This window comes from Takifugu flavidus, chromosome 22, assembly GCF_003711565.1.
Source record: "Takifugu flavidus isolate HTHZ2018 chromosome 22, ASM371156v2, whole genome shotgun sequence".
Taxonomy (NCBI): Eukaryota; Metazoa; Chordata; class Actinopteri; order Tetraodontiformes; family Tetraodontidae; genus Takifugu; species Takifugu flavidus.
In genome coordinates, this window is record NC_079541.1 from 2813277 (window position 1) to 2885365 (window position 72089).

The 72089-nt window shown below is 46.0% G+C and overlaps 1 protein-coding gene across 3 annotated transcripts; it reads left to right on the forward strand.

The window, feature by feature from the left end:
* Window positions 1-6910: 6910 nt before the first annotated feature.
* mdfic (MyoD family inhibitor domain containing) lies at window positions 6911-24720 on the forward strand. Of its 3 annotated transcripts, none has more exons than XM_057022824.1 (5): window positions 6911-7346; window positions 7638-7782; window positions 10284-10394; window positions 19905-20249; window positions 22265-24033. In XM_057022824.1, exons 2-5 carry the CDS (start codon window positions 7695-7697, stop codon window positions 22525-22527), a joined length of 807 nt encoding a protein of 268 aa, XP_056878804.1. In that variant the 5' UTR covers window positions 6911-7346; window positions 7638-7694; the 3' UTR covers window positions 22528-24033. The 3 variants fall into 3 exon arrangements, with proteins under 3 accessions (XP_056878804.1, XP_056878803.1, XP_056878805.1); XM_057022823.1 differs by having other exon boundaries at window positions 6912-7346; window positions 7633-7782; window positions 22265-24031; XM_057022825.1 differs by lacking the exon at window positions 22265-24033 and adding an exon at window positions 24060-24720 and having other exon boundaries at window positions 6930-7346; window positions 7633-7782.
* The last annotated feature ends 47369 nt before the right edge of the window (window positions 24721-72089 follow it).

The window sequence follows — 72089 nt, forward strand, 5'->3', positions numbered from 1 at the left end:
TATAGAGGGTGGAGTGTGAGGTTCTCTTTGAGGAGGTCAGGGAGAAGTTCTGATTTCTGTTTGCATGTTTTTCCAGGTGTCTGCACGCACCACCTCTCCCATGAGGCTTTGCAGCTCCACAGTGGGACAGTGGCTGTGCTGTTCGTTAATATACTCACAAAATTTATAAATGAAAATATATCTCTGAATCAGGGGAGGAGGGCCCGATGGTTCCTAAAAGGTTATCGACCTCTGGGTGAAAGACTTCCGAATTTCCCACACCCCCCCAACACATCGTGAAGTTCATTTAAACGCTGACGTTAAATGATGACAAATACTAGCATAGCTGGCTCACAGACACTGATAAAGATGTGTTATTTTACGTTACCTTCTCATTTGCACATTGTGTTTGTCTCATCACAGAACAAACAACGGGCTTCCTTTAATAGGTGAGGATTTCGCTTTGCAGTGAATTCCCTGGAGTTTTGAATAAACTGTTGGATTAAAATTAATTCTTCCTCCCCATGTGGCAAACCAGCGGCACAGCGATGAGACAATGTTCAATCAAATTAGAGAATCAGAAGGGAGCGCCCCCCCGCTGCTAAAGATCTAATTATGGCAAACCTGATAAACAGTCTGGTTGTTTTTAAGCCTTCTTTCATGTACGCAAGTCTGACAACAAATTCCACCACATTATCACCGATATTCTGTTTGGCTCAGTCACAGTTTAACAAATGTAGGCCATCGAAACTCTTGAGCATGACGTCCTCGGTGGACTTCTGAACGAGTCAGAGGACGTAAGATCTTCTCTAAAAGTGAAAGCAGTCTTTTCCCCTTTGGTGGTGGCCTGCTAGATTGTTCATAAGCTCCTCCCCCATTTTTTTTTTAGGGACATAGCCAAGTGAAACTGAAATTAGCAGCTATACGACACGATAGGCAATGGTTTCATTAAGTCAGTAGTGTAGAGCCCTGGAGTAAATGACCACACCGGCCTCTGTGGTTACACTTTTCTCTGATGTGTAATTACGTTTCTGGAGGGGCACACCCAGGTTTACAGATTAGAGGTCTGCATGGAGCTGACGCCAGCGCAGCAAACGTACGCCCGATGCAGCACTTAGCTTCGGACTCTGATTGACATCACGAGTGATGATGTCGAGACAGTGTTGTCCCTTCTATCAGTGTCAGACCCACAGACTGACATTAACAGAGGTGGAAATCTGGAGTTGTCACAGACTACGCTAAGCTAACTAGCCTTTTTTTAAAACATTGGTAAATGTTTCAATCTGACAACTGTCTCCACTATCTTCCATTTTAAAAATATTGTAATTGTCTTGGATTCTCCTATTTAAAAGGTGTGAAGAGAACGTTTCACACGCATGTTTTTAGATTAATTTAGCTCTACCGGAGTGTTCTCAAGGATGTCACTCTTTACAGATGGGAGATTTCTCATTAACTTCCATAAACGCTGAGCAAAATCTGTGCCGATTCAGCACAAGAGAAAACATTAATCTTTCAACAAATTGATTCTTGATATTAATTCATGTGTTCACTCTTGAAGCGCGCCCGCGATATAAGCCTAGCCTCTTTTGTGTGTCCGACTCAAATTAATTAATGCCGTTGCTATCGCCGTGGTCCGCCTGATTGGTCGGTTCATCGTTTACCGTACTCACCCCTCTGATTCTCACCCTTTCCAGCGCTGCTGACATTTGGAGAATTCTTGATTAACATAATTAGACAACTTTGATGGGAGATTTACAAAATCCTTCCTTTCGTCCCCTCTTGACTTGTTTCCCCGCACGTCTTGCAATCTTCATGTTAATTCCGTGAGTCCGCGGATTAGATGTGACATCCGTGAGGGCGGAGATGGCCGATTAGGCGCAGCAGAGTTGGTATTTACTGTATGTGTCTGATTTTAAGGGGGCCTGTATGTGAAAGCAAAAGCTGACCGCAGCACAAAAAGAGATAGAAGAGAACAGAAAGAGACACAGATGGACCGTGGCGTGCTGTTATTTCTCTATAAAGGCAGGCGATGGAGAGCTCCAGCAGTTTATTGATTTTCAGAACGGCTCTGCTCTCATTGTTATCCCAGGGTGCTGAGCACTGTTCATTGGACACACGCAGCACCTCAGGCTGTGATCCCTGCCTGAGAAACCCCAGCTCTCACAACAGGCCCTTCCCAACGCACACACCCGAGCCCATTCAAACCCGCTCCAGCCTTTACATCCGAATAGCTTCCGCGGCGGTAATAGCGGGCAGCCGCGAGGGGATACAGCTGCCGAGGCTCATTGTCATATTTAGGATCTTTTGCATGTGGTGCGAAGGTGATGGAACGCTTCTTTTGCAAATGGGAGGATTCCACTGTGTCACGAGGGGGAGGGGGGGGGTGCGGATCAACAAGCCTGAATGTACTCATGCGTCCTGCAGCTGTTTAGGACATTAAAATAGTTTGGTGAAAGGCTTCTTTCTGACATTACGGGACAAACACAAGCAACGCTGTGTCACATAGCCACCACCCTTAATTATCATGCATGACTCACAAGATTTACCAAGAAAATCCGGACTGTCCAACCGGTTTCTGCTCCACGCAGGCCTGTCCGGGCACCGCTGCGATGTCACGGCTGCCGCTCACCTTTAGCTCTGGTTTGTCTTTAATTATTGTCAGGGAGGAACACACAGCCCAGCTCATCAACTAGATAAATATTTGACCGCTGTTCCATAAATTGGCATTGGGGGTTTATTTTAACTACGCATTCTGTCTAAGCCCGACATCATGCGCGGAGTGATGCACGTTGAATTGGCTCTCCGCAGGTGACCACAGCTTGTCTCGCCATGAGGCAAATTAAAACTGGCATTCGTGTTAGGGAAATGAGAGATTCCACACACTTTCTGAATTTGTCTTATTTAATTATAAGCTATGACAAAGCCTAATCTCAAAAGCTTAGTCCAGACATCCAATTAATCGAGGAATATGCATGTTTGTTGAGGCAGAAGGTGCAGGGAAGTACAGCCGTGCACGCGCTAAAGAGAGATACCGCATGAAAATGGAGGCATATTTGTGCTTTATTTGCCTGCTCAGAGTCACACAACTAGCCACCAGCATCGGTATCGCTACAATTTAATCTCTCTAAATCTGGGGGGTTGGTTGAGTACCGGGACGCCTGGATACCTGCTGGCACCATGTGACAAATCCCAGAGCAGGACAAAGCAGTCGTGCCGTTCTAAATAAGGGTCCCACTGTGATTCCAGCCAGCGTTGCTTTAGCTGGGCTTAGCGTTTATGCTAATGGTAAATCTGTGCGGGATCACAGAAATCCAAACATCCCCATTTTCATTTCTCTTCCGTCAACAACGGCAGCAGAGGGCAGAGAGGACGCCGGGCCTTCAGAAGCAGAAAAAGGTTGCATCGGTAGACTTTAAATCCATTTTGTTTATGGGATCGGTGCTGGGTTTCTTCTCAGAACTCGCAGCTGCAGAGTGCATTTCTCAGAAGTTTCACTCATCTGTGTCACAGACGTGAAGCGTTGCATCAAGTTTGTCACATTGCGGTCTGGCGTGGGCCTAACAAAGTAGCACACGAGTAACCAATATCCCACCACGCTCAATATCACTGTCTCAGACGCGTTTGTTGCGCCAGAAAAGTGGAACGGAGGCAGCCGGGCATCATGGTCGGTTATTAGCGCTCCTCCTACGTGGGCTCTGCAAGTTTTAATATGCACTTTGGCTTTTTCTGTTTTCCACATATCATTTGAACGCCAGCATGTGGCAGAAGAAAACGGCCGAGGGGTCACTCCAGCGCAGTTTCTGCTTCAGCTCTTCTGGGTGCGTGTCAATAAAGTTAAATGAATCGCAGATGGATGTCAAGGCCCGATCTCTGATTCTTCCAGGGGACGTTTCCCTGAAGCGTCGTCCTCACATGTGCGTTTCTCATTCCCTGGCCTCTGCGATAGCCCACAGAGCGGGCCTGTTTTGTTTTCGGCATCAGCGCTAATCATCAATCACCTGCTACTCTCTCTCCGCATCCAGAGAATACATATTTATGAAGTTTTACGCTTTCGCATGAAGATTTGTAACTCATTACGAGCGCTCCAGAGTCCAGATGTGCGGCGTTATGAGCAGAAAGTCGGTCATTATTCAACTCCCAGAGCGAGTTCTCATTCCTTGAGGAAAGGGGTGTTTGTTTGCATTGAAATGCTAATCAATGGCTGTAACCGGCTTCGAACTGATCTGAGAGATTTTGTCTTTAATGAGTCAATTAGTCCATGCTTTACTCGAGGTCCGGATTAATTTAAACTCTCCAGCACAAGTCTCTCTGCTTAGGACCAATGAAAAGGTGGAATGTTTTGATCCGACGGCCTCAAACAATCCTCCACTTGGAGAGAGAGGCTAATGCTATTAATCATAAGAGGGCGTCAGGGTTCGGTCGGGGTCACGGCCAGCTTCAGAAAGCCTTACTTATTAAGTCGTACTCACTCTGTGTAGAATCTTTGAAGAGCTGATCAGGTACAGGTGCCCGTTCTTACCGTTCAAAGCGACACCCCGGCTCGGTCACCTGGCTATTAAATTGAACACACGGGCCAACTTTCCGGATCCTGCTGAGGTATAACATCGTTATGCATGATTATATCTTTTCTGTCACCATCTCTCTTCTTCCCCCTTCCCCTGCCTATTTAACTCTTGAAAAGTTGCGCAAATTATACGAGTTTGGGTTTCCTTTCGAAAAATGCACTTTTGTCATCGCAGTAAATGTAGTATGAGGTGTAGTGAACCTGATCTAATCCCAGTCGATCACATTTATCTGCACGTAACGCCTTGCTTATTTAATACCATGACAAGGGGCAGAAATGCCCCAAGCTGAGCTTACAAACTTGATACTGGAGCTTGTTCCTGGTGGCTGTTGTGCACAACATGGCTGCAGGTGACCTCATCGACACCGGCTCTCTGAATATACAATGGGAGGAAATGGTGAGACCTCATCCATTTTACTGGATGCCAATGGGAAGCAGAAGGCAAACATCAGCTAGTTGGGGGCGAGAGATTTCATTTCCTCCAGTCACTTCACCCTTAAAGGACGCAAAACCATAGATGCTTGTTTGTTTGTGACTGGCAGGAGCAGGATTGCGCTTGGCAGCGTGCGCGCCCGCGCCCCCAGTCGCGGGGCACACTCCAGCGATCGGGCGGGCTGCCAAACAAACAGATGAAGTCAACAGAGAGGGATGCTTCCCCCGCGTCTTCTGAGACGTGACTGCGGCAGACGCAAACGGCAACACTTGACGCCGCCTGACAGCCGACTGTTGTCGGCGCAGACGTGGCGCACACATGATCACACGCCAGATCGTGTTTGTCAGCAGCGACAGCAATGTCACCACGTTTGGAGAGGCAAAACAGAGGTGGGGGGGGGGGGTGATTTAACGGTGCAGTCATGTTGTAGTCCTCAGATCACTGTAGCATGCTTTCAGGGGACTGGGGGGGTGGGGGTGGGGGGGTCGCAGTCAGCTCCTTTCACTTACCATGTGTATCATTCAATTGTTGAGGTCAACTATGGGCATTACGGACCACAGGGTCAAAATCCCATTACTTAAATGCAATTTTTAGCCATGATTTTCTCTGCACAGGCTTCATTTCTCACATAGATCTCCACATTGCCACCCAGACAGGCAATGTGAAAGCGCTGCATGCTGGTTAACAGAGTTCCTGGCTCCAAGCTCTAGGGGATGGAGTGAGGGAGTATCTGTATCCAGGTAATTACAGTCTGAGGGGGCACAGAGGTCCTCTGTGATTACACATCAGCACCGTAATGGATTCAACACTTACAGACGCAGGCGGAGAGGGCTGCATTCCTTACCTTTCCCATTGCAACAGCAGGGGACGGGTGGGTGAGTGGAACCACGGTAGGGGCGGGGTGGGTAGGTACTGTATATCTGCAAGATGGATTGCGCGGGGTTTGCCGAGTTCAACATTGACACAGATTCATCGTAAATCATTATGCTTGGGACCCGGAGTGATTTCTGCATTAGGAGTAGAAAATGGAGTTCAGCCAGTCAATGAGGGAGGGCATATTTCACATCAATCACCTCAGCACTCCCGTGTTACCGGGGCTTAAATCTCACTTATACTGTTACCAACAGGGTTCAATGGCTATGATGGCAATCAGAAAGATGCATCACTAAACAATATCTTGCAGTGGACACGGCACGGAACAATTTCATGCACCTGAAGTCATTAAATCCTGGAAAGTTATTTTAGATCGTAACTCTGCCAGTTATTCAAAGTTTTACCTGATAATAGACAACCGGGAGTTCGCTTCAAAGAGAGGATTGGCTGGATTTATTTTAAACTGGGGTTGACAGAACTTTAACAAACAGCACCTCAGAGAAGCAAAAGCGGGAGTTTGGGTGTGTTTTGCCATCTGTTGGGAGTTGACTATGAGATGAACCCCTGCCTTGGGTTTAATGAACCCTGTGTGTTGTCATGTTTGCTGGAGAATGGGATTTTCCACGACTGTCTTGACATCCGTTTTGGTAGTCTTCTCAAATTAATCTTGGAAATTGAAACTAAAGTTTCTGAGCATTCTATTGAATATGTAAGGTCACATTGAAGTGTTTTTGTCTGATCTGGGCTACTGTACAAATATGGCGCTGCCACAATTGGAGGCGGACCCATGTCAATGTTTATATCAATAAGCTACTGGCTCATGTATGTTTTGATTATATATATTTTTAAAAATCTGACAGAGGTTCAAATGGCCCTACATAGATACTGCAGACAATAGGTGGTGTTTTAAGTCAAGGTATTAAGAACCTCAAGCAAATGAAACGAGGCAAACATGTTTTAAACTGTAAGAGGGCTGCCAGAAAAGCAACGCATTTTTCATCCACATTTCACTTTCACTTGAAACACGGCAGCTTTGTTTTCCTGTTTCAAGCCGAAGCTGCACCCTCTTTGGCACTTTTCATTCCAGAATAAATCAGACGCACATTTCATTCCTTCAGAGCGATTGATTTATTGATTACTTGGCATTTCCCGTTCTTTTGGATCGGGGACGCGTGTTTCGGTAGGAGGTGAAGGTGAAGAGCGACTGCAGGAATCCGGATATGATGAAAATAGTCCAAAACTCCCAACTGTCCGCCGCAAACGAAGCGCAGCAGCCGAACACCGAAGCGCAAACATTCCACATGTGGCTCCAAATCCGAAGCGGACGGAACCGGGACTAAAAGTTGTCAAAGTTTTCGGATTTAAAGTTTGTCCGTCACCGACTGTCGTCTTTTTTTTTTCTTTCCCCCCCCCCAATTTCTCTCCCTCCCGCTCGTGACGTCTCGCGGAGGCAAGGATGGGGAGCGTTTGAAAGCGCGAGGCTGTCATGTCGGAAAGGTAAGTTATGCTAAATAAATAGCATGTTCGCGTCGATAAACAGCCCCAACAAGTTGTCAGCAAACACACGCAGGCGTTTTGATTAACCGACGAATGTGTGCGCGTACAAAACTGGCGACATGTGCGGACTTGTGCAGCCAGTTTCGGGGCAGAAAAGAGGCAGGAGAAAGGGAAATTTCCAGAGAGTTTTTATTGCGACTCGACGTCACTTTTCTGAGATAATTAGCCGACAGCTTGCTGGTGTTGGGTAACCCGGTGTGTTATGACGAGACGCTGGTCTTCACAGAGCAGGAGGTTGAGGAAAGGGAGGAATTTCTGCTGCTGGGTCCCCAGAAAGACGAGCGACTCATGTCCAAGAGGAGCGTCTTACCTCCGGAAGGGCCCGGGAAGGGCCCTCAGCGGGAGCCCGGTCCCCTGGCGTCGGCCTCGCAGCAAGGTAAGGACCCACAGGTGGGCTGCTACTGATGAACAAAGCCATTTACAACATGTAAAGTCCACTAATTTATCATTTATAAGATGTGTGCATGCACTCAGAGCCTTAATTACATAGATTCACTGGAGGAAAACAAGACTGGCTGCACTTTCTTTCACACCTTCTTGCTGGTTGACCCCATTTGTTCTTTCAGAACTATTTAAAAGTAGGAAATTTAGTCCTTTTGAGACTAAGATCCAGCAATACGTTTACATGATCATGACAGATGATCTGGGATTACTTCTAATCCACTCCTTCATCCTCTTACGCCTCATAAGGAACACTAGAACATAGCAAATCTTATTTTAATCAAAAATGCCTTCTATAAATTATTACAGATTAAACTCTGCATCCGCCCTGTTAGCAGAGGTTTTCTCCTATTCAACACCATAGTTTACTTCACAGTTTATTCCAATGAATCCGTCTGACCTTGACCTGCACCAGTCCTGGAGAGGCCATTGCAACAGAGCTATGTGGTCAGTGTGACGTCGCAGCAGCTCTTATCAAAAAGCTTCATCTGAAGAATGTGACGTAAAGGAATTTTATATCTCTCTTGGTTGTCATACTGGTTTGGATTGCAGGAAGTGATATGGAAGGGATCGGTTCTTTTGGGACATGTCCTGTAACACTGTCCTTTGCTGGCAACTAAATGCAAAAACGACAAAAGCAAATCGTAAATATTGTCTTTAAAGCTGCGAATCACCTGCAGGGTGTACGTCTGCATGTACACCTGACAGGTGCAGACTGGCCAAGGCCTGGTGTGAGGTTAATAAAGCAAGCAAATGGTGCCACAGGTCCTTCAAAAAGCTGTTATGTTGCTCCAGGTGGAAGAATTTGGCAAATCATTACATGTCTAGGAGTTGTTTTTTAGTAGTCTGGATTGTGTGAAACATTTTGGGACCCATGGAATATAAAACCCAGCTCACACAGATGTGCACTCGTGATTTTTTTTATTTTTTTCCCCCCGAAACGTCTGGAATGTTTTGTTTGTCCGTTCTTCCGATGCAGCAGCCATTAAAACTCAGCTATAAACCTGATTGGCATATTTAGTGACGTCTTTTTTTTTTTCTTTTAGCTGCAATAAAATCACATTTAGAAAATGAGGCAGCGAGCGCGTATCAGCCTGCTCGGGACAATATCAGCCTTGCTGTTTTTAAATTACATTCATGTGTCTTTCAGGCAACATCAGTGTCTGTCCTCCAACGTCGAGTCGCGATAATGTTTTTACTTTTTCCCCCCTCAAAGTCTGTGAGAACGCCCTGGTGACTATTAACAGCAACCACAGCCAATTATAGTTTTTAATTAACTTTCTAGTTGCCCATAAGATTATCACATGTAAAATAAGCTTACCCCACACCCCCGCCTTTTCATTTTTCTTCAAACAAGCAATGAACCGTTAACCATCCTATTTATACCAAGCATCATTATGGTGCTGTCAAAAAAAAAAAAATAGCAAAGTAGGACAAAGTAAGCAATCACTTGGGCTGCTGGATTGCGAATGGATTTCCTCTGGACCTTCAAAGGCGCCCGCAGTCGAGACTGGATTTCCCCTCTCAGGGGACCGTGGATGTACCGAGAATAGACCAATTTATTCCTAACTGCGATCGCTAAATACCGCGATGCATCACGCCGCGGTGTCGCTGACGCCGCCACCTCTGCCATACATCAGCTGGGAGCTGACGTGGGTGCCACATCCATCCGGGGCTGCCGGCCTGCGCACGTCTGAACCCCAAACAAGCGCTGTCGCGCTCCGTGTTCCCAGCTGAAGCAAAGGCGAACCTGCATTTGGGTGAATCATCCGCCATTTTTTATTTTTTTAATGTAGAATTTCCGGGAAATTTGGTCCAGGAGACAGTATGTTACTGTAAAGGGAGAAAAAACCCAAACGGCGGGCCGTGCGCAGGCATCTGGCTCCTCACCAGTGAATAAAGTCATTGTGGAAGGTTTATTTACCGAACAAAGCGGCACTGTGCACCGAGCAGAGTGTCAGCGAGGCTGAGAAATGGAGGAGCCAGACGACGTGGATTAGAGCGAGATGAGAGGAACCGCCTCTCCTGTTTTCGCACAGTTATCAGACTTAGTGGATTTTATTATTTTTTTTCTGCTTCTTCCCAAAAACTGTTTGGCAGCGAGCTTGAAGTTTGGCAGGTAGGTGTGCTCTCAGGAAGAGGAGGAGAGAAAATAAGATCCAGAGTTCTGGAATGAACCTTCCCAGCATGTTATTTGCAGGCAGCCTGTGCTTTTGTTGGCAAACGGTGGACCAGCACCTCTGGCTTGTCCGGTCCTCCCTGATATTCTGTCCACCGTGGCTGACCTCCGCAGTAAAAGTTTACATCTGCTTTTGGAGGAATGTCTGTAATAAACATTAACATGGGTCTGCTCATGAACTCCAAAGACAACATGTGAGCGTGTGGGCAACAGGTTTCCTCTGGCCGGCTTTTAACGCGAGATGTTTGTGACCCTAGATGCTTGTGAGGTGGAGTCATCGGGAAGAACACCGTCTCCCAGGAAACCATCCAGTGAAGGGCAGGGGCAGATGACCGAGGAGAAGGCTCATTACCCTGAGCCTGTAAGAAGTAAGTCTCTGGGAACGGTGTGACCAAACAAACAGTTCATTAAAGAGAGAGAAGGCCGGTTTTAGCTAACGCATAATCTTTTATTTATTCCTTTCAAGAATCATTGTAAAGTATGCTGGAGCTCCAGTGCTTACAGTTTAATTTGACTCATTAAAACATTGGTTTCAGTGGTCCTGATTCAAATGATGTCTGAGAACCGAAAAGAACTTGGCAAGTGAGGAGAAACCTGATCCCTGTGTAATAAAAGGTTCGATTTGACTGTAAGGAGAGATGGGAGTCGGTCCAACACGTCCTCCTCTTTTACAGATATGAAAGCACTTCATGGTTTCGAATTGCTCATTTTAACGGACTGATGTGATTTTTCTTCATCTTATCTTTAACCTCATTTTGCCGATGCCCAACACCAGATTCGAGACACCTTGTTTCTGTAAATGTTCAGAGACCTTTGGCGCACGTGTGGCGCGATTGCAGCTCTTTGTGAAACCGTACCATCTTCAGTTGGACCACCTGAGCCTGAAGCCAGGTGAAACGTCCCGACGCGAAGCTGCGGATCGCAGTTGACGCAGAAAAGTTTTACGTGAGATGTGTCAGCAAAGGCTAAGAGCGGCTCATTGCTTCCATCCACGTAAGTGCTTTGGATCGCATTTGCATCCAACACAACAGCCCTTTTGTTACCAGGCTGTTAACTTTTCCAGCACAACTTTTTTTTTCTTTTTCCCCTGCCTTTCTTCTGTTTGGTTTAATGACTTGCCACTGGCTTGTTTACTGAATTGCTGAGAAAAAGAGATTCAGATGCAGGGAAATAAAAAGGATTTTCTGTCAAGAGGTCTCTCTTGCTTGGCAGGTGTGTGGAGTGTTGAACTTTTGGAGGGTGGCAGGCTTTTCTTTCATCGCAACAGATAAGCCCCTCTGACAACAGTTTAGCATCGTAATTCATGTCACCCCCCTCACCCTCGGCTACAAATAGTCTCTTGCACAAACACGCACCTGACGGTGGCGTTTAAAGACGAGTCCTCCAGAATAAATTCCTGTGCCGGGATAATTGCGAAGGTCGGGAGATGAGATCTGGATTTTTGTCTCCCGGGTTTCTCGTCGTTGTGGTGACCAGTCCGATGATTTGTTGGTGTGGGTGAAAGCAGGAAATCAATAAATACGTCGTTGTTTCTAGCTGCGGGTCCTCCCCCTGATTGTAAAGCTTGCGTCTCATGCGCGGAGATGTATTTTTAAAACAAGCCAGGCTTTTGTAATGTTGTAATGACGCCACATATCCTGTTTCAGCTATGATGAGGCTGTTTTGACAGCGTTTCCTCTCAACCATTTGACCCACTGAAATCAGCAAAATAAACTCCATAGGTCTATATTAAAGTGAAATTGTTTTTCATGGGGCATGGCGAGCAGGAAACACAGAAGAACCACACAGTTAATCATCCAGTTTGACATAAAAAACAGTTTTATTAATACTTGCAGCTAAAGTTTCAGTTCAGATGGAAAAAAAAAAAGAAAAGTTGAAGCGCACTAGTTCCTAGGTTTGCCAACCACTGCGGCTTGTTAAAGGGAGGAGAAAAAAAAGCAAATTTCTTTCCTTCCTCTGAGGCCGTTGTCAGCGAACTGTTCCTCCGTGGCTCCGACATCCTCGGAGGAGGAGTGAGAATCTTGAGGGGGAGACTGACATTCCTCAAGAGACTGTTCTGGGTTTCCAAGCAGCTGATATCTCCGGCAAACAGGGGCCTCGGCTCTCCAGCCTCTGCTTCAGAATAAATTGCTACCACCCGGCACCAATTTTCGGAGTTTAATCATCACATTATTCACCAGATTGTCAAAAACTTTTTTTTTTTTTTCTTAAATGGTTCTGTTTGATAAAGGTGACCTCGCCAGCTTCCGAAGAACGGCTCTCTTTTTTTTAATCTCTGATATTCCGTAGCGAGAAAGGAAGGTCAAATAACACGACTCTCCTTTTATTTTGAAGAGACTCCAGCCTGGCCTTTGTGTAAATCCCTGATTGGGCGTTTTAGTGTCACACTTTCAAGGTTATTACCTGTACGCAGAATTGAACCCTGAATAAAAGCAGTAAAAGTGATTACTTAAATGGGAAGCATCGCACCTCCCTGACAGGAAGCGGTTCCTTACAGTAAAGACGTATACACGCAACTACACAGTATTAGGATGCTCCACGGTGGAGAAGTTCGCCACAGATGAGACACAAGGGCAAGTGCCTCTTCGTCGTTTTAGTTATTAATGCTGTTTTTTTTCCTTATTTTACACTCGGTATTCTCCGACCGTCTCCCACCGCCTCATGTGTATTCCAAAAGATTTATAGACTTTTTAACCTCATGCTACTTTTCTTCTCCCAGACTGTTTTTCCCCGAGCTATAAGAAGTGCGTGGCGACTGTTGTTATGCAAGATGCATATCTGTGTTGTGGTCCTTGGAGCTCCATGTCTGCTGAAATAATGCGGCGAAAGCTCAGACCTATTATAAACCCAACCGTAATTTTCAAGTGATTACTTACCACTGGGTCATGGAATCAAAAACTGTATAAATAGGGTGAAATGCGAGTGTAGGGGTTGATTAAAATGGCCATTGTAATTCTACCTCTGTTGTAATTATTTTCTCATTGTCTTGGCACAGATAGATTTCATATGGGGAATTTCAAGTGTGTTAATTAGCATATTTTACCCAAAGTGCCTGAGTCTGTTCATGTTAATATTCAAAATACTTGAGCCAAATGATTAGATATGCATGCCTTAATTTGCGGACCAGAGTCTTTAAGTGCTCATGATAGCGACAAGGCGCCTTATATGGATTTAAATGATGGAGGAAGAATATACTTTTAGAGGTTTTGGATGCTACGAGCCATATTTTACAAGTTGTTTTAACACCAATTGACCCTTTTGTCTAAATGGTTCTGCAGCGTACAATCTATGAATTCTGACCTGATTGGAAACATTTAAAATATTGTCATGGACTGTCCAATATAGTGGACAACATGCACAATTTTACCATATTTTATCATGCAGTTTGTTGCAAAACGGCACATTCTCTCGTTCTTATGTCTCACTGTTGACATAAGTGCATTGCTCTGGTCCTGTTTACCGGCTCCTTAACCAACAGCGTTGGCGCTTTACACAAGCTACTCACAGACGGGGGGGAAAAAAATCAGTCAGCTCAAATGAAAGTGGTGCAGGGGGATTACTTGGCCTCTAACAGGGTTTTGGCTCCAACATTAAGGTTAAAACCCTTTTCTATTACTGGGATCTCTGCTGATGTTGCCCCTGCCAGCCCTGACCCCCTCGAGCTTCCAGCTTCTTGCCCCTTTGTGTTTGCAGGTTCACTGCCTCTCTGCTAGGTCATTCTGTCAGGCCCCCTGATCAGCGGAGGGTGACTGGGGACCTTGGGATAGCTCCCATCCAGACTCGCAGATTGCCACAGCCGATGCAGGCAGACTGAGGAGCGCGGTTGCACTCCTGCCCCCTCCCTTCATGATTCCCTTTCAGTCTAGAGCTAAAATCGATACGGGCGTCTCCCTGTTTAAAAAGCCACTCAGAGGCAGACGAGCACCTTTGTCCCAACGGCTGATCTCTCAGCTTATGTGCTTGATTGGCATCCTGAAGATGTGAGGCGCTGACCCACAGCTGTCCCATTAGCAGGGGGTTAATGCTGAGATTGATACCAAGCAGGAAAAGGAACTCCGCGCGAGGGTCTTGATAGACTACCGACTCACCACCTGACCCGGAGTTGTGTTTGGACCTTTGGGGACTGGTCGTCGTCCTGACTGCTCCGTGTTTATTTGCTGTGTGCATTGCCAGCGTGCATGCACCTTGTTTTGTGCGCACAAGCGCATGTCAGGATTTCAAACAAGCGGGTTTCCTGTGGAACTTTTGCCCCAGTGGGGAGATTTTGAAGCTGGCGGAACGTTTGAGTCATCTATGTAACTGAAGCTGTAAACACCCCCAATCCCCCCTTTTTCTCTCTTCCCCTTCTTTCCCTCCTTTTTGCTCCGGCTCAGCTGCTCCGGTTGTGTTTGGAGTCGGCAGAGAGGAGAGGGTGGAGCGGGTTTTTTGGAGTATGGAGGCTGGCAGCTCCCTCAGGCCTGCTCCGAGTCACGTCATAATTGATCTTTCTAGAAATTGTGCTTGCTCGCAGAGTAAAGTCTAAACATTTGCAAGATTTGCCGCCTTTAAAAGCTCCTGCAATCGTCTGACTTCATACTCCGTCCTGCTGAAGGTTCAGCAGCAGATGACCGTAAAATACTTTTGATAGGAGCTCAGTGCTGAAACAGTATTTGTGCAGAATGACAGAGGTGAAGAAGCTTTAATGTCGCCTCTTCCTTCTACATTAGTGGCACTGCAATGCCAAATTTCACAGGGCAGTAAGGAAACTGTAACTCCTGCGTGTGCAGATGGGACCGGGGGGCTGAAGGCGGGGCTGCCAAGGCTGAGTGACATCCCCCTCACCATGAGACGGTGAAGAGAAAACGGCATCTGTTTGGGCAGTTCAGTGATCATAATGCACATTAATGTGGAAAAACCCAAAAGGGGGAACTGATCAACACACAACTTGGAGACTTCCCCTCACTCCGGAACACCTGAACCAGCTGAACCCAACAAGCACACACAGAGGTTTGTGCCATCAAATCAAGCACTTTCAAGTTGCCTTTGCTAGTGTAAATGTAATTAAGCAGAACAATGTCCAGGGGGTTATTTTTTCCACTCAATCAGCAGTAAAATTCCAAATGAGTAAATCCCCAATGCCCTGCTGCTTTTTTCCTCCGTTGGGTTGAGGTGAAATTGATGGTGACAGCAGTACTGAGAATGGGGATAGGAAATGATATTAAGCTCTGTCTTCACATGTCACTACTTCTTCAATGTGTAGAAGGAGCCAAAACTGAATAATGGTGACGGAGAATTGAAATAGTGGAGAAAATAAGCGCTTGTCACCACTGAAAATGAGCTGAGCTCGGCCCACTGTTGTGTAAATGGGTATGAAAGTAGGAGGGGGGGAAAAAATCAGAAGCTTCCTGCTTAAATGAGATGCTACGCGCTATGATCAGCCTTGACAGGTGAAGACAGCTAATAGTGTTCTGTTGCATATCCCCCACGCGCACACGGAGAGAATGTCACTTTTGCTGAAGAGGATCCAATATCGGAGCAGGTAATTTAGCTATCCTGGGCGGTCATCAGCATCCACGCCACAGCCATCATCGTCATTTAATCTTGGATAAATACAAAACATCGCATTATGCCGGGGATGAACTGACAGGGCCAGGATTGCCGCGTGATATTCAGAGTCTTTTTTTTCTCCCTTGTCTGATTGAACGAGTGACATTTCTGTTAGCATGTCCACTCTGTGCAAACGCTAAAGACAAGGCCAAGGGTTTGCTCGGCACCCACGTCTTTGCTAACAGGACTCTAATTTTCCAATCAAACGCTACTTCTCGCTTGCCGGTTGACATCGCTAATTTGCTCCCGTTCCACGGCGCTGATATGTGCATTGATGCTAATCATAGCCAGTCGGTTTTGTTGTGCTGGGACAGTCAAACGATCTTCCCTAGTTGCTTGTCTGTTCCTTTCTGATGCGTCCTAGACAATAAAGGAAGTCCTTGTCCTGTAGTTTGGAAGGTCAAACGGTAAAGGCGGCTTTGATACGCCCAAGGAAAATTTCAATCAGAGCCCTTTGTAATAGCATTCATTGTACTATTTCTCTCTCTGCGTCCCTCTCGTGCTCTCTGCAGCATAATTCCCCTGGTTTTGCGTCTATAAATACGGACAGCGAAGATGTATAATTTCTAATGAGAAAATATATCCCTTTGGATTGGAAAGGCAGGGGCTGTTTCAAACGCTGCTGTTTGTTGGGAGGAGAGATGATACCTCGGGCTGTTTTGGTGGAGAGTGTGGGGGAGGATGTGGTAAGAGGAGTCGGGCTAGGTCATTGCACATTTATAAATTAGCATTTCAATCATGCAGGTACGTGGCCACCAGAGCGGAAAATATACCTGTTTTTTTTTTTTTTCTTTTCCCAATACAGGACACAAAAAGATAAACAAAACATCGGCCAATGGCAAAAGAAGCCGTTCAGAACTGTCACGTTCTACTTGGTTCTGTTTAGAACCGTCGTTATCCAGTCAGTGTTAACTAGCAAACTGGCGGCATTGTGTAATAACAGCTATTAGGAGACGGATACATGATTTGGATCGTGCTGTTTATTTGGCTAACACACTGCGAAAGACTTGAATAACTGAACAGTCTATGATGGGCATTCTAATAAGCCTCGGCAAACACCTTTTGTCTCTCTTCTCCCTCTTTCTCCGTCTCAGGGGCATTAATATTAAAAAGGGCCAAGCCTGTGAAACGGAGCTTGAGCGGTAGTTCAGTCTGCCGTCTGCTTCACCTGCCGCTCTCGCCATAGTTGTAGCGTGCAAATGAGAATCCACGCACTGCCCTGTTTGACCTTTTATGTTAGGATTTCTAGGTTATTTTAGAATTCTTGTTTATATAGCTCGGTTTCAGTTGACATGCGTGCATATTATTTCCTGTTAGGCCTGCCTGCCTCTGTGTGTGTGTCTGTGTGTGTCTGTGTGTGTGTGTGTGAGTAAAATGAAAGATTCACTTTGCCTGTAATGTATAGCTACTGTCTTCTCTTTCTATTCTTTCTTGTGTCTTTTGGGTGCAATTTCCAGCTCCCTCCTGTAGGACCTATTTTCTGTGACAAAAACGAGGTGTTTATATGATCAGTTTTACATACAGAGCGATCCCCTGCACAGCTCTCCAGGCACTCGGTCCCTGTGTGGCGCAGTCGCTGAAGACTCGGTGACAAATGGCAATTATATTTGTGTGTTCTTCATGAATCCATCAAACACTGGCCTTTTAAAAATGCTCCCCAGATATTTGAGGCTGTCAGCTACTAGTAGCTGGTACCAAATTGGGATGCTGCTTAGACAGTCAAGAACCACTCACCCCCTAGTTTCCCCTGTGATGTGTGTGACAGCGTGTGTAGAGGAAGTAGCATGTTTTATTCAACTACAAATGTATACTCTCAACAGTTGTTGATGTGCTGGGAATGGTGAATCCTATTTGAAGTGTGCGTGCACGTGTGTGTCCAGCTCTATTTCCAAAACATGGTATTTTAATGCAGCCTGTCAGCTTGTGTACATTCAGTAATTTCAGGACAGCAACCCTGCACAGCAAGCTTGCGGCGCAACTCATGATTTCTTTTTTTTTTTTTTAACTTGCTGGTAGTTGTTCATATCAAATATGAATGGCACTTGTGTGTTTCTGCCCTAACGGTGATGTTGTGGCACCATGAGTTGATCCTTTAGGGCTTACAGTGGGCCCGGCTCTGCAAGCCTCTCCTGCATCCACAATTAATTTCTCTAATGGGCTAAATTGCCAGTGTATTTCTGCCTTCTGTCATGGCCTCTTCATTTGTCTTGCAGGGGCTCTGCAAGTCTGTCACTGCCACCTTTGGCAGCATTATCATTATTGTGATCAATGATTAGGAATATTACAGTTTGGTGGCCATCCATCTCTGCCTGCGCGCTCATCAGATAAAAATAAAGCCCGTCCAAGACCGTGTCTCGAGAGTCCAGTTCTGTGCTGCCACATTTAAAGCCCACGTGTCGCTCATGCGCCCGCTCCTTTACTTGGCGGTTTCCAAACAACCACTCGGGCCTCAGTAAATTGAAAGCTTGACTTCCTCAAAGGGAAATATAATTATTCCTGGGAGTTTATTTTGACCTTTTTATTTATTTTCTTCTCCATGGAAGTGTGTGTGTGAGCTGGTGAAAGGGGGACTCAGGGCTTGTTTGGCCGTGACTGAAATGAGAAAAACAGCTGTGTTATTGTGCAGTACGGCTGGTCGAATAAAGGCCTGTGATCCTCAAAGTCTGAGTTTATTGTGTTGTATGGACACCGCAGTGTTGGAGATTAAGCCGTCAGAGCTGTGGCTTGTCCTGTTTGCGCTTTGACAAGGTAATTATAACAGTTTCCCCGTCAACCACACTGTACATCAGTCAATACTTTGAATCTTTGGATCTTTGCTGTACACAACAGCAGCAGTGGGGTAGGAAAGATTCTCTTAATGGACCGTTCAGCCACCAGGGCTGTTTCTTTGAGATGGCCATTTACAGTGCAGAAAGCTTGTCACATCCCTCTGCTTTCCCGTACACAAACTCGAGCTTTCTTCATGCAGCCTGCATCTATTATTTCATTTTAATTCTGAAAGGACTGAAAGCTGTAGCAGGTTGCAGCTGTCAGGTGATCGTGATGAACAACAACAAATGCAGCCTCCGAGCCCTTGTTAGCTGCTTTGCTCTCTCCCCACACCGTCATGGGCCGGCTTCAAGGCTTTTGTCTTTTGGAGAGGAAAATCCATCAACCTGGTCTTAAATCACTGCATAATGAATTCTGTCATGTTCTACCCAGTTGTCTAATTCAAATTGCATGAAATCCTGATCCCTAAAGTCTATATTTGTTTATCAAAGCAGCGCACAGGAGCCTCAATGAGGAGACGGCAGAAGCCAGCATGTGTATTTAATTGCATTGTTTTACATCCGCATTCATGTCCGGTCTCTCCCAGGGTGATGTGTTGTTAAAAAGCCCAAGGTCCTGATTCCCACACACTATTCCTCACTTGTTAACCCTAATTGCTCTTGTTGGTGAGCTGACAGAAGGAAAACAGATGGAAAGAAATTAGCTAGTTGCATATTAGGCTCACATTCACTTTGTTGGGACATCAGTCAGACACTCCTGCACAGCTGCTGTCTGCTCTCATGTGTTCTCTGACTCAAGCTACACACATATTCAGGCCAAATCTGGTGAGGAGCGCATTTACTGTATGTACAGGAAGTATAGGATAGGAAAAAGTCAGTGTTCGCTCCGATAGACTTGAAAAGGATGAATAATTCACAACCTGAATTTAACCATGCACTGGCAGTGCAAGCACATCGGTGACTCTGATGTAGAGGGAAGCTAATGTAGGAGAAACTCCCAGTAGAGCTGATGGTGCAGGTGTTCCTCTCAGTAAAATGCCACCGCCTTTGCTCGCTCCAATTCTTTGCCTTCTTATTTATCAGACGGGTCGCCGTCTCCTGACTTTCTGCGGCTGGCACACATACACTCGGGTAGTGGAGCTGGGGCCATCTCCGAGCTTTCAGAAGAACGGAGATCATTACTGCTGCAGACAGCAGCTATTTTGTGTGTGCACACTATCACAGTGTCTCTTACACTTTTGGCTCTTTCGCATTCATCTGTCGTTCTTTCGCGGGGTTCCAACCCACCTGGGTGCCGCCCTGACAAGCGTTTCGTTCGCCTACAGCAGTGAAATTCACACTTATCACTTCTGTGTTTCTTCTGTTGTTGTGGGCCGAAATGTGATTTCTGGTGTGATCGATATTATCAGGAGAGAAAAAGGTGGAAATTTGCTGAGAATCATGTTACAGTTTATAAAATGGAAGACGCAGGGAGTTGGCCTGCCTGTTTTGTTTTATGTTTGACTTCTACTTGTCTCTGTCCAGTTCAGCCTCAGTCTGGGTCCCAGTTGAACAACAACCAAATCTGCCTCCCCGGTGACGGGGCAGACACGCCCATGCTGAGTAACTGCAACGGGACCGACGGTGGAAGCAGCAGAGCACACGTGTGCTCTTGTGGTGGCAGCAGGGGTGGATCAGGATCGGGCCCTGGCACAAGTGCAGCGCCGAGCACAGCCAAGACCACGACGGAGCAGCCCAGAAGGCAGCTGTCCACACCTGTGTCGCAGAGAATGCAGAGGAAGCTGAAGTCCAGCTTGTCCGTCAACAGTGACAGCAGCCGACGCAGCAAAGGCAGTTCCACGGGCTCACAGAAAGCACCGTTACCAGAGGGTGAGTATTCACCGTCACACATAACACACACACACACACACACAACACACACACACACACATATACATACACAGTCTGATTTTTGCTTTCTTGACTAAAATTTGCTTGATGCATGCTTTTTTTTGCTAATTGCCTGCATGTTGTGGGATGCTCCTCTTCTGTTGCCATAATTTCAGTCTTGTGGTCGTGGTGGTGCAGGACTTGAATTGAAATATTAATATATAAATACTGCACGCCCAAATAATCCTACATTTAGGCGACTGAACAACTAGGGCGACTTCCACCGGGAGTATACTATATCCTGTACGGATGCACTTTTAGAAGGTCAAAGTTCCAAAGTTTACTCAGCTCTTTGGTGGCCTGTTAGGAACATTTCCTGAAAATTTCATCAAAATCCATTCATAACTTTTATTTTGCTCACAAACAAACAAAGGCCTGCTATCACAAAACTTCCTTGGCAGAGTTTCTAAGAACTGTTTTTCATTAAAGGAACCCCATGTTTGTGAAAACTATTTCTTGGAAGGTGTGCCAGACCTGATTGAGGAAAAAGGCCAAATGTAAAAGCAGGTTTCCTGTTAAAGGCACCACCCCTGGGAGGCACCCCTGAAATACTATACTACAAATATACAATATCGATAATACCCTCTTGCCTTCTCTCACCTTTTAATGATTGAAGTGCATGACCCATTTATTGCCCTTGGAAAGCAAATTATATCTTACCCCTCACCCGTGGCTCTGTCTTCTTAAACAACAAGCCACACGGTCCGGTCGCCATGCCGGGAAGCTGTCATGTTGTCAGGTGCAAAGCAGAGGTGAGTCCAGTAATGAAGGCAGCTGACTGGTCCTTTGCCAATGGAGGGATAGGTGTGACTGTCTAACGAGGTCCGAGAGCATGGGGTGCCTATTAACACACATGTCCGAGGGTCTTTGGGCCCCTCGCAGCCCCTCACACCTCTTTGGGCCCTCCACATCCCGTCAGCACCACCCTGGCCCTCATTAACGGGCCGTGTTGCATCTGAGTGTTAACTAGCATGCCCTGATACGTGTGCGTCTGGACACAGATGTGGCATCTTTGTGTTTGCTGCATGGATTTTTTGGAATATATCACCGTGCTTTTATCAAAAAATATACGCTGCAGGGGCACTTCACTAACCTGTAGGAAGTGCTCCCTGATGCAGATGGAAGTTTAATGGACCAACAAAACAAAATAAGAAAAATCAAGTGTTTTCCCAGAGATATTCCAGACACGTCATGTTTTTCCAACATCTTAATTGGTGAAGAACATGAGAGAGTGCAGAAAAAACCCAGCCACAGCTCAACAAGTCTGTCTCGTTATGGCTTTTATGTTGCTTATTTGCAGCCGCGAGAGCTCTCAGATTCAATATGTACGGTCTCAACTATTTATTTCCCCCCGGAAAACAGCCAAGCTGTGTGTTGAATGTTTACATGGATTAACATAATCTGTTTGCCTGTGAAATTAACCTCCTAAACAGCCCCCTGAACACAGGAAATAAAAGGCATAAACTAGCGGGGAGCTAGCTCAAGGGATTCTGCTGCTCCCTGCGTTTTCTTGGCACATGCTGTTGGCACGATATCCAATCTTTGATTATCCCTTCTGTGGAGTCATTTACCACTCTGCCTTTGTGTGGCAGGGGCGGGTTGATTCACACGTCATTCTGTTGTGTGCATTTTTGTTAATTACCTTTAATCGAGTTAGAGCTTTAGAGCCGTAGGGCTTCATTGTACAGTTTCTCAACAAAGCGCCACATCTTTAAAAGGCATGTGGTGGACCTTTGCTATCAGCCCACAACTGCTGCCCTCTTTACCCAGTGTGTCCTCGCAGCTTCTGAGGCTTTCTTTTTTTTTTGATTAGTCTCTTTCTCCCTGTTTTTGTCTTCTTTCTGGCTCCCTTTTTACGAGCCCGAATGTTTTGCAACAGCTCGCTGCTCCGAGGCCCATTCAGCTGGTTTTGTGTCGTGCTGCTTTCCCTTTATTCTTTGATGTTCACTTTGCAGATGTCTCAGACTGTTTCCTCAGAGGCGCTGGATGCCGTTTTCTGGCCACGCAGACTCTGGGCTTCATCGCCGCCATGACATTAAACGTCGGCGCGTGCTGTTTCAACTGCGCGATGGCTGATTCCATCCGTCTCTGTTTTGATTGTGATTTGTCTTGCGTCCAGCTCTCTTGTGTACAGTATACGACTGCCTTCCTCTTGTTGCCTGCTCTAAGATCTCGACTAATCGCTGGTGCTGAATTATACATCCAAGTGAATAGCTGAGATAGCTGGCCTCTGTTTAATGGCTGTGTACTCTGTTTATATCACATCCACACTCTGCTGTTATAGTCTAGCACGGGTAACCCCTCCGGGTCCTTCAAACTTAGTTAGGTTGAACTTTGAGTTTTTGTGGAATCTTTACTTATTTATGAAGTCTCACTACTGTGGAGGAATTGTGGGTGTCATAGTATGATTCCTGTTGTATGGAGGCCCCATTTGACTAAACAACAGCAACAATGTTGCATGTTGATGTTTGGACATGAATGCTGTTAATTAGACAGGACAAAAAAGAGGAAAAAGAACCCTAAAAGTCAACAGGGACTTGCTTTCGCATTCATCTAATGTTTTATTATTGTTAAAAAGGATGAGTGTGCTGTTACTGTAAACGTAGTCTGCAGTTAAAATAGTTCAAGTAGAATCGCTGTGTGATGGTCTTGGCAGTCGTCAATCCTAGCGGACGTCCAAATAAAATAAATACAGGAGCCCAGTCTGAATTTACTGCCTCCCCATATCCGTGTGCCGTTTCCTCATGCATCTTCCATCACTGATGTTATGGCGTCAGATAAGGATAATAAGATGCATTCAATCTTCAGGCACCCTCACACACACACACACACACACGCGCTCGTTTCATGCTTCCTTCTCTATCTTGTTTGTATCACAGTCGGCTTGCAGCTTGTGGTCAGCTCTGCAGCCCTGAGCGCCGCAAAAAATTGAAAGGGGGGGAGTCTGTACTTTGATTAATCAAACATGAGCATCCAGCGGTCCACAGCTTGCCTTCCCATGTCGTCCTCTACGCTCTTCTCCCTATGCTTTTCCTCTAACCCAATCAGTAACAGCTTCTTCTGACAGCTCGAGATGGGCTGATGAAAGTCATGCAAATGCGCCCTGTTTGTAATGCTATTTTTTTCTGCATCCATCTACATCATGTCTTTTTAACACTCTAAAGCAGCGGTGCTGTGAGGGTCTTCAAACAGGAGACAGTTGGGTGCAGGCAGCGTGCCAGGTGCATTTCTCCAATCATATTTAGAAGCGGATACGGAGTTTTCTATGCTCTCCGTCATCAAAAGTTCCCCGTTACATTTTTTTCGATAACCGGTACAAATCAGAGGAAACTAATTGGGTGGTTTGGAATCGGGCATGGTTAAAGGATTTATAATTTAAAAGGAACTTCGAAGCAACAAGCCCAACGCGTCGCTAGCTTCCTACAGAAGGTCCGCAAGAAGGTTAAATGTTAATCAGAGGTGTGAGCACCGCCGGCATTAATCCTGCCATTTATCGGCAGAGCCTCTTGGACTTGACTAATCATCCTTGTGCGAGTAACCTGGCAGTTTGCATGATAATGCTACAATTACTTAACAGTCTGTTAATCAAAACAGCAGGAGAGGAAGTCACTTCTTTGGATTTCTTTTTGTCTGGCTCTGGTGCCCCCAGCTCACTCCTTAATGAGTCACATTCACGTGTTCCAAATATACCCTCACATGTTTCGTGCATGTTTTGTTGCCGCCCTGACTGCTTCTGACGTTCTGACCCAGACTGCTGCGTCCACTGCATCTTGGCCTGCCTGTTTTGCGAGTTCCTGACACTGTGCAACATGATGGCGGCGCAGGCCTCGTGCGGAGCCTGCACGTCCGAGGCCTGCTGCTGCTGCTGCTGCTGCACCGAGGAACTGGGCGACGACTGCAGCTGCCCCTGCGACATGGACTGCGGCATCATGGACGCCTGCTGCGAGTCTTCGGATTGCCTGGAAATCTGCATGGAGTGCTGCGGGATCTGCTTCCCCACATAGGAAAGCCCGTTGTGACAGCCTGCATTTGGATCCATCCACCCTGGAAGGACGAACGGAGGGAAACGGCTTGTGCGGTCATGTTTCCTCCAGGAAGATTAAGCGTGTGCGTCTGTGTGAGAGGGAGTGTTTGTGGGTTGAGGGGGAATAAAGATGCGTGTTGTGGTTGAACAGAGGATGTTTTCAACTATGCATCGTGACACTGGGCTTCTCTGTCAGAGCAGGCTCAGCAGGGGCGACAGGTAACTCCACAGATATGACAATCTCAGCTTCAGATCATAGTAGCTTTCTATTAAGAATTGTATCTTTTGCATAACTCTCAACGGGTCGTACGCACGTTGACTTGTATCTGGAATGCTGTCTGTCTTGTTTGTTTTATCGATTTCTCATGAAGAAAATTGGAATTTTGTTTCTCTTATGTAAAAAGTTGCAGTCTTCATACTGTAAAATGTTTATGTGACACATCCCGAGATGCTTACTGTATGTTTGGGCCACAGCCTCATTTACTCATATCTACTGTAGCTGTGTTTTATACAGGATGAAACTGGTGAAATGTCAAAGGCGAATCACAGAATTTGCTTCCTTTGAAATATCTTTGTCTTTTTTAGTATTCATTTTGTGTTTCCAGCATGGGCCTTATTCATAGTGGAAGTCATGACGCAAAATTGCTGATCACCTATGCAGAATCTCATGACGTGCGGGGACATCTGGGGCAGTTTCAGCTCCTCAGAGGCAGTATTTGAAAGCACGGTTTCACTGGAAGGGCTGACGCCTCAAACTCTGCTGCACAGTTTTCTGCTTTATGGAGACGCACCGTGTGTACAGCCTGTGTTTCCTCCCTTCCAGTCCTGTAATGTTGGCTGACAATAAGGCTTTTCCAGCTGCTTTGGTACCAGTCCTTCCTGTGATGTATTGTGCACATGCTCGGCAGCAGGGCTGGTTGAACTGCAGTCCACGGGGGGTGTGACGAAGAATTAAAAATCAGCGACCCTGGTTGTCATATAAGCAGCTTTGGGGTATCAAGCAAATGACTTGGAGTGCATAAAAGAACCATGAGCTGTCATTTTAAAAAAACTACAGCAGCTTCTCTTTAGTTATTTGTATCTGAAGATGAGTTGGTGGTGAATCACCAGTACTAGTCATTCCCCCCTTCCCCGAGATCTGCTTTGATGTTGTTTAAGTGCTAATACTTAATGCTTGCCCTCATTAGCACGGCCTGTTAAACTCAACAAAGATAATGCGCCGTCATGTACGGCCGGTCTTAGGGCACACTGGTATTGTGCACGAGGCGGTTGGACGGGCACCTCTGCAGCTGATAATGTGCAGCAAGTAAACCTCATTTTCCTGTTTATGATTAACTCGGCCTTCATCGGGGCTACGGACTGTCGAGGAAGCAATATATAGATAATGTGAAGAGCTGGCGAGGACAGCCGCGGGTGCAGATACAGTAGTTAGCTTACGCTACGCTGTATTGAATATCGAGCTTCATCCATGATCCTTACTTTGTTTTTAACAAGAGCAGTTTTATACGGGATCTTCATCCTGACGGAACAATTGTTTTTTTGTTTTTTTTTAATAAAAATGGACGAAAGCAAGTTTTTTTCCACCCAAACAGTGTCAAATCCCAACCCCTGTTCGTTTGAAATTGTCCTTCTGATGTTTGCGTGCTGCACCACAGACATTTGTAGGGCTGCAACAGCTGAAGTGGCCTCATCTGTCACCTCACTGCTACCTTTTTGGTTCTGGCCCCCCCACTCTCACTTGAGAAGGCGCTCAACTGTTAGCAGCGTTAGCACTAGCATGGATGACAAGACAGAGAAGTCATTGGCGAGTAGCGGACCCCCTGCTGACTGAAGCAACACTGTGACCTTCATCTGACATGACCCCCTGTTAACCCTTCAATTAACCCCCACCTCTGCCCCCCTGCTGCACGTCAAGAGCAGTACCTCCTGTGCCATCTACTTAGTTCTATCTTTATTTTCTTTTATCATTTTCTGCCTGGTTACACCCTGGCCCCGGGAAAATTACCATTTATTTCTCTAATGCGCTTGGGAAAATATCACCGTCCAGAAAGTCTGTAATCACACCAGAGTTGTACTTTTCCTGTCTGGCTCCCACTTTATTTCAAATTCACGGAGGAGTCCGGGGGTTGGAAATATTAAAATTTCCAGGTAGAGTGTGCAGTGACCTTTTCACAAAGTCATCCACCTTTCCACTCCTCTAATCAATCCCCCTCTGATCGCTCACTGTGCGCCGGATTGTAATGTCACAATTAGGACGGCTCCATTGTTTCTGTTTGCCGTCCGGGGAGGAATTCAGCGCCTCTCTGATCTCAAGGTCATTTCTCTTATAATATTAAATAAATTAGATGTGCTGCCACCTCATGTGACCGGCTGTGTATCCCTCCATCCATTGTTCCTTCTTCCTGCTCATCTGGGTGGGCTCTCTCACTCAAAATAGAATCTAAGAAAAGGACTTTTTATAGTAAATATGATACACACAATATACAGTATGTAATAAAGGTAGGCTGTAGGGTTGTTTCCAAAGATTTTTACAAGATTAGAATCACATATAATAGAACAAATAAGCCAGGATAAGAGGGATGTATTGAATTAAATGGTTTAATTAAATGGTGTAAACTGTAACTACCCCCCCCCATACAGTAAACTCCAAATGATCCTTATTAGTCATGAGTCAGTGGTTATTTTCTTCCATCCACCTAGAAGTTTGGCAAAAGTGTGGCCTCGCTGTCCCTCCCCAGTTTCCCTTAGGTTTGAAGAGACAATCTTGTTGTTTAGACTCGTGAGATGACATTAAAATAAAATGAGATCTTTCAAACGGATGCACAAATGAGGGTGGGGGGGGGCGATTCAGAAGGTTCAAGTCATGTCACTTTCGATTAATCTCCTCAGGTAGTGCCCCCATTAGCCTCCCCACACAAGGGCCTGGTTTACAATGCAAATAGGGTCATTACCTGCAGAGTCTAATTGACTGTGACAAGAGGCCGAGCAAGCCTGCCTCCTTACACCGCGTGCTATTTGTTTGCTTATTATTTCTGTTGCGCAAATTATTGATGAGGTTTCCAACATGAAAAGTTCATGAAAATTGCATTAGCGATCCCAGGATGCTGAAAGGGAATCAATTCTGTTTATTTTCCGGAGAAGGCGGAAATGCTGCTCGTGATTGAACGCACGCGTAGATCCAAGAAGACGGAGGCATCACAGAAACTGTCCCAACAGTGGAATGGAAATGATTTCCAAGGGAAAGATTTGTGTTCTTTCTTCTGCCGTCTTCTCGGAGAAACGACGTGTGATCGCGCTCATACGTTAAATATTTAAAGACCCCCCATTTGCTAAAGCTTTGCTGTGCTACATGGGCCTCCGACTGCTTCTAATCTCCTTGTTACCTGGAGGCGTCGCCACGGCGATGCAAGGATAACGCGGCAGTCGGCGGGATCACGAGAGCGGAGCTTGAAAAACCTCCTGGATGAGACTCGGTGAGGTTCAAAGTTTCGAAAAGGCGCCGAGCCCCCTGCGAAGTCGGCGCCGACAACATCTGCCTGGAGAGGATGGGAGAATCGGAGGGGAATGAGAGGGGAGACAATACCCCGGGACCATTTTAAACCATCTCCTTTATTACTTGACAGCGCTGAAAACATCCCCTCGAAGACATCTCACGCGGCCCTCTAAACTATAGAACATACATGTTTTTGTGCCTTTCTTCTGGCAGAATCGGTGAATGCCTGTGGAGAGCTTGGACCTGTAAATAAGACATCAAGTTAAAGTTCTCCGCTTTCAACTTCCTCTTTCCCCTCCTCCTCTCCATCCAGGAGGCAGTGGAGCGTGGGAGAGACAAATTGAGAGGGACGTGCGGGCCAGGGATGCTTGTTTATTTGCTTGTGCATGTCCTCGCTCCTTGAGCTATAAATTAGATGTCACCATTGTTGCACGTCATTTTGCACGGACGTGTTCCGCGACCTCCAGAGCAGCACTTTTGATTGTTTGCTCTTAACATCACTGAAATGAACACGGACTCGAAACGCCTCCAGTCATCTGGATGTTACGGGACGACTGGTAGACGGAGCATTTTTAACGGCCGAATAACGTTTGCAAATGGATCGGTCTTCCGATAGCTCTTGTTTTACTGTTTTTTGGGGTTTTTTTTTGGTAAAAGCAGGAAAACTTCTCCTCCCAGTGGTTTGAAGGGGGATGTTTTCAAGGCTGTGTGTGCCGGTGCGTGTCGCCTCTTAGCCCTGAGCCACCTCGGCCTTCCCTCCACTGGGAATTGAAACGCGGATCAAGGTCCTGATAACAGCAGCCATGGTGGCAGGTATCCAGGACCTGACTCTCCGTTTGGAGCGGCCTCCTCGCGTGGAGTTATCATGAGCGACAGCTGAAGCCTCTTGCACCCGCGCCTTCAGTACAAGCACGGCGTCTGCCAAGCAGCAAGATCAAACGAGCCCGTTCGGGGTTTTATCTCCATATGCTCACGAGCGAACAAACACTTTTCCTTCCTTTCCTCAAGACAAAGCTTTAATTGTTTGTCAGATGTGGCAACAGTAGCACCCCCATGCTAGCAGATGCTTTGCCTCAAAAGTGTTTTATTTGCGTCCCTAATTGTTTCATCTGCCACTGATAAACACGTCGCCTGTTGCATCTTTGTTTACATGCCGTTCGGCAGCAACAGGGCTGTTTGTTCCGAGCGGAGTGAAGGCGGCTGATTCGTGAAGGCACTGCGGGGAATTCGGCGGCGTGGGAAAGGTTTACAGGTGTGTATCAGCAACACCTGCTGCCGTCGTCCTCTGGAAGAGAAGCTAAAGTGTAAATTGACACGTGCAACACAACGGATTCGTTTATTGCGAGAGTAAACGCAGCGTTCTTCCATGTCATTAGCGCTTGCAGGTGGTGACATGTAATTGTTTGGCGTGCTTATCCTTTAGTTTCTCTGGATTATTCAGACACGCCGCCCCCCCTCCCCCGTCAACTGTTCCTGCTTTTTACTGCTAATTGTAAACTTTCAACATTTGAAGGGTAACTTTTGTTGTAATGAGGAGTTGGAGAGGTTTGGTGAGAGGTAATTTTCTCTGCATGCCTAATGTAGCGTATACCCCAGGTAGTTCCTACTGAAGGAGGCTGCCGGTCTGATGTTCAGACACTATGATCCCTCTATTCTGTGTCAGGTGATAATTGACATTTTATTGAGACCTCTGTTCAGCATAAAATGTGTAAAATGAAAAAAATCCGAATGTTACTTCGGTGAATCAGTTCCTGGATATATTGCTCCTAATATTCCTGTATTTATGTTCCAACCTCCATAGAACTTTTAGAGAAATCCCAGTTGGGAACCCTAACCTGCATCCATCTATCTGACGTTTATTCCTAATAATGGTCATGGGGTTGATGCAGCCTGTCCTTGCATTCCGTGGGGGCCAAACAGATTAGAACACTTGGTATAGCTCAGAAATCTCGCTTATTTTTCTTAAACAAACACTGTTGTAACTATTACCAGAACTACAGAAGCAATTCCCAATGGACCGGCCCCTCAAAGTCTGGACCTCAACGCCAACGTTTGGGGCCAGATGGACGATAAAGTGGACGGATCTGTTGGGTGTTCAAAGGAAAGCGTTTGGCTGAATTGCAGGAGGCAACACCAGTGTTGACGTTCTAAGGAAAGGGACAATATACGAGTCGACAGCCATCATATAGATTTAATTGGTGCTCAGAAATTCTTGACTTGTGAAAGCAAACACCAGCTATCAGTATTCAAAGCCCTTGTAGGTGTAGGTCACGGGTACAGCTTCGGAGGAAGGCTGAGCTGAGGAGAGAACAAGCGGAGTCCTCTTCATATCAGAGGTGCCACATCTCGTATGCTGCCAGCTGATGAAGTGCACGTATCTGCCCATATCCCCCGCGGACACGTGAGATTTACTTCTTCTTTCCCCCTTCACCCTGGTCTTCAAAATTCTAATGTGTCGCAACAAAAGGCAGTTTGAAACCGCCTCCCCACACACACACACGCACACCTCAACCCTTGAAGGAATATTCAAGACGATTGAGCTCGCAGGTTAAAAATGTACATGCAAATGCAGGCTACATTAGAGCATGCACAGGTTGTTAATAAATTAACACATGGCAGAAATAATTCAGTTTAGCGTGATAATTCCTGGGTGCGAGCTGTCAGCTGTCGCATTGTTCCGGATAGAAAGTGACGCCGAGACGGCAACACGAGCAGTGAACTGTGATGTTTTAGTGTACCTCTCTCCTCACTCTCGGCACTCTGACACAATAACTGGCTTTTGCTCGCCCGGGTTCTATTTTTTCCCCCTTTTTTGTCGTTTTTGAAAGAACAAAAGCTGTAATTAAGGATGCCTCTCAAAGAAAAGTTGTCGTTCAGCGCGCACACGGGCGGGTCTGCGTTCGCCCGTTTACTAAATCCACTAACGCGCTTTCTTTGTGGAAGATGCGGCTTTATTTTTAGCAAGTTTAATTTCCTCTTTGCCTCGACGACCTTGGCAGTAGCCATCCATCCAGACACGGTGCGGTTGGAAAGAGGGGAGATGGCACGCTCCCGCTGCAGCCACCGTAGGGAGGCACGTTGGCGTTCCAGACGGGGATGCTGCACAACCAGTGTGTTTCCTCTCTTTACCTCATCTGCCAGATTTGCATAACAGGAACCCAGGGAGCTGACACTCTGTTTATGTAGCTTAAGGTGCACAGGATATGGGAGGTGTCAAGTGACTCAGTCAAGTTTTTAATAAGTGCCATTTGTTCACTCTGCTGTTTAAACACTCCTGTTGCCTCTCAGTATCCTTAAAGACTGTGTGCCCCGCTATCTTTTAATTAAGTCTCCGGCTAATGTGCCACTTAATTGACTAATCGGAGAGATTTTGTTTTCTTTAATTTACTTGAAAAACCGTCGCCAACTAAGCTGTAGAACACTGGCGTGATGTACTTAGGATACCTCAGAAGTAGAGACAGGACTTAAAGGGCAAGGGAACCAAAAAATACCCGCTTACTCGTTCCCAGTCCTTGTTATAACAGCTGCAACAGAATTTGCATTTGCCTCACTCGTGCTGTTCCGTATTTTCTGCTTTTGCAGAACAAAAGGCGAGTTCAGGAGTAAATCTTTCCGGCTGCTCTGCCAAGCATTAGGATGGGAACATTCAGCAGCACGGTCTGGATTCCAGCTGGCCTTCCAGTAAAAGGTGTGTGCACTGCGTCTCTGTTTGGAGTTAGATTGTTTGTATGTTCTAATTCAGATAAGGTCAGAGTCCCACGGTCATTTTCCCCTCCTTCTTTATTTCATACTCATCTGATTTCTGTATCACAATGACTTCAAAGAAAGAGTTTCTGTTGGGTGTTTTTTCCGCGTATGCAGTCTGCATGTTCCTCCTCTGCCTGCGTTGATTTTGGTTCCCCTCACTGATGCACTTTAAATTGACTGGAGACCCAGAAATAGGATAGATGCAGCGTTGTTCATGGTCCTGGGGTAACAGGAGGATAGATAAGGTCCAACCTGCTAGCATGCACATGCTCAAAATGCTAACTTCTCGGTGGTAGTGTCGCCGTGGGGGGATTTCAGAGTTCAAAGTCATGAAGTCAGAAGCTGTGGGCCCAGTCAGATATTTTAGGGAGGAACCATAAATCTGGGCTGGTCACACATGCAGGGCCTCTGAACGGAAAAGGCAGCGTCAAGAGCAGCGACAGGACAGCAGAGTGGACGGCCTGTAAACAATGAGTCACCCTGCTAACCGGCGAGGGAAGGAAGGGGAGGACGGCTGGTGAGTCAGAGAGACCCAGGGCGTCTGTCACAGGTCACGGGGAAGTCCCTGCAGATGGGACTGAGCTCGCTTCCATTTGTTCAAGCATTTAAAGTCACAAAACACTAGTTTCTATGGGTGTTTGCTAACAAATACAACACTCACACACACACACACACCGAAATCCTATAAATAATTGAATCTCCGGTGGCTGCCCTCACAACTGCAGCGGTACGTTAATTGGGCAAAATTAGCATGAATTAAAGCAAATAAGTGTAACATGTAATTTATTACGTATCAAGCGTAGTTTAGCAGAGGAAGGCTCCGATTTCCCCCAAGATTGCTTCAGCAGCTATAATGCATTTCTTAATTTACTCTGTGGAAAATCAATTTTTTTCAGAGTTCATTAGGCACCAATATGTTATAATACTAGTCCCGTGAGCACACCGCTCCAAAAAAGCAGCGGGGAAAAAAAAAACAATATGCAAATTCTCACCAATGCATCTGCATGTAAATAGCAAGGGAAGGCAGTCCTCCGTGGGAAGCTTTGTTAGCGCCTCCTTTGTTTCTCCACATGAGTCTCTTCACTGCAGTTTGGAAGTCGGGGAAATGGCGACAGACTTGACAGGTGGATGCAAACATTCTCTTGTGTCTCCCCCCCAACGTTACCTGAGATCGATTCCTGTCAAATTAGGCCAAAGCTTTGCTAATGGCGCCCCCTCTGCCAGTCCCCCGTTGGATCGTATAGTCTCTGCTGCGTAACACACTCGGCCCGCTTGCTGGGATTGTGGAATCAAAGCCTGTTGTGATGGAGAAACCAGGCTGCACGGTTCGCTCCCAGCTCCAGAAGTTCCTCCTTTTTAAAACGGGAATCTGGTGTCATAATAAAGCCGCAGCACACGCCTGCCAAGCTCTCCGTTAACCGAGGGTTTACAGTCAACCGTGTGGTTTTCCATTTCAAAGGTAGACGTCTTGCTCTCCAATGAGATACAGCTGAACGTCCCAGTAAAGGACGCAGTGTTCTCGTTTTAGCGGTCCTCCAGGCAACGGGACACACTGGACATCCTGAATTTGGGCGTCACGGGAAGGCTACCTGCGTAAATACACAGGAATTCTGTGGCGGATATGGAGACAGCTGAGCAGGAATTAGATGTGCCTCTTTCATGCCTCATCAAGTCAACTGTAATTGCACTCTGGAGTATAGGAAGCATTGGTTATACGCTCAGAAATGCAGACAATGACAAGAAAAACAAACGAGGACAATATCAACACATCGTAGCATGGGACTCATTAGGGAGGGTAAATGGGGTAGAGGGTTGACTGCTACGACCTCTAGCTACCCGGACTGCTTCCAGGATGTATCCACGCTGCGGATTTGGTGACATCGAACCACAGATTGAGCGAGTTCATCCTTTGTTGACAGTTTAAGCCGACGTGCACAAAGTTGGCAGGGCTGCATGAACAGCAGCCGTCAGCGCTGCCGTCATCCCTGTTTCAGAGATATAATTACTCAGCCTGGGAAAGATTGGGTGCAGCTTTCCACTCCTCTATTTGTGCCACGTGTTACTAGGATACCGCCCTTTTGGCGTGATGTCATTTGTTGCTTTTGGCCACGGGCCTGTTGGAACTGCATGTCAAGATGGGGGGGGGTGTTTGATCTCACGGTGCATCTTTTTAAACAACCTGCAGCGGTGGAACCCAAACACGGCTTCACCTTGGACTCTCCCGATGAAGTAATTCTCGCTGAGCCCAAAGGCCATGTCGGCCATATGGCGCTACACAGTCTGGCGGCGTGTACTACACAGCGGCGCACACTCGTGGCGGCGACTCCAACAGGAACTAATTAGCACAGTCGCTGGAAATTCCATTTAATCTTTAATTTCCGTTAATTGAGCTGTGTATATTAGGATGATTTTAAAGGATCCTTTTTTTCTGCCAGGATTGTATTATGAGATTGGTTTCCTTTGTGCACATTAATCACTGATAGTTCAAATATGTAACGGCATAAGTAGGTTGTGACCATATTTTTTTGTAATCTGTGTTGAATTGATGCCCTTGTGTGGACATTGTGGTATTATATTAATTGCCACGGATGGAAAAACAATATTGGCCTGTGAGTTTTCCAGTGAAATATAGTTTCGTAATGATACACAGGGGCACGCAATTATGTTGAGACAGTAAAATCCCGTTTTGGCAACTCACTTCTCATTATTGCTGCCGAAGCCTGAGATGAGTAGCTGTCCTACTTTGCATCCCAAAAGGCCCGCGCCTCGTACACAACTCGCTTTGTACGGCGTGTTTGTTTTCAGTGGTGTTTGTAATACCGTCGCTCGCTGTTTGATTTAAAGGCATCCTCCGCCGTCCCCGCTGGGGAAACATCATGTGTTAAATGCCACTCCCCGGCATGCTTGTTTGAGTAATTCACGCTCAAACGAGTGTCAGCGCTCGTCTCCAGGTGGTCTTTACTGCCACGTCTCGCCGTGCGAGCCGACACTGCTTTTGATGGCTCCACCTGAGAGATTTGCCCAAATGTGTGTCTGTTTTCCCCAAAGTGGGTCCCAGAGTTTCAGCTGTGGGCTTGTTTACCAGTAAACGTTTTTGTGATTCCCTCCAGAAACCCAAGAGTCACGGCTCCCCCCCCACCTCTTCTCTTTTTTCCTTTTAGAAGGAACATTCCATTTGAAATACATATTTATTTCTCCTCTCATTACAAAATAGGTAGCCAGTCAACAAGGTCTACTTCCCATTAACCTCTGATCCCACTGAGGAACCTACAGATGAATGTTGAAATACCTCAGACGTGCACGCACAGGCATACACGCATGTCCTGGAGAACAATATGGAAATCTTCGTCCTTCCTCCCTTCCCTTCCTTAGCCCTGGTGCTCTAGCCGTCTGTTTTGCCTAATTGCTTTAACACTAGCTTGGCATGCTAATTGCACTGGGCCCCCTGTCACCACATCATTTACATGGCCGGCTTGATTTGAAATTTAATCTGCTTGAAGGGTTTGTGTTTCATGTTCTCTTTAAATCCTCACACTCTGCAGGGTCGGGAGCACTTTGCATTATTGAGAGCATCATAAAAATAAAATAAACCTGTATTTGTTTGGCGCTTTAGCTGGACTCCTCTTTTTAATTCTTGCCCCGACTGTTGCGAAACCCAACTTTGCATCGGCCCTTCGGAGGGTCAGAGTGATTAAATCAAAGAGGAAAATTGATGAGGCGCCAGGCAGAGCTGCATTTGGATGTTGGGCAGAGGGAACTTGAGGAGGAGATGGGAGTGCTGGCTGGTCTTTCTACTGCAGATGGCCTTTTTGATGTGGAGCTGAAAGGGAAAGACAGACAGACAGACAGATGCAGGTGGAGCGAGCAGTTCAATCAAAGGCCTAAAGCTATTTCAGAGGTCAGATCCATCCCACCTCTACATGCTCAGGGCCTATTTACCTCCCTACTTTCATTTCTTCACTACCTTCAGAGGCTGGTTCATGAAACTAAGAGAAACCTTCCTCGGATGGGACAACTGCTGCTCTTTGCAGACTCCTGTCCCACCATTTTGAGATCGCCGGCTTTTTTCGGTTGCGTTTTTGGACCCCCGGTCCCCGTTTCCTTCCACCGCCCATTATAAAGCCAGCAGCTTCTCCTCCAGTGTGCTGACCTCTTTGAGGACTTCCGAATTCTCGAGGAGACCCGAGGAGTTCGTAAAATTCAACGCGAAGCTCGTTATCCTCACCGAGGAAAACAGGGCTGCCAAAACGTGTGTGTGTGTGTGTGTGCGTGCGCGCACAGGAAGTTTAATTAACGTGAATTTGGGCTACACAGCAAGCGGGTTTGGGCATTGTGCGATTTTTATTTTGAAAAATTCAGGCTTTTCTGGGCCTTATTTATTTATCCCCCCCATCCCCGCCCAGTTCAACCAAACAGAGAATCCAGTCAATATTAAGTCAATTATAAATATTTATAATCCGCACACTTTAAAAATCCCGTCAATCACAAAGATGTGGATGATAAGCCGGCGTCCGGGTGTGATTTGCATGCCGCACAAAGCCTCGGCGTGCCAAGCCCCCCGTTTTGTTTTCTAGTCCACACGCCTGCTTGTTCTCAGCGCAGATTAAATATAGAAGTTTTGTTCTGGTTGAGGATAGATGTTTTTCCATTCCCCCTCCACGCATTCCGCACACAGAGGCGGTATTGACGCCCAGTGCTGATGGCGATTCATTATTGAAAAGGAAATCGTCTCAATATGACTGGAGTTTGTTATGGGGAGCTTTGTTCTCGTCATCTATATTGCAGGGCATCTTTGTCAGTCGGCACTGTGAGATCCGTTTCTTCTCTCTGTTTGTGTGGAGTCGAGTTTCCTGCTCTCTGTAGTGTTTTTCAGCGCTGCTGTCCTCATAACTAACCGCCTTATTTTTGAGTTGATGGAAAACTCCGATGCCATACTTTCCAGTTTAGCCTAGCAGTTGGTCTCTGATAACATATGCTCTGTATGCCTCTGCTTGCTATTAAATTGCAACGCTGGCCCTCTTGAGTCACGAGAACCGAACATGTTTTTCTGACTTTCTTGTTTTTAGTTCAGACAAATAGTTGGTTCAAAACGCGCACGGTCCACCGACGCGCCACAGACCCCGTTCTTGCGCGAGGCCCGTCAAATGTTCCTGACGTAGCTTTTTCTCAGGGGGAACAAAAAGAGCAAATCAGGACTCGTTCATTGCTTATGTTTTGCCGAAATACTGGACTCCATCAAGCGGCCATGGAAGTCATGGAAACCCAGTCGTCCATTTGGTGGCGGCAGGAAGCCCGCGAGCATGCGTAGGTCCATGCCACCCTCACATCGGTGCAGGGTGGTTCTACCTGAACTCTTCTCCTCGACCGTGATGCGTGCCGCTGTAATTACAGTGTTTGGTGACAATCTAAATGCGCGGTGCCTTTGCATATATAATAGAAAGTTTCAAACACTCTGAGAGCATCAGTGGGAACAGAATCAGCACCGCGTGTCACTGAAGCCTGTTTCCATCCAGGCTAACCTCCTCCGGACCAGGTTAGGAGTGGCTCTGGTGACATGTCCCCCTGTTTTAGGCTCAACCCACCTTTCTAACCCCCCTCAGGCTTTCATGGTGACTCGTCCTGATGTTGTTGATGTTGATGTGTTGTAGCGTGTTGTCAAGTGTGACGGTCACGAACTGTTTCTGACGGACACATTTAATTCAATATTTCGGGCAGCCCATCACTCCTACCAGTTAAATTAGATGTTAGATGAGAGTAACCACATCGTCTGTAAACAATAAACTTGCTTTAGCTTAACACACTTGATTTTCTAATTGATTCAGAAGTTGGGATGTGACGTGTCTGCTTGCGTGCCAGAGCCAGCGAAGGGTCCCCTCAGAAGAGCGCTTGTTGTGTGGCATTCTCTCTTGATTTCACGCTTTGCTGATGGAAAATTAGACCCTGGTGTATCTCTGCATGAAGAGGAGGTGTAGGAGGAGGAGGAACGCTGATGGTTGCTATTATTGCCTCAGGTCACTCTCCCCGACAACAAGAAAACTGGAGCGCTGAGGAGGGAGGGAGCCTGTGTGGCTGGCTGCTAATGCACTCTAAACAATCCCCAACACGGCTGCACGGAGTCTCAAAAAAAGAACATCTTCCCAACTCTGTCTATCCCCCGTCTTGTTGTTGCGCGGTGCCGTCGCGTGCCTGGCATTCTAAAACATTTTAAATGCGCTCTGCCTTTTTTGTGGCGCTTCCGAACGGCGCGCAGAAGTGTTGAACGCTTCATTTGCATGTTTTTGTCTTGCATTCTTTTCTCTTTTTTTTGCCTTGCCTTGCCTGTCTGTTGCCCAATGAAGCTCTGAGGATCAAGTGCTTAAAGGACTGCAGGCACTTCACTGGAGTTGTGTGGTGTTTCTGAGATATGCCACAGTACACAGCTCGTTGAAATGCAGCTCAGCCCACTGTCAGATGTGTGAAGAGCATTTTGAGGCAAAGAAGAAGGGAAAAAAAGGTATAATCCTGCTCTGTTATGTAAGTGGAACAAGAGGCTTGTAAATTGCGGGTTGCCTCTTGTTCATCAAGTCACAAAGATCAAACATCAAACAAATGATGGTAAAACTTTCCTTTGATTTGCTTAAAATTCCGAAAGTCGGCTTTTCAAGACTCCTTTGTGCCGCTTAGCAGCATTTACGCTCATATTCATGTTGCAGTTTTGTTCATGTGGTCGAGTGCCTCGCTTTGTCGCCAATTGAAGTTCGTGCTTTCGCTGGCTGAGGTGAAATGCATTGTGGGATACCCAGCTGTCCCAAGTCACACCTGATGCGTAGTCCATAAAGTGGGCGGAGCAAATACATCCGAGGGTACTTCGGGGGTTTCCTTTGGTTGTTAATGTTAATGTTGTCGTTACTTGATTGGATACTTTAATGAATGATTGCAACTAAAGAAGGTTATTTAAAGGTTTGACTTTGTTTAAGTCTTTTTTAAAGAAGCCAAAGCGCAGCGTTACCATAGGGAAGCCATTGGCCGCTATTGAGTAGCCACTAACTTCCGATGCGTATATCAGAGACTCAAAGTGGGCAGTGAACTAGTGCTGTGCAACATCTGGCAGTCAGTCAGCCAGTTGTCCAGCCTGTGGAAACAATGAGGGCTCAGTGTGACGAGGTGTACGCACATATCTGCTATTGAAGTCAGGGAAACCTGTAAAGGATAACCTATAGCTTCAGCAGCCGGGGGCCCCTATACTGGACCACTGCTGTTATATAAGAGTCTGGGTTTTTCCAAACATGTACTTTGTCCTGGAAAAACTATATGAATCCTGACTGTGGTATGCAATTTGTTCTCCTAATCCCATATGTGCAATCCCTTATGGCCCTGTGGTTTTCAGCACGCTCCTTCACATGCTGAATCTTGGATGAAATGTCAGTGTTTCCCACAGGTTGTCATCCCTTACTGTCAGGGTTATATATGTCTCTTTTATTGGTTCTGGCCACTTTATTGATTAGAGAGGAAAAAATATATATACACACACACCCATGCTATAGATATATACATATATTACACTAGAAGTTAACAAGGATATGACTGATTTCGTGGTATACCAGAAAGGTGTCATCTTTGTCTTTGTTCTTCTAAAATATCTTTATTAAAGTATAGGTAAGTTTTGGGTCCAGGATTAGCCATCTTAAGTCCTCTTTCAAGCCCCATCCAGCCATTGCTGATCTCTAATATTCTATTTCCACAAAGTAATCAGTGTGGAAGTTAGGGGAATCAAACCCATTCCAGCCAATCTGAGTCCGCAGATAAATCGATATTCACAGACGGAGCCTAATATTTGGAGTTGGATAAGAATTTTTTTGGTGTATCATCACTAAATTGTGGCACTAAGGACTTTTGAGATTGGAGGGGAAAGACATTTGAACCTCAAAGGCAAAGTCTGCGACTGTGAGCCAAGACATAATTACAATGACCTTACAGCGGGGCAGTAGCCTAAAGTCAAGCATTGGGGCTAACAGCATCCCAGCATAATATACCCCCTGCTGCCAACCGCCATGATAAATGACTTCTATTCCTTGATTGCTGTTTCAGGGGTGAAAGTAGGGGATGGGTAGAAAGGAAGAGGACAGATGGAATAAAAAAGGGACAACGTGAGGTTTTAACACATCGCTGCGTGGACCAGAGCTCCAGAGTGTAAATATTACACGCCTAGCTTTAGCATAGCATTAGCAGCCGTTCAACAATGAGATGAGACAACGACGTGCTCCCCGCGCGTGTAAACTTGACTTTTCCAAGAGGGATATGAATCTTATTGTCCCTGTCAGAAGGCGACTCGGTGAAATCGAAACTCTGCGGGCACGTAATCAGCGTGCACAGTTTGACGCTCAGACACATTGGGTCTGAATTTCCTGCTTTGGGATTCATGCATACTGTATGCACACATGCATTTACAGCCTTCCAACATTTTGTAATTTGCATTCCACTCTCTTCATTACTCTCTATTTCTAAGAGTCACAAGTTGAACTTGGTTTTTGATTAAGTGTTTGTAGGTAGCGCCTCGGGCCCCGTCTCTCACAGATAAGAAACCGTAATCCTGTTCTCTGTGTATATGTATTATTGTGGGGTTTTTTTTTCTGGAGGATTTGCAGCTGGCTGCCATGGGACCAAGGCGCGGTTAGAAATTCAAGAATTTAATTTTGTTATATTTTCCCAGCTGAAAATGAAGTGTCATTAACTTCCTGTCCCAGCTTTTTATGCATTTGAATGAAGATTTAAATGAGGCCCTTTTCTCTTAAGTCAATTACGTGTCAGCTTTCTAATGACAAAACAAATTAGAAGTTCAGCGCAAGCACTTAATCTCATTCATCATCTCCATTTAAGATCAAAACCCAAATCGTCTGATGAGTCGATTATTTTTTTCTTTTCCCTGAAGAGGATCTCTTCTTTTTTTCCAAAACCCCCTTTTAGGGAGTGTTCCTGTGTTTGACAGCATGCCAGTCTTAACAAAGGGGAAATGCTGAGTTCCCTTTAATAGATGTATATTCATTTTCAAATGAGTTGATTAGCCAGCACAATGTCATTGGATTCAGGGGCCCATTACACATTTATGATGGTAAATTACTGAACATTTAGAATCCAAATGAAATTTCATGAGGAGGGGATATTGAAAAAAATGGAGGGAGAGAGACGTTTTGCGTTCATCCCTGTAGCCTTGCCTCATTTCGTCTCTCTTCCTCTCCCTCCCTCTGTCTCTCTCCCCCCTCGTCCGTCTCCCTCTTTCTCCCGCTCTCTCCGGTGTCATCCGTTCCTTCCTGGCATATCACATCAGTGCCCCCTGTGGTCCAAGCGGGCATCGCACATAAAGTTCTGCCGCCGACACTTTTAGGAAGGGTGTTGCATTCAGGTCGCATTTTGGAAGGCGTCGTCTCATCTTATAGGCAGACCCGGTGGCGGTGTAGCGCCGTGGACACGCAGACAGGGGACAGGACAGATATCTGGGGCTGAGGAAGACCGTTCCCCTCTTCTCTGTTCTTGGTGTAGGGTTACATGTAGGTTCAAACATCTTATGGATCCCTCAGCAAACACCTCTCCTCTCCTATCAGCGCTCGGCTCCGTGCAGCCCCGCCGCTGCGTCCACATCAATATTTCATTTCGGCAAATTTGCGGTGACACGTATTAGTACAATTAGGGGCAAGTTTTTTACTTGGATTGCCATCTTCTACATGGAGGAAGCGATAAAGGGAGAGCGAACTCTCTCTCTCTCTCATTCCTGTCCTCTCTCTAGCCCTCTCTCCCAGTCTTTCCAGCGTGGCTGGTTCATTCCTCAGCCCTCCACCTCTAAATAATTCATCATCCAATCAATCATTTTCTCTTTGTTTTGGGCCCCAGTGCCCGAGATGAAACGGCCCGCTGCCAAAGCTGCTTTGCCTCATCTGAGGCCTGGAAAACATGATCTGCTGTTGAGATTACACGCACATACACACACACACACGCAGATACACATACACCCATGTTGTTTTCATTCACCCAGATAAAACAGCCACACATTAATAAACATTGATCGGATCTAATTTTTAATGCATAAGCATTGTCGGACTAAAATGCTAAAATAAAAGCTAAATAAATGCCAGCTTCTGATCGCCTGCGCTGATTGACAGCTCTCGATCATGGTTAGTGTGAGAAATAACCCGGAAAAGATCATATAAATAAATGTATCATCACAAACCTTGCATATGAAGCTATTTTTAATAAACACACGCAGGAATTGAGGCTTTAATCACTGTGATAAAGTTCAGAATGAGTTCTGTGTGTGTGTGTGTTCCTGTATTTGTGACATTAAATACCAAATGACTCTTTTACTAGCAAAGTAAGGACATTCCGACTGGTTCTCACAACTTCAAAGGACTGTTTGAGGGTTAAGACACGATAATTTAGGGTTTAAGTATGAGTTTGTGTTAGGCATTTAGTTGTGATGGTCAGGGTAAGGAGCTGGTTAATGCATTATGTCTGTGAAAGTCCTCACAGAGAGAGAAGAACAAGGGTGTGTGTGTGTGTGTGTGATCTCCCAGCTGTAACTCTGTGGTTTGGTTAGCTTATCTAAAGGGCCTCTTGCTGCCTTAAAACCTGCATGGAGGCAGCCTTAATAGGGGGAAATGTCTTGGACAAGTGATTTGAAGATACTCTGCTTCATCCCTTTGGAGCGCTCTGCAGGTGATGCCGCGAACGTCTCCCCCCCGTTTGATGTCGAGCAACACAGATCCGCTATTGAGTGATAGCTTCAAATGCCGAAAGAGTGAGACCGTACATGCCGCTCCCCTCCCCGCTCCAGCTACATCAGAGAACTCTGACATCTATTATGGTAAAGAAACAGACAAGTGTTTGAAAAATTCAAGCACGCACGTTGCACAAGTGTCAGGATTTCTTACTTTTTTTTGTTCACCTTTTTTTTTTTGTTAACAAGGTGGTTTTTTAGCAAAGCGTGTCTGTATGAACTCTGTTGGATAGAGCGTGAAAGCACGTGGCTAGCCTATCATGGTAATCTTTGCCTCTTAAAGAAGTCACCACAAGTCCCTTGTGTCCTGATAACAAGGGGAGATTAAAGTCTGCCACTGTCAGGTCAAATTCAAGCTATTTTATCAGCTCAGTCTTCACTGAACTTTTGTCACCAGGGTCTCTGATATGATTCCTTTCAGTTAAGTCTCCTAAATTTCCTTTGTCACAATGGGCATGAAAGAGATCTTTCAGTGGGTTTGAATCCCTTTTTCCAAACTTTCTCAGGATCACTGTGTTGCGGGTGAGCAGCAAACTCTTTGATGTGACAAATGAAATGCACAAACTAAAGGACTGTTTGACTTTTAACGCCAGAATTTAACCACAGAATTGACAGCAAAACAATGTTGTCGAATACTGTTGAGAATTTACAGCTTTCATGATATTTTCTGGACAAACGTCATTCTTTTAGCCAGCACCTGCAATCTAATAGCCCTGTTGAAACGTGCCACAGGGGACTGGCATGCACAGCGAGTGCATGTCACACGTCTGAAAAATAACAGAGGCGGTCAAAGAGACATAAACTGCGAGTGTCCTGAGCTGCGTAAATGACAGCTTTATTTATAAGGCTGTCAGAAAGGCATTATCAAGACGAATGCGAGTCCACCGGGGTAAATAAAACACGGGAGGAAACATAAGGAAACTGGAGAGGGGAGCGGAGTTAAAGATGCTGCCGCGAGATGGATGAGGACGCAGGGAGAACAAGGTAGGATACGAGGGACGGGGACAGGCAGCAAGTGTCGGGCGGCGGGGTGAAGGATCACCCAGGGCCTTGTAATCATGCCCCGTAGGGCTCAACGTCAAGCTGCAGTGTGAATGAGCGATCACACCTAGCTGCCCCCTGTTTGGGCCTTTCCCGCCATCCCATTCTCTCCCTCGCACGTCCAATAACGCCGCGCGATATCTGGCCCACTTCGTGAAATAAATTGGCCACCTACCAAAGAAGACAAGAGTGGGATTCCCCCCGGTGAGAGGGGAGCTATCGCAATTATTGTTACAGAATGTGTGGAGGATCCGTTCAAATGTGTCATTCCAAAACATGGCCCCAGCCCGCGCCCCCTCACACATGTATTTATTAACAATTACAGATTAATTGGAGAAAATATTTGGCTCTTATAGGTCGGCGTAATTTTGCTGGGGAAATGTGATGAGCTCTTGGTTTTTTATTAGAATATCATTAACCCTCGTATAATTAACCTCGTTCAAAAATTAACTGCGTTATTATCAAACCGAGCAAATAATTGAAGTAGCGGCTTAATTTATAATTTGACAATTGGCTGCCACTTTTTTGGCCCCTGCCTGTTTCATGTATGCTTTTATTAAAAATAGGAAGTGGAGAGAAACGTTAATGGTGGCGTCTTTAATGAACATGTAGCGCGGCTAAAATCACCTTGCACTGAAGCCTTCTGTGGTCCGTCCTCTGAACACACACACACGCACAAAAGAGAGTCCACGGGGGGGTGGCACGAAGCCTTAGCCCTGGTGGACCACACCAACAATCTCATGTATAGGTGGTTTTAGGGTCGACCCTGGAGCTACTCCTTTTCCTATCTGTGTTGATGTGGACAGACCTGACCCCCGGACATCAGGGAGCCCATCCGTCAGAGTGGGAGTGGCCGTCTGCCAGATTTGCCTCGCGATTGACCTCGGCGGAACGCCGCCACCCGGCTGCGGGACCGGCGTTTTACTGCCATCCACGGCCCACGGCTCACTGCCTATTCAGTCACTCATGTGACAGTTAACTGCCCACGGTGGTTAATGATTCTCCGTCATGTTCGGGCCACACTGCGGAACGGGAGGATTAAATATCAGCTGATGACGGCTGCATCGACTGCTCCGTTGGCGGTGGGAGGGGGGGGCTCAACCCTTACTTCCCTTTTCTACTTGAAGGCTGATGAACGGGGGCTCAATGACAGCCGGCATTATTGTTAGCATCTACATTGTAAAGTTGCGCAGGGCTTCAAATGTACAGTCATAAAGCGTCAAACTCCAGAATACATGAGTATTCCAGTCCTCTCCCTCCCAATTCTGAGGAACTGGACTTTTTCTTGCTTATTTTGCAGCTGCAGCACCTTGAGCCTGTCAGGTGTCTGTGTGTACACAGGAAGTTTGAAGTTTCAGGCCACTGACTGCCGCTCTGCCGGCCCAACTTACTTCCTGGCAGCAGCCTGTTCTGTGCCCGTGTTGTCTGAACATGCATCTTGTATTCTTAGGGGTTCCTTCTCCGTCTCTCCTCCTCTACACATCAACATCGTTTGCTGGAAGGGCATCCGTGGCCAGAGTCATGTGGAAACTTGGGAGTATTTATTATTCAAAGGCCTTGTTCTCTATGCTGTTTTAGGAAAGGGCAAGGAAAGGTGCGTGTTTGGGGAGAGCCAGATGCCCGGCTGACACAGTGTCACTGACAGCTTCAAACCCCCCCAGCAGCCGACATCCCCCCCATTATTTGTTCCAGTCCGGGAAGCCACACGCCAGATCACACACGGATAGCCGTGTGTGTTTTTGTGCGCGGTTGAGTGTGTGTCCTCGCTTGGCATTTGTGCCGCATGCATGGGATTATGATGCGAAACATCTTTGCATGAGCCGGCCCGGGTTTTTTGCGATGGGCGAAGTGATCGTGGGGGGGGGGGGGGTCGCTAAGGCTTTCACTCACCTGTCATGTGCTGGTTTGTTATTACCGGCCTTGACAGGTCAGTCTTGAGAAAGCAGCCTTCATCAAGCCGGACCCGAAGTTGATTCGCAAGAAATTGATCCCATTGATCCGGTCAAGTCATCCGTGGTTCCCACCTTATCTGTGTTTACCCAAACCTTTGCATTAATCAATGGCATTAATCACTCGCCGGCGCCGCCTCGTCCTCGCGCAGCTGCACAGGCGCAGCCCGAGTGCACCGGCTTTCCCTGCGCAAACACTCATTACGAGCGCCGCAGCCTTCACTCCTCCTCCTCTTCCACCGGGCGAGAAACTCCGCACACTTTCCATGCAATATTCATGCTGCATCTGAGGATGAGGCTTCACAGTCTGGTCATCCGAATTAGAAAAAAAACAAAAAACCCTTGCCAATCACTGATTGTCTCTTGTCCTTATGAAAGGGAATAATTTTTTAACACGCACCAAGACTGTTCAAAAACAGCCTTTTTTGATGAGTGACACTTCCTGTCCTCGGGATGCTTTTTATGTGTCAAACTCATTAATAAAGCAGCACCCCGGAGAGCAAGATGGGGGGACACATGAACTCTGTGTGTGTGTGTGTGTGTGAGTGTGTGTGAGTGAGAGAGAGAGTGAGTTTTGGTGTTTGAATTGTCAGGTGTGATTTGGGGGCTGTGATCTTCACACAACAAGGTTCAATCATACTAGTTGTAGTGCTATTTACCGTTTTTCTTCTCTGACAATCTACCCGTTTTCCTTCTGAGCCGAGAGGTGGGCTGCTTTTTTTTTTTTTTTTTTTTAAGAAATTCTGGTTTCTTTTTTGTCAAACACTGAATATTAAAAGAGTCAAAAGTAAAAAGCGGAATTCCCTGCAGTGAGGTGCGTTACCCACAAAAGAATGAGGGGGAGTGAGAATTCAATATGACTCTAGATGTGCTCTATTAAATCTAATTCTGTTATATATTTTTTTCCCTCGTCTGAAATGTCATCTGCAGCTCAGTGTATCCGTTAGCATCTTTTGTTCTCTATTTTTCTATCAAACAGTCGTAGCGCAGCTTTGCACCGTGACTCATTCTATCACAAACACAAAAGAACATCGCAGCAAATTTGCTTATCAGCTCGTTCTTCCAACACTCGTCTGGCGGCTTTGTTATAATTTTTAAGAATCAAACACGCGGTTATTTTAAAGTATTTAAATGGTAATCTTCCCCCAGCCTGCGCTGTGACCGCTTCGACGGCGAGCGCGTGCCTGCGCGCTCAGGCTTCTCGGGCGTGTGCGTTAAAGCTTAATACACTTCCATTCTAATAAAACATGCGGCTTTTGATGAATCCAGTGAGTGCATGTTTTGGAACCACACAACGTGCACGGCAGCATCTTATCTCTGTAATGCACCAGTGTTTATGGAGCCTTGCGGTACCAGAATGTTTTCTAAGTGTGCTCTCCCTCTCTCTCTCTCTCTCTCCCTCCTCTCTCTCTCTCTCTCCTCTCTCTCTCTCTCTCTCTCTCTCTCTCTCTCTCTCTCTCTCTCTCTCTCTCTCTCTGCAAAATGCATTTTAAGTGCCCGAGACTCGGCACACACACACACACACACACACACACAAGCACGTGCATGCCGCCGCAGTCACGCAGTAATTTAGAACTGTAGGCTTTTAATCAGCATATTAAATGTGTCAACTCGTAAAGTAAAACGCCGTAAATGCTTTCAGTATTTATGTTTTCGTATTTGTCAACCCACATTTCATGAGAAATTCATGAAAAAAGCCTCTCCAACGGCATGCTGGGAGACGGCTTTGTGCACGCCATGCATTTTTGAAAGGATGTCATCCATTTAGAGCTCATCATCAGAGATTTGCATCACAAGCCTTTGAAAAACAAAGATAAATATTTTGTATCATACATTTTAAAACACCCCCCCACAGATAAAACATCGTTCATATGCTCGGAGTGAGTTCTTGTTTAGTGCAGGAGTGACGCTAATGGACTTTCATGTCACTTTGTTTAGTGAATAATTAACACTTGTACAATATGTGCAATCAAAGAATTGTATAATTGATCGTTTCTCAAATCCTTCCTCTGCAGCATAGTGCCATGAATAGCTGGGGGGGGGGGGGGGAGTGCTCGGCACTGCAGCAGCACTTTTATATGTGTGCATGTTTATGCTAAGCATCTGTAACAACCTTACAACAGTTGTTTCTTTAGCATCTGTAACAACCTTCCAACAGTTGTTTCTTTAGCATCTGTAACAACCTTACAACAGTTGTTTCTTTAGCATCTGTAACAACCTTCCAACAGTTGTTTCTTTAGCATCTGTAACCTTACAACAGTTGTTTCTTTAGCATCTGGAACAACCTTACAACAGTTGTTTCTTTAGCATCTGTAACCTTACAACAGTTGTTTCTTTAGCATCTGTAACATTACAACAGTTGTTTCTTTAGCATCTGTAACATTACAACAGTTGTTTCTTTAGCATCTGTAACAACCTTACAACACTTGTTACTTTAGCATCTGTAACCTTACAACAGTTGTTACTTTAGCATCTGTAACCTTACAACAGTTGTTTCTTTAGCATCTGTAACAACCTTATAACAGTTGTTTCTTTAGCATCTGTAACAACCTTACAACAGTTGTTACTTTAGCATCTGTAACCTTACAACACTTGTTACTTTAGCATCTGTAACCTTACAACAGTTGTTTCTTTAGCATCTGTAACCTTACAACAGTTGTTTCTTTAGCATCTGTAACCTTACAACAGTTGTTTCTTTAGCATCGGCTTACTGATGCCATGACTTGTTATTCCACAACCAATCATCTAGTGGTCTAATTTGGCTCATTTCTTGGAGCTGAAGGTTCTTTTCCCAATATTTTGGCACATGGTCAGCCCCTGGCGCCCCCCTCTGGGTCACTTTGCTTGCTTGACCTCGTTATGTCTGTCTTTTCTATCAACACACACCTGAGACTCATTCCTGGCGTTCCCCAGGTTCTTTTTGGGAACGAGCGCTCAACCCAGCAGTTGGAAATGCAACCTCTTGCCCTAATAAAACCACCTCCACAAGCGTGTCTAAAGGGCACGTGGTCCTCAATGGGGAAAACAGTCTCTTGTGATCTTGAAAAGAGAAAAGTATTTTTTTTTTCCACACCCAGTTTTATGAAGGCCCTTGGACTCAGAGAAGAGCAAAGCAGCTGTTTATTTTTAGCGTAGCGACTGATGTTTTTGTCCCTTTTATGCCCTCACGTTCAAAACGTTCCAGCGTAGCTCTGACAAAACAACTGCTCAATATTAAAAAAGTCCTGGAGTGAAGGTCGGAGACAAAACAGGCTTTCACTGCTGCCGGGTGAAGCAGGCCAGATATTATTTTTGGATTAAAACAACTCATTCTATTTTTATTGATTTTGTAAGTTCGTTCTGCTGAAACATTTCCTTTGGATATCAGACTTTGACTTATGACATCACAGACAAGTCGATACGGAGCTAACAAGTTAGCACCGTAAACTGGCACAGCGGTTCTCGCCATATTCGCCAAGAAAACTCAGATTTACTTTCTTTTCTATCCCGTTTGGTACATGCAGGTGAGTTGAATCGTAGTTAGATGATCAGCGCTGGACCTTTCAGTACTGACCTACAGCTGCTTGTCCTACTCCACCTCCACTCGCATTATTTCATCCTTTCTCAAGCTAAAGTTGGCTCTGCAGTCACCCCGGCCATGCTGGAGGCCACATAATGCTGCCGCTCTCTCCATTTCATCACGCATTCATCTGTGAAGTGCACCCAGTTGCCATTAGCAAGAAGACAATACGCTCCTGGAACCATATCACTTTGCCTTGGAAGGAAGGGAGATAAAAGGGTGAAACTGTTGGGAGATATCCCAGGTTCTGGCATACAGATAGTCCGAGGTTTTATTCCTTCTGCGCCATTAACCTTTTTTATTAAAGCACATTGCATAATTACGACGACTCGGCGGCATCTTCCATTGTTGTTTAATTAGCCAGCTAATGTTGTTACTCGGTTCTGCAAACCCTTCATTTGTCTTGCTTAAGGAGCCTCTCTCCTTCCATTATCATATGGAAATTGAGTTTATTTATTGTCAAGGAGAATGCGCAGCAGTTATGCATGTGGGCTATTAAATCCTCATAAGCTCCGCTCTTAAGTGTTACAATACACATCGACGGCTCGCTGTGAAGTCGCCGTGGTTGCGGATCCCTCGGAGCGTGGACGGCGCCGTCAACAGGCTGCAATTTGTGTTTGTCTTAAGTAGGTCTGTCAGAGAAGCTGCAGAGTCCCCTAAGCCTGGGATGGCCTTTCACATGTGGCTCCAGTCAGCGCTGTGATGGCTGAGGAGGAGCAGCAGCAGGGGCGGGCGGGCGGGCGGAGATGGTGGACCATACGTGAAGTTGCCGACAATTATCGATCCTGGCAATATTCTCCAGCACTTAACCTTTACACTAGCCGGACGCGATATGAAGTCCCTTATTGAATGTGTACTTTTATGTTCTCCTCTGGTGACAAGTCTAATCAATAGTCCCCCTCCTCGCTCTCATTAGGCACAAGAGCTTCACCACTATCTTTAGCCTTCTTGAGCCTCAGGAACATTTAGGTCTGCAGATGTTGATGATTATTATTTTCTGTCTCCGAGCCAATGATGCGATGTGTTAAGATAGGTGGTGGTCACGTCCTACAAAGCCAGACTTTCTTTTAAAGGGCTTTTGTAAAGCGCGCGGCATAAAAAAAAGCCACTAAAAGACCCCAATCTTCTTTTTTCTCTTGTGTCGGCAAGATATTTCCAGATAAGCGCTATTAATCACTCCCCTACATCTGTTCATTCTTGTACACTTTCACCTGAAAAGTCTTTGCACTCGGAAAATAACGCGCCTGCCCGCAATTGCCTGACACATTATCTCATTAAAATGTACAAAGAAAACTCCTTCTCTTTATCTCTGATAATCTAATTAGCATCAGCCAGATGGTTTAATAAGGGATATCGGCGCCGTTTAGCCTCCCAAACGGCTCGCTGGAGGAGAACAGTGGAGGAGGCTCCTCTCCACACTCCTCTTCAGTCTGAATAGCTCTCCAGGGTTCACATTATTGCTTCCTCTGCCTGAGGCGAACCACTCCAACTCAGGAGTTTAGGGAGGATGAATGCATGCAGGAGAAAGACCTGCTCAAAGTGAATCAAATAGGCAGAGATGTTGGATACTGCTGGGAATGTTTTAAACCAAATAATGGCAGATAACTGGCTTCACCTTCGCCTCCCAGAGGAGGGGAAAGAAACATTTTAGATTAAGCTTTAAATCTCCGCGAGATATATCAAACCCTGGGCGTGCGTGTCTAATTGTCATACCTGGCCAGATAATATCAGTTTTCATCATGAAAGCACAAAAGAGGCGCATATTAAAGCAGTTTTCTTCCAAGGTGTATCTGCGGATTGGGCGGCTTTGTGCTCCTCTACTTCAAACTGTTAGGCCTGAAAGGGCAGCAGTTCAAATAAAGTCTGGCTATCATATCATTAAGGAGAAAAAGTTCCATGTCCAGATTACATTAGAGGAGTCTTAGCCGTCTGGTTCCTCTGGTTCTGACACTTCTCTCCCTGTAATGAGCAGATGCCGCCGCAGCCGAGGCATGAATGCGCAAGTGAAGTCCGGCAGACAAGACATTCTCGGCCAGGCCTCGCATTGGCAATCTAGGCAAATACATGGAGCAGAGAGAGGGCCAGCCGGCAGAGGCAAGCAGCCAGGCAGCGGAGCCAGTCAGAAAGAGCCTCGGAGCCAGCAGCCAGGGAGACACGCTCAATTAACTCTCCAACTTCAGCAGGGCTTTTCCTGCTGGCCAGTGGAGAGGAACAATAATGACTGGATTTAGAATAAAAAGATGTGCACATCTACAAAGGAGGTGTGAGCGGGAGAGGAGATGAGATAAGGGGCTCCCATTTAGATTGACGGCTGGAAATTGTGGAAGGTCAGCACGGTCTGTGAAGCGTCACCCAGGCAACTGCTGTGGCCGAGAGGGGGGGAAAAAATCAGGTTTGATCAGGTCTCGAGGCTTTGCTGCTGCTATATTCCTTTTCTGATTCTTGCTTTAGCTTTTCTCTATTTGCTCTTATAGACTCCTGAAAGGAACATCCAGGGTGTGTCACAGGTTCACCCCTCGTAGCGAGATGAAGACAATGGACTTTTTTTCCTATGGCATAGTTGGCATGTGAGAGGCCGACTGGATAAGACTGTCCTGATTTGTTTTAGGCTTCGTGTTCCTGAGGTGATCTCGGATTAAGGACACCGAGACAGCCTGGTTCTCCTCAGATACCGCTTCTTCTATAATTTTCCCGAGCTACGAATGGATTGCTAATGCGTTTTGAGGATTTTCCTTTATCGGTTGAAGTGTTAATCCATGTTGAACGAGTTATCTGATGCCTGATCCGATGAATGATACATGCTTCCTACTGTGCAGCCTCTGGCTATGAACGATGCCAAAGAGGTCAGAACCTGGCTTCACTTGAAAAAGAAAGAACCAAAAGGAAGCAACGAGGCAACAAACTGACGACACTTAGCAGTAGCATCTAATTGCTAGCTAGGCTAATCTGGTGGCTTCCTGCTTTCAATCATTAAACTCAAAAGTTGGTCAAATGAATCCTGAACTTGCTGCTCCTCCTCTCCAGAACATCCCCTCAACATCTTGAGCAGCTGCACTTTTACTCTCTTTCACTATTTCCTGCAAAGGTGTGGCGGTGTTGACACACAGTTGGACAGTTTAAAGGAATCCCAGGAGTCAAATCCCTCTTCGCATCGGAGCAGTAATTACATCTCTTAGCGCTCAACAAAATGCACGTTTTTTTTCTTCTTTTTGCACTTCGAGCACTTTTTAAACCGTTTTACAATCAATTACAGCCCACAGCACCCTGAGCTCTGCGGCACTCTTTGCTGATCAGTAGGTTCAAAGACTTTCATAATATTCATGTACACTCATGTTTTTCAAATTCATTATCTGTGTGTGTGTGTGTGTGTGGCGTAGGTGCGGAGCACATAGCCCACGCTTGGATGAACTTTGTGCAGACCTCACTCAAAAACTTTAACACTGAGGTTGTGAATTTGCTTTGGAAATATTAACGGCGGTATTAATTTGGTGTTGACCTTTTACCAGCCGTGCGCTGTGTACTGTCCACACAGGCAGACCTTGTTTTTAATTCCCGGGTCTGTGGCAGAGAAACACCGGCGTCTCGCTTGGCACCAATTAATGAAAAAGCTGGAAGCAACTTTTGCTCCCTATTGACGCCCTCTAAAAATTGTGATCGTCAGGGTGGATGTAAGGTGGCGTGCACTAAAATGTCCTCCCATTTGACTGTGGATTCGATGGCAACGTTAGCGCTATTAAGCCTTTATTGTTCTTGCCTCAGCATGTCGGCACATTCCACCTTCATCAATGACAAAGAGGGCCTGTTGATAACGGTCAAACCCAAACTAGGCAAGTGTGTTAAAACTACCTTTGAGAAAGCAAAGAAAATGAAGGAAAGCTGCGAGTGGAAAATCCCCGCTCGGAAGCGCTTGAACACAGCGGCGGCGACACGTGGTGTGTTTTGTGTTTCCTCGCGCGAAAGGCGGCAGACTTTCAGGTCCTGAGGTCGTAACAGGCGGCGGTGTGACAGGGACAAAAGAAATGCATTAGTCAGCCATGTTGTGTGTTTCTGGGAACCCACTCTGTGCCGAATTCACTCTGGAGAAATTACATTTCTGCTTTGATTTAATTAAAGCTAAATATTGGGCAATCTTCAGACACTTGGCAGGGTATGCTTGACACTGTAATTACAGCCTGAGGTGCTTTTGTCTTAAAGGCTGCATCCATGCGTGAAACCAATTCCTCGTCAAGGGTTTTACTTTTTTTTGTTTTTTTCCTTTTTTAAACAGACACTGCTTGCTTGCCGCTCCCCTTTATAACCTGTCACATTAGCTAACGGTGAGACGAAGAGGCGCTAAAAGTGTTTGTATCTGCGTGCTGCGGTAAAATTTGAGAGAAGGTCCATAAAACACAAAAGGTCTTCCTCATGCAGGCGGAAATAATATCCGTCATGGATTAATGGGTCCTAACCTTTTGTTGCCGCCTCTGAATAAAACATCCTCATGGCGGTTCACAGCTCGCTGACAAGGTGTGCGATTTGTAATGGAATACGGGACGCACAGCACGCATGCATAGTGACGCATCGCCTCCACTTTTTATTTACAGTAGGTTTAAACCAATTCTCTCTGTTCACCCCGCTCTCTTTCACTCTCAGTTTTCTTCTTGAATTATTCAACAGTGTCATCATATTGACCTGTTCCTTGTCAGTGTGGCTTCTCTGTGTGTGTGTGTGCGTGTGTGTGTGTGTGTGTGTGTGTGGCCAGGTAAAGCTCTCCTCATCCAGTCCTCGGCTGTAATTTGTGTCACTGACTTGAGTTTGATGGGTGAGCAGCGCCGCACAACACTGTGTCACATGGCTGGAGTGGCAGCGAGCGTGCGCGGGCCCGCACGAATGTGTACGCACTCGTTCTCTGAATGTCTTTGTCTGACTCCATCCTGAGATGTGGCCAGGTGAGCCTGCTACCGCGCGCGCGTGTGTGTGTGTGTGTGTGTGTGTGTGTGTGTGTGTGCGCGAACAGCGTGGCGCTCCTTTCCCCCCGTCGCCCGCGCAGCGTCACAGTGAGGAGCCCGGAGGAGACAGCCGAGGCTGCGGCGGTGAGGGGCTCACAGCTGCCACTTGTCACATTAGTCGGCTCAAATTTGGAAGGAATCAATTCGGAACCTTAATTCGCTCGATGACTCCCACAGTCGCTGCTGCAGGAGAGCCGCGGCCAGCGCCCCCCCCCACCCACCACCTCCACCACCACCACCACCACCCCGTGCCCAGATGAGGAATCGAATCCCAGCAGACTCAAGTCATCAATCTTAAATCACTTCCTCCAAACTAATGGCATATCCAACCTGGCCGGTCCTGCTAAATTGAATTATTACTGCATTGACGAAAAACTGCTGAGAATATTTTTGAAGGGAGGAAGGGGAGGCTGAGCGTGTGTTAATGACAGGAAGTGAAGGCGGAATTGTTGCAGCGAGTCATAAAACACCAGGGTAGAAGTTGTGCTGACGCATGCGCCTTGCTTTCGCCTGGCACGCTCACACGCACACGTATATAGATGCGTATATTAGCAGCAAAATCCATGCTAACGCTCGTCAGCAGGCGGGATGTGTTCAGGAGGTGAGGCGGCTTTGGTGAATACAGGTGCCGTACCAGCAGGGCCTCTTATGGTCAGGTGCATCGGGATAGCTCACCTATTGCTCACAAGGTTTTATCAGGACACTGGCAAACTCAAAGTATGGCAACAAGTGGCGTTTACCTGAACCATTCAGTCAGTCGAGTCCACCCATGTATCTAGTTGAATCCCCTCCAGAGTATTGCAGTCACTTGCTCTAGCTGAGCCCCCACTCCCCTGATTACATTAGGCAGCTCTTCAGTGGCTCTGGGTTCATGGCTCACTACTATAATACAGTGTCTGGCTGCAAAAGCCGTATTTCAAACATTATCTTAGTAGCAAATGAGCATAAAACAGATGCTAACAGCTCTTGCCGGCTCTCAAGCGTCTCTGTGTGTAGCCAACATTAGAACTCTGAAGAGGGTTGATATACAACTGCGACGGAGAACCGACCTCACAATGACAGCTCGGCTCTTAAAACGCCGTCTTTCCATCCCGCGCCGTCTGTCAAAGGCTGTAAACACGTGAAATGTATCAGCGCGGCCGCTTGTTTAGGCACATTTAGCGTCTCTCGCTGTCACCGGCGCCGTTACGGGCGCCTCGCGAGGCACATGAAAGTGATGGATGAAAGTTTTGCCCTCCCAGGGCGTGGGGCTGAATTAAATTGAAAGATACTGTTTATTCCCCCTGTGTGTCGTCACGGAATCAGGTTTGTTTACAATTGATTTAAGCCGGAGGAGGGCGGGAAGGGGATCTTCTGCGGCGGAAAGGCGAAGGTTTTCCTCCTGATGGAAGAGATGATTGAATTTGTTTAGCCTCGTGCGCCATCCTTTGCCTGTCAGTAAATCAGATCATCTCTCTTCCCTGTCAACACACACTCCATGCCGCGCAGTCAGAGTTAATTTAGAGCCGAGTGGGTTTTTTTCCCCTCCTTATTTTCCTCTCCGGCTGTTTTTCTCGTACGTTTTGGATTCATCATGGAAGGTTTGTCTCGCTGCGATTCCTTCTTATCATTGCACAAAGAGAAGACCTGTGCTTCAGCTGCACACGCTGTGATGCGACAACAGGTGATGTCCGAGCGGAGCAGGTAATGTCACAGTCTGTCCCACCTCTAGGCGGCTACGCCTAGCTGTGACAGGGTGGGGTCCCTGGTTAAAGGGAGCGTGTCAACGGGGTTTCCTTTGTAGCACGACCAAAAGGATTGTGAAGGGTTGCTGAGAGGAAGTGGCCGCAGAGTCATTATTCATCATCCAAGGCTCGTCAGGAGCCCTCCCTCGGCAGCAGTCCATCTCTGCAGCCATTCATCATGGGCCTGAATGCTGCTGAGGGGGAGGGAGGCAGGCATTTTGGCCCGTGCTAGCGAGGCCCTAATGAATGCCTCGGTGCCGCTCTCCTAAGAAAACCTGGGCGATATTAAGCTGGGTCAATTATCATGTCGTTCTCAGTCAGCCATCAAGGAATGAGGTTCTTTATTTGAGCTTAACTCACTGAGGAACAGTGAATGCATTAGCCAGGACTTCAAATACATTTCTCCAGTGCATTTAAAAGTCGGTTTACTAAATTTAATTGTCACATGTTGCACCAGGTTCTGGCTCAATATTAGGCAGTTTGTTCTTTTTGTCTATGCCACATTATAACGAGGCTAATTTCTCCTTTCAGTCCAGTGAATCAGTGCATGATTAGTTCAATTTAAGTGCACTTAAAAAAGTGCACTCAGGGAGTATTATATTGAACAAAGATACTAGGTTTTAATAAATATAATCAGCCATGTAGGTCGCAGATGTATTATAAGGATTATGGGAAGATAAAAAGTCCCATTTTATTTTTGCAAAGAAAAGTAAAAGATGGGGAAAGATGAGGCTGTGTTTAAAATGGGAGAAATGCAACGCGATATCTGATTATTATACGTTGCCGTGGACTTTTTTTCCTCCATTTTTCCAGTATAAAGTGCATATACGAATCACAGCTTGCTATTTGCCCCCTAAAATGGATATTCTATAGCAAGAGCTCCCAGGGTCCCAGCTCAGTTATGCTACCACAGAGTACACTTCCAGCTACAAGCGTAACCGCAGGTGCATGTACAACATGTGATTATGGATCTCCTCCAGGCTAATGTGATGAAATGATCTAGTTTTGTGGGGGAGGCATGTGGAGCCCCGCGTTCAGTCGAGGGAATCTCAGCTGGTAGCACTTTGTTAGCTGCCCCTTCCGTTTGTGTGTAAATCTCAACATTCGGAGGTCCACGGGAGACCCGTCAATAAGCCGAGCCGTATACGCTGTGGCAGGCTGACTTCAGGGAAAACACTTCCCTTGAAGTCCCGTCTTTCCTCATCTTCAATGTCAGCCCAGGGGCTCCAAGACAACATATGTTCCCTGCAGGTCCCCAAGACACGGAAGCCAGCACGCTCGGGCTCTCCAACAACCAGTCGCACAGACGCGTCATCCCTCGGTTACCGTCTTCCTCTCAGCATCTCTTTCCCTTGCCTCCTTCAATAAAGCAGATGGCCACGGATCTCAAAAGCCTTTGTGCTTTAAAAGTGCTGCAACACGCCCCCGTTTAGCCCCGCGTCTGCGTCACCGAAATGACAAAATCATTAATTGGCATTGCGTAAGGGCTGTCTGCTTTAGCGCTGTCTCGCACAGCATGAGCGCCTGTCTAAAACTCACAGATGTAAAAGATTAATCTTTTCGCCTTCAGGTAGGCGAGCTGAAAATCGGTGGGTAAGGGGAAAAAACCCGGCGCTTGCAGCTATTTGGTTAGCAGTGAGAACAGAGGAAGAGGGCACCTCTGTGCTACCTCGGGGAATTTTCCAGATTTCATCGTTGAACTCGTCCCACGATACGTCGGATTTTATGTATCTCAAATATAACCGACAGGTTACGTCACAAGATGTTTGTAGCCTGGTGTGGATTCCAACCGGTTCATAGTCGTCAAGATTAGAGTGTAAATATAAACTACTCTTTGCTCTCTTACGTGAGGGATTACTGATTACTCTTAGAAAGATACCTGACATGAAAAGTGAAATGGGAGCAATTAATACTCATAATAATTTGATTCATTTCTAACCATATTTGATAGAAGGCAAAAGAGTAGTTTCATTCCACTGGGTACCTGAACTTCAGGGACGAGTCAGACGTCCGTCCTCTTTATCTCAACTCTTTGATCACCTGCCGGGCCCGACCACCTTCACCTCCCCGAATGAATAAAACTGCGTGCTAGATATTAGCAAAGCAATAAAAGGCTGAATATTTGATGGCGGAGATTCAGACACTGTTATTAAGACGCCACAGTGGGCTTTGGCCAAGAATGGCTGCAATTATTCGTTAGCATAAAACAGTCTTTGTTAGTCGTCTCCTGTTCCAACCACTTTCATCCCAATGAAGTCCCTCATCCCTCCGTTCTTTCACTATCTTTCAGATTTGCCATCTCTGTTCCTTTTTTATGTTTTTTTTCTCCTCCTTCCATTAATCTTTTGGAGGGCCTTCTATAATCCATCTCCCAAGCCGAGAGGTATTCCCCATGGGTAAATTACTCTGGAGGCCTGCCTGGCCCCGCACTGCATCAGATTGACCCTCAGCTTGTTTGCCATTTTGTATACTGCACTGTTTATTTAACAAGGAGCAGAGTGAGTGTGATTTCCAGGGACGGGTCCCTGTGATAGTAGCTTTGACACCCTGCCTGAGTAATGACCCTCATTATGGAGCCTCTGACAGCTCCCTGAAAGGCCTGATTTATGAATATGCTGGGTCCGTAGCCCCACAAGCCTCCTTGCACCAGCCTGAGAGCACGGGCTCCCCTCCCTCTGTCAGCACCCACCGACTATACATACATACATACATGTGCGTGGGCGTTCACATACATAGCTCCTCCACATGTTCCTGAAGAAAGCGGCTCTTGAACTGCATTGTTTGGCTGTGGAACTGCCCCGTGTGAAACCCTTCCCCTCAGTCACTTTTGTCTCATCTCCGTGAGACAGAAAGCAGCAGCCATTGGAAGTTGCTGGAAAGTTTGATTTAAGATCTATCAAGTCTGCTAGAATCAGTCCTTTTTTTGCTCCGTATATTCAGCAATCTCCCACAGAGCGAGGCCTGAATCACAACTTCCAACTTTAATTTTATTTCATTTATCTAGTCTTATTGGTCAGTACTTCATGAAATTTTCACATATCTTACCCCTCAAGGATTAACCCTATACATATTAACCCTTCTTAAATATCACACATATCAAAGGGCACCATAAATAAGTTATGAGCTATATATCTCCACTGCTTTTTTTTCTGCCCCAGCAGAATCAATTAAGCGGGCAGAAGAGAGGAAGAGGGCCTTTGGAAGGCTTTAGTCTGGACTGGAGGACTGGAGAAGACCGGGCCTACTGGAGAGGATCCGCGGGAAGAGATGAAGGAGGAGTAAAAGAGGAGGTAAGGGGGAGGAGGGACATTCAAAGAGGAAGCGCACGTAGAGGTGTGGTATCCTGTGGATATGCATAAGCAGGAGCTGAGCAGGCAGGTGTGCGCGCGAGTGAACAGCAGCAGCAGATAAAGCTGTAGCGGCTTGTCAGAATCCAGCCGTTGGTCAGTGATTTATGAGGATGCGCTGGCCAAGACTTTGCTTCAAATCCTCCATCCCGCAGCTTTTTGTTCACACTCCTACCTGCACTTGGGTTTGACTGGCTTCTGATGCACCTGTGGTCAGGTGAAACCAGCATTATTATACAGAGAGCTGAATGCAGAGCTTCTTTTGTCCTTCTCTCCCCTTTTTAGGGCAGGATGAGGCCCCCAAGTGCCATTGATCATTTGATCCATACGGCTTCATTTTGTTGCCATTTCTTACAGGCTTCTGTATGTCGCTCTTTTCAACTCTATAAAAGTAGTTCATTTCTGTTTTAGACCTGTAAAGTAGACATAAAAGGCATTATAGCATATTGCACTGCTGCCTTCTTGCCAGTGGTACATTTTACCTTATAGCTTTCATTAAAGAAACATAAAGCTGGCAATCATACTGCCCCCCTGTGGTACACTTACACCCCTTGATCATTTATTCTTGTTCTCCAATGTGCACTTGACACCTGTTTGTTAAATTACAGAGGTCAGCCATGTGCTTTATTACATATAAACAATGCACATACTTCAGTTTATGAGACCATTAAATAACGGGCTTTAATTTCTTGACACCAGTCGGGAATTTGATTTATCCTACTGAGCTCTGACTTATTGAAGAGAACAGACTGGACACACACACACACACACATGCAGAGAGACACACTCTGCTCTTGCATTATGCCCCACATTAAAAAAAACCCTGGATAAAAGGTAAGGAATATGCTTTATTAACTTTAAATATGCATGAAGTTTCAGAGGGAAAGTGCAGCACAGCATCAAGAATGTCCAAAAGCTTGACTACTTATTTCTCTCTTTTCCCCCCTCAAAACTGTAAATAATTAAAAACAGAGGGAAAGGAAGGGGGAGAGAGGCAGGATAGAAAAGTCACGGATACTCCCCATCTGCATAAACACGTTCTTATTACTGACCTCACACGCCCTGGGACATCAAATTATCAAGTTGAAACCCACAGTTCTCTCTCTTTCAGCAGTTCTCTCTCACACACACACACACACACACACACACACACACACTCAAATATATTGTAGAATGATAGCTACATATAGAAAACTCTTTCCCCTCTTGAACCTATGGTTGAAAACGGCTCCAGTTGTTTCCACCTTCAGAACTTGTTGAGCCATGAGGGGGTCCATCTCAGGTCAAATGCACTCAATGACCGATCAAGGTCAAACCATTTCCTGTCCGCCCGAGCCCATTTACTTCAGTTACACCCCATCTTCATCCAATAAAAAGAGGGCATATTGACACCGCGACACCGTCTTATTAGCCAATTGATTTCCTTTCGACTCCAGATATTTAGCCAGAGTGCAGCAGCTCAGCGCTATTGCTCCGGGCTCATAACAAGAGGCTTAGACTTATCAGGAAATGGGGGATTCTGCAAACATGACAACCAGGCATTCGCCACATCTCTGTTGCTAGTGTAAATAGAAAAATACATAAATGCATAAACAGGCTGTGAAGCGCTGATCGCATTAGTGCCATCTGAATGAAAAGACGCCGCGGATGAAACCCGTTAGGCCGCGTCTGCGTCGAATTCTGCCGAATCCTCAGAAATCGCCTGTCGAAAATTGTTTTTTAATATCATTGCGTTTTATTTGGCCCCTTAATCTTGCGTGGCGGTTACTGATTAATCTATTTTCAGCCATCTGAAAGACATTTGAAGGGGTAAATAGAAAGTATTTACCCAGCGTCACTGCCTGGTCATGTTGGCTGCATCGCCTAATGGAGACTCTGACTCCATCCATTGGAGTCATTTCATCCTCTCCTTATTTATCCCTTTGCTCCACACCCCCCACCTCAGCTCCATCCTGCAACTGTTCCCTTCTCCCTGATGCATTGTCTCCCTTTGAATTTTAATTTCGGCTATGTGCTATTAGAAGGGGGGGGGGTGTAATCCCGTCACTGCCTGTCCTTCATGCCTCTCACACAATGATGTATTAACAGCAGTGCACGCTAATGAATGGAAAGAACCAAGTTGTTAAGTCTGTTTTAAGGTGCCATTCCTATTAATTTGCTCTTTGCTAGGCTCTGGTGATTTTTTTTTTGTCTTTTTTTTCTACACAAGCACAATTTATTTTTTCACAAACTGGTTTTGCTTTGACACCTCTGTGAGTGTGAGAATGTGTTGCAATTTGTGTCAGTTTTTCTGCTATGAATAGACTCACAGTGACTGATTCATAGCCCAACTCCCACAGGGTGGGTGTATCAAGTCAACAAAAATCTCTCCCCATCTGCCTTGGATGCTGATTGATGCGATAAATTGTGAAAGTATTACATTTCATATCATACTGTGCAGTCTTTTGTGACACATCTATGTTCTAAAAGTGAACCGTGCCACAATTGGTCCCGTTTAAAACCTCCAACCCGTCTGCTGTCTGATTTTGCACCTTGTCGTGGGCTCATAACAAATCGGCATTTACATTTCTGTTTCTATCCTTCCATGCCGGCGGCTGCGGTGATGAAGGAACAGAGAGATGTACAGTACAAAACATGTTTGGCTAAATTACCGGCGTGCAGGGGGAGAATCTCATGCTGCGGCAGCCAGCGAAAGCCTCCTGCCATTCCTCGCCGCTTGACTGGGCAGATTATGCTCAGGTATCAGCCGCAGCGTAGAAAGCGGATTACTTGTGTCCAAATAGAGTTGTCAGTTTGGAAACTGGAGATGCAATCATTTCCGTGGGAAGGGTAATTATAGAGGATGAAGCCCATGTTACTGTCAGACACGTGGGGCAGGATGAGACAATCACTCACTAATGAAGGTTTTTACACGTGCGAGGTGAACAGAGTACTCCTCTTCAACTGTAGCTCAGCGCGCCGTCTGTCTGGTTCATCCCCAGGGTCGTGGCGCAGAGCTTTCCCACGTGCACGCTCTGGAAACTTCGGTGTCGCGACGGAGCGTTTTGGTTTTCCATAACTGCTGTGGACGGAGATCAAGAGAGGATCCAATGAGCAGACTTTTTCCATCTTAGGAGGGATTTGTGGTTACTAGTAGCCCGCAAACCAGATGAAGCACCGGATCAAATGTTGGTCAACTCTCAGAGGCAGCAGTGAAGACGGCTGGAGTGGAGGATGAATAGATTTCGTTGAGCTCTTATAGTGGAACTTTGTAGTTTTTAACCGACTAAATTCACAATAATCATCAGTGTAAACGTAGAAGCTGTTTACTTCCTGTAAACTTATGCTGGGCAGGTATCTCCATTTTCCTCTCTTTCTGACCACATGTTCCATCAGACGAACAATGATCGTGTGTCATTAGAAATTATGGGATTGCTGTCAGTGCATCTGACCTTTACAGCCTTTGGCCTCGAGCTTGGCCCCGCCTGAGCTGCCACCTTCTTAAAAATGCAGAAAAACAGAAAGAAAAAAGATTACATTCTAATAACGTCAACTCCGACCGCCCCCCCTCCACACACACAAAGAACCCAGACACGTCCACTCAGAATGTGCCATGCTCTCCTTTATTATGACGGGCTTGTGCGTCGTACATCCCACCAATACCCAATCGCTCATTTTCCCACTAAATACTTCTCTCTCCCGATGCTTCACCCAGAGCTCGGTCGAAAAGGTCACACAATTAAATGGCTGAGGCCTTCTGTTCATGTCACTGAATGGTGATGTATCACTCCAGGCTGGCTGTACGTGTACCTGACACACTGTGAGCATGAATATGATTTCAGAGATCATTAAAAATTTAACAGCGTGACCTAATTACCCAAGCCTCCCTATTCAGATTCCGAGCGGTAAGTGAGATGGTGGGAGAGAAAAGGCGGAGGAGGATCTGTGTATGGCAGGCTGAGCCTCATCTGGAATCAATTATAATTACTTTATGTTGCTGCTTTGTCAATCAATAGGAGCTGTAATGGATCGCTCAGGTGTCGCACACTGTAACCTGTCCAATGGCGTTCTCTTGTTTGTGCCGTTGCTTGTGCTCTGGAGGTCTTGAAAGGAGTCCCTGTAATTAGTGGCTTGCTTTAATGAGGTGTATTTAAGTGGATGAGGTCTGCGAGCACTATCATTTATCATGAACAGAGTTGATTGTAGATTTGAGCGACTTTAGTGTACCAGATAAAGGCACCGAGACAAACAGCGCGCACGGATATAATGATGGCTGAGCCGCGGGGATGTATAGACAACAGCCCAAAAGCACTCCATTGTTAGCATTCAAATCAACTTCCTCCCAGGATGCATGGCTTTCCCCCTTTTCCTTTTTACCATATCGATCGCGCGGCTCTGAGTCACAAACAAGGCAGATTACCATTATCTGCCGTTACAAAGCGTTTTAGGATTCTTTGACCGCAGTCGTAAAAATCTGGGGGCTTTTCATGTCTCTCTGCATCGATTTAACGCTTGTGAGAATGAATTGCAGATCAATTGGCTTACCTCTGGGCAGACTTAATGAGCAAGCCCAACGCCGAGGCCTGTTGTCATCTGCCTCTTGCTCCGCGGCTTTAATAGCCGAGGCAGAGGTCATCCTGTAACCAAACCTGATTTAGTTTTCACACATTTCCCCACATTTGCATGACAACAGAGAGCCGCTGCAATATTTTGCTCAACAGTCTGTCTGACTATTGACCTTCTGAGTAATCTGTCCGTAGCTCATTACTGACTTCGCAAAGCCATCTCTGTAAACTCACTTTGTAAAAACATTTTTGGCATTTGAAAGGGACAACTTGTGCACCTTATCTATGAAAATAACACTGTCATAATTACACCACAGCAGTATAATGTCATGCTGGACCTACACACACGGCCAACCTGCATTTATCCTCGTTTCTGTGCCAACTCCCTCATTTCCAACTCTAATCTCACTCTGGTTGCCTGGATTTGAAACATTCTGGCAGTATACAATAAATATTTTGTTCTTCCTATCTTGTTTGAATGGAAGCACCTGGTGTCAATAAAAGCTTTTCAGTAATTATATTGGCGCAGCGAGCCAGTCACACTTCCAGGCTCCGGCAGCTGGTGGTTGTCAGCATTGTTGCTATGCTACACTAACATTTTGCCTTATTTCCCCGGGATTTTTGGACATAACTTCCCGACACCGGGATGGAGCGATTCCATAGCGTAGTGATTCATCACTGTAGCCCTTCTTCAGTTGTATAATTGCACACAGCATTTATGTATCGTGACCCTTTGCATTCACAGATATTTCCAGGGATTGATCACTGTTGATGGATTTAGATATTAGAACTGGGATTACAGACATGCAATAGTTTCAAAAGTGACAGATTAGAATGACATCTATTGGTCCAGCAACAATTGAAGCGTGGCAAAGTACCATTTTATTTAACAGGGTTACCCAAGTCCAGTCCTCAAGGGCCTAGAGGAGCCGGGTTTTCTGTCATCAGGACATCGCTTTCAGCTGGGATCTCACCTTTCTGGGAGGAATCATTTCCTGCCTGGTAGGATAGAGAACCCGGTTCTTCTGCGTCCCCCGGAGGACTGGATTTGGGCACCCCTGTTTTAGTACCTATAATTGTGGTATATGTCGCCTTCAGCTGATTCCTTTCTTCTTGTCCAACCTTTGTCTCGCTGGTCGTCTTGCAGCAACACCAGAAGATGCCAAGAGGCCGGTTTGGTATATTTGGTCATTTCCTGGTGACGACAGCGAGGCAGGAGCTCTGAGATCTGAGGGGCGTTGTAATCTTCAGAGTTCCTGCCATTGCCCCGTATTATTCTGCGCCACGTGGGGGCACGTTTCCCAATTGTTCGTACCAATGCGCGCAGGTCTTGCTTATTGTATCTGACCATTGAAAGGCAAATGCAGGAGGCACGTCAACAACTTTCTCCTACCCTGCCATTAGTCGCGCCTGCTCTTATTCTGCTATTCTTTCCTTGAGAGAAGAAAATGGAACAGTGCGCGGGACAGATTGCAATTCACTGAAGGCTCGTTGCATGCAGTAATATACACTATTAAGAGGGAGCATATAGAAACAAACCTTTGATTAAATGAATTTGAATCACAAAGAAACAGCAAGACCCCTCCTCAAGCTTTCAGTCAGTAGGGATCGCTTTTTCACTCTGTACCTGCGCACGCTGACTTGTGACACCCGCCGTTTTTAAGAGGGATATTTCTGAGGACCCTCGTAAGGCAGCAACCCCGCATGATATCAAGTCAGTTATAATAAAGCATAATATTATATTCATTTTGTCGTCATTACTGATTCCAGTGTACTAAAAGGCTTGGGGGATTATGATGAATTCCAAATAAGTTCAATGTGCTAATGGGGAACAATGACCTGTAGCACGGATTACTAACATCGGCGAGGGCTCCTTGTTTCATTCATGTGTGTTTGAATATAAAATATTCCTATAGGACGGTGTTTGCTGTCAGGTTTGGCAACAGTCTCTTTGCAAAGTTTCCCACCATAATGTAAATCTATATGATATCTAGCAGCAGCTATTAGTAGAAACTAAAAGCGGTGGGAAAAATGAAGTCAAAATTGTATACGTGATGACTTCAACCTAAGAGTTCCAGTCATTCTATACATAGGAGGGCCGTATTTATCCGAGAAAGGCGTGCAAATCTATGTAAGTATCTCCACTGTTTGCATAATAGATTAGAAATTAGCATTTTTGTTCATTTTCCATGTATGCAGAGTGCCTGGAAGAATAACACTCCATGCATATCAGATCAGCCTGCCTACAATTTTGCGCAGTATATTATTTGACAATCTAAAATGTGTAATTTGCATGAAATTGCTTAATTAAAACACAGTCACTGGGGGTATTAATTTCTTTGTCTGACAGTGGAGTGTAGTGGAGGGAAAGCAGGGGAGATGTAAAACGCTGTCAGATAGCACTGTCACATGCAAAAAGGAAATTCTGCCACACATAACCCCCCCATACACACACATGCACACACACACACACACACACACCCTCTTCCAAACAGCGAGGAGCGATGGAGAGGATAACGCCTGCCCAGCTAATTTGGGTTATAGTGGTAAACGGGGGCCATTGCACTAGAAAGATACCGAGGGGAGGGAGGGAAGGGTTGATGGGGTGAGACTCAGAGTCTAGCAGAGCTGCCTTTGTGCCACAGTGTCGTTGTCCTCTGGGGGAAAGGGGGGGGGCTGTGTTTGTACAGTTCATCAGTGGTTGGAGGATGTGTGACCGAACGGTAAAAAGGTTTTTGGACACCTTTTCCAAACAACGAATAATCTGTAAATCCACAGAATCAACTTCTGGAACCCTGCGCCGCGTTGTGGCTCCGCAGTCGTGGAAATCATTCATCTTTCCTGGCGAGGCTTTCTCTCGCACTCCCTCTCCTGTCACAGGAATAAAACACCTCGTGGTATGGTGACAGAGATGCAATCAATTGGAGCAGCCACAATGTGAGCAGCCGATCGAAAACAGCCACTCATTAATTGTTGCCCACCCCTCGGTGCTGCGCCGTGCTGTGCCATTATGAATGCGGGAATTGCGAGCAGAAAAGGGCAGAGAGGTAGGCGAAGGATGAACCAAAGAGATTCAGAAAAATACACAGGGAGGAGGAACTCTTTGGAGCATGACAAAGAGTGAGATTAAAGCTCCTTTCCCATTTTCACTTGGCCCTGTGTCTGCGTGCGTGCAGCTTGCACATCTGTACCCTTTTGTCTTAAATATCAAAGGCAACGGAGGCACGTTAACATTTCAGTAATTCCAAAGATACATGAGGAGGACATGGAAGGGTGAATGTTGCAGCACAGAAGTTATCAAACTCGGAGCCAAAGAAGGGGGAGTGGGGGGAGATTATTCCTCCTCCTTTTACATCAGTTCTGCGAAAGCCTTTCTAACGGAGAGGCGAGAAGTGCCGCCAAGCGACGGTGGAATTAAAACTGTTGGGCAGAGAACGGGGGACTAAAGAGGAAGACGACGTGGACACTCGGCGATAAACAGTAGTGCCTATTTTTGTGTAGCCACAAGAAAAAGGCAAACGGGGGGCAGGTTGAATGAGGCGTCCTTGTCACCAGTTCCAGCAGGTTCGAGAGACAGGAAGCCAGTACAGAGGGCGCGCTAATGCTGACAGGACCCTCCACTGCAGCCTTGACGGCGAGCTTCCCCGGAACCTTAATTGGCCCTTTGATGGCGGTGGAAAAGGTGGTGAAGGCGATGAAAATGGAATCTGTCCTTCTTTCCTGGCATTCATTATATCACTCTTTGCTCTGTGTTTATTTATGAATCGTAACCTTTTCCCTTTGTCTTGCTGTGCTCCTCGAGAGCAGCCCGGTTTGTTGTTAAACCGTCGCCCTTATTTCACCCGCGCTCGCTGTCGGAGTCCGACTGTCCTTTGGTGTTACTTTGCATTTTAGAGCCACTTCAAAGTTCCCTCTTTTCTCCATCCCCGGTGCAGATTGTGTCCCTCATATGACTGCAAATGGTTGTTTGTGTATTTATCATTTTGTCATGGTAATGCGTGTGTATCCGCATGCACCCGCATGAATCAAGGCTACATGAAGGATGCATTGTGCTAACAAGCAGGGGTTGGTGCGTGTGTGTGTGTGCGTGCGTGCGTGCGCGCCTAGAAACCCCCGCTGCCTCCGCTGATCAAATGGAGCAACGAGGGTAAATCCTGCTAATGCGCAGAGCTGTTTAGAGCCACGTTTTCCTTTTGAAATGATGATAATAATGGATTCAGTCCTCTCATTAAAGTCGTCCAAGAGCTCATTAGGTACCAACAAACAAGCGCGCCTCGCTGGCACAGGAAATGCCAAGTACCCCCAACTGCCTGCGTCTCCCCATTTCATCCAACAACGTGAGCATGCTATGTGTCATTTCCCTCCCCACACACACTAGTAGTCATTTTCTAGTCCTTAGCTGATCTATAGGTCCAACCTCCCAGGCTTCCCCGACCCGACTTCAAAGTGCCACATCCTCTACACACTTGGCTGGGACTCCCTGAGAGACTCTCTCTGGGCTCTGGGGTCACAGGATCAAGAGGACTGAAATTGATCTTTTCTCTTTGGTCCCACTCAGTCCTCTTTAGCCTCTTGTCATCATGCTCAGAAGCCACGTATGGCGACACCTGCAGAGGACTTGGGGAACAAAAAAAAGTGTCTTTGCTGTCTCTCAGACGTTCCCTCCTTTGTTCGCGACACAATGACAGGTAAAGAGCATAGGGGTGCAATTATGGAGGTGACTGCCCTCTTCTTAGTATTTCACCATGGTCACTTGTCATTGTCTAGAAAAAGAATTGACTCCAATGAGGGAGGAATGGTGTAAATTATGTCCTGACACATGTATTCATATTGTCACTTCCTGTGGATTTCTAATACACAGCTCTGTAGGTGCTGTCTCTTTCATTTGAGCCTTGCCATCCCCTCTTATCTGAAGTCAATATCAGACCACAGAAGCTGATGGATGCGGAGGTGCGTTTTGGCTGGAGGTTCCAGGCTCAACAGGTTGCTGGACAGGTGAAATGGGTTGTTCTGAATTTACTTTGGATAAACAGTTCCAGTCAAAAGTCACCTTTATCTATTAGGCTCACAGAACAATGCAAATACTGACATTCGCAGCAAATGCACATCGCCGGCTCTCACCGGCGCAGGAACCGTCGCAATCTGCAGGAAAAAAGCAGATATGGATTGACAGTAGTGAGTTTTTAATGTCTCCTTCAATTAACTATCTCTTGGAGTCTAAGGAGTCATCTGAAACGTGTCAAAAGAGACATACTGCAGATGACAAAGTCTTATCTGCGCACAAATTCCCTCTCCATCAGAGGAGGAAGTGATAGCTCCCTGTCAGGGAGAAGGAGAGATCAGAGAGTACGAGCTCCCCATGAGCGAAACTCACAAGGGTCCGTTCCAGCCTCAAGGACTCCTGTTGTCGAACATAATGATGCGCACCCAAGTTTTCAATCAATACATGCCATTCTTGAGCTAAAATGCATCATAAACTTCAATTCTCTTCCATATCTGGTGTATTGTGCATCTAAAATTCACTTACTTTAAAAAAAAAAAAAAAAGATCTTTGATAGGCGACTGTTTCCCTTTTTCTTTTACATTATAATTACGGGCTTGAGGATATCAATTAAATGCGTCCAATTACAGAATGCTTCGGAACTAGAATATAAAGTTGCACCTCCTTTTTTGATCTATTTACTCATAGCCGACGCAACAGAGGGAGAGAGGGAGTAAGAAGTTTCAAAAACAGCCTCTGTTCCACATGAAAGGAGCATTTGATCATATTTTTTATTTTCGTCTTAAAGAGAAAAGCTTGCCAATGAGGAGTCATTCCCCATTAAAGTCAAGCAAAATTATTGAGCCTGCATTAAGGAGCTTTAAAAAAAAGCCCTGATATGTATCATGCATGTGGATATGCATAAACATGACGGAGGAGCTTAAGTAGAAAATGAGATCTGATGCCGTCGTGAAGAAGAGAAAACCGGCATGCTCAGAATGCATTTAAATTTAAATATTCATGTCATTATAATTCTGAGGAATGTGGAGCGACCGTATAATATTTTATTGAGGAGGTTTTAAAAAATGAATGCTGTCCCCACTCCTTAATAAAACTCCTTGCCTTTCAGTCGGAGTAGTCAGTCACAGACTCCAGCGGTCCTGAGTTGGGCAGCAGGGAGCAGGTGAGGTGAGCACGTAGGACAGGAGACAGGTGGATAGACGTTACCCGTGAACCATCTGCCCGTCAATATGTCTGTGGACGGATGAGGGGACGGGAGGGTGTAGCCGTGTAGCTTAGCTGGGGCTGCTAAGGTAGAACCGTGGCTAAATAACTTTGCTTAAATGTAGCTATATTGTTCTTTTAATCATTAGGTTTTTGATTAGAAGCTGCACATCTGCCTCATTTAGGGTGTTAGATCTGTCCGTCCCACCATCTTCTCAAGGACAGGCCCCAATGTCAACACCAACGCTGATGATGTGGTGACTTTTATTCCTTTTTCCTGGATTTTTTTTTTTTTTTACACTTCCATAATGAGTTACCGCTTTGTATAATGACACGGTTTCCTTTTTTTGGTGAGTTCAACTATACAATTTGTATGAAAATGGAGGCCGAGATGGAATGAAAAGATTGATATGAGTACATAGTCACTCAGTGATTATGCTGTTTGACTGAAGGGGAGCTACGTTGCCTGTGCAAAGAAAGAGGACGGCGGCGAACCCAGAGAACACTTTATGAAAGGACGGTGTCAAACTGGGGGACATGGATCGGTGCTGCCGTTACTCATGGTGGGTGTGATTGTACCGCATTCCTGCCCATGTTAATTATCTTTTGTTTGCCCTTGATATTCCAGAGGCCCAGTGCGCCGCCTGTAATGAAACCCCTGAATCACAGGGTCTACATTTAAAGAAAAGGGGGGAAAGGAAAAAAAACAATGCGCTTGTCATTACCACATCATCAGTGCGCAATCAATAATGAATGAAATGCACATTAAGAAGGGAGTTCATGAAAATGACTTGTGTGAATAGATTAAATTACAACTATTATTACTTGGCTTTTGATGTAGTGCATGAAAGTAATTACAAAATGTTGGGGGAAAAAGAAGGAAGAGACGATATGTGAGGGATGCAGGGAGCCTTTCCTTCTGGAGTTGTAAAATCAAATTTATGTTGGGGGGGGGGACTCAAGTCGACAGTGCTTAATGTATTACTCCAAATCACGTTTCCTTAAAATCATCTCTCTCATTTCTGAATACAGATTATTAGTGCTCCAATAAAGCCCCCATATCTCCATGACAAAGTGGGGAATCTACCACCCTCCCCTCCAAAGAAACATTCGGCGATAACCCAGTCATTAGTCCTCCGATTTCCACTCTTCTTTGTCCCTGACGTGGCTTTACGATTGCCATAAATCTCCAAGCCAAAGTTATCAAGTCGCAGCTTTCAAGCCCGCCGGTCCATTAGTTTACAACTCCACTCTGGCTTTTTCTTCTCCCCGAAAACACACAGCCAATGGCACCGGTTATGGATTACACCCTCATAAATCATCACCTCCTTCATCTTCTTCCGCCAGAGGAATGTCACGGCGAATAAGCCAAACAAGATGGCCCCATAAGAGCCGCGTCAACGTCAACATGGTGTTTGTGATAGCGGGAGTCAGAAGCTTTGTCGGGGGGGGGGATTAAGGGTGTTGACGGGAGGGCTGCGGCTGGGGCAGCTAATTATCATTATGTTAATGGCACGTCAGCGCATTCTTTATTCGGCATCGCGCCTCCTCCCCGTGCGAGATCAAGGATGGAGGCCTGGAGGAAAGGAAGGAGTTTCAGAGAATGACATGTGGGCAGCCATTCTCATTTGTTCAGGGGAAGTTTTCAAACTCTGGGGACCATGTTATTACACTTTGCCACAATCACGCCTGTGTAATGCGCTATTTGCCATGCCAGGCCTGGATTTTGCAGATGGAAATTAGGGTAGAAAATTGCCACTAACTACTCAATTACAGCGCTTGATGGTGAGGCTGACCCCGGTTGGCAGCAATGGCAACACGGAGCCAATCACCTTCCACAGATGGCATTAAATTAGAATAGGGAAAGAGGACAATTGCACATATTCATCAGAGAAAGACATTCAAATTAGTTCAGATGCTTTGGCTTCATATTGAACAATTAAGGCCAGCAATGGGATTTTATGGGATGGTTTGGAGGCACGGCACAGTGTTACCGTGATGGATGCATGGTAAAAGGTCGGCGTCCCTGGATTTTCAATCTGACAATTAAAGGCAACATTAGTAATTTGAAAATTGCAAAAGGGACTGGACTGTGTTAATCCTGTGACGATGAGGGGAAGTTGATCTCTGGTACGTGATGTTTATCAAGCGGCGCCGCTCCGTTTATTGTATGACTGATGACGCTTTTGCTTTCCTTGGAGTCTTTAATGTGACGTCATACAAGCCTTTTTGAAGTTTGAACTTTAGCTTGCGGTTTGTTTCTGTTTTTCTTTTCCAAAGATCATTTCCGCAGCCATCCGGCCTGGTCTTTTCACAGTGTTTATGTCATTCTTGCTGAGAATAAATTGGGATATCTTGCTTGGATCAGTGTTATATTCCACATATAAGTTGGTGTTTACCCAGCTGGGAAAT

Excerpts from the sequence above, each read along its gene's own strand:
- mdfic (XM_057022824.1), top strand. The coding sequence starts at position 7,695 with ATGTCCAAGAGGAGCGTCTTACCTCCGGAAGGGCCCGGGAAGGGCCCT. Across the intron at positions 7,783-10,283 it reads GGCGTCGGCCTCGCAGCAAG|ATGCTTGTGAGGTGGAGTCA; the intron begins GTAAGGACCCAC and ends TTGTGACCCTAG. Across the intron at positions 10,395-19,904 it reads TTACCCTGAGCCTGTAAGAA|TTCAGCCTCAGTCTGGGTCC; the intron begins GTAAGTCTCTGG and ends GTCTCTGTCCAG.